Source organism: Neoarius graeffei, chromosome 14, assembly GCF_027579695.1.
Source record: "Neoarius graeffei isolate fNeoGra1 chromosome 14, fNeoGra1.pri, whole genome shotgun sequence".
NCBI lineage: Eukaryota > Metazoa > Chordata > Actinopteri > Siluriformes > Ariidae > Neoarius > Neoarius graeffei.
The window spans coordinates 45,121,372-45,190,552 of record NC_083582.1 but is presented as its reverse complement, the minus strand read 5'-3'; the positions used below and the strand labels follow the sequence as shown (position 1 = coordinate 45,190,552).

The window sequence follows — 69,181 nt, the reverse complement described above, 5'->3', positions numbered from 1 at the left end:
CAAGCACAAGCATACGTATGTTAGGCATGTAATGATTCACCCAGTTCATGATTTGGTTCAGTTCACAATATTGAGTTGATGATTTGATTTTCCTGTGAAAATTTTTGAAAAAAAAATTAAATGAAGAAAAAAATCCTTTAACCAAAAAATGCAACATTCATTTTCTTATTCTTTATCAACTTAAATATTTTGTTAAATTAAAAAAAAAAAAACCTTTTGTTTCATTTTCTTAAAAACCAACAAGATTTCCAAACATTTGTAAAGGTTGGAGTAAAGTATAGTAGCCTATTAACTAAAATACTCCATTTTATTAAAATTGAGAAAAAGGTTAATAACAAATATGCCTTTTCTTAATAACCACTTATGAACAGTTGTGAAGGCTGTAGTCAGCTTAAACACAAAACAATTACCTGTTATTGTACGTTATTTCACCTTCTGCTGTCTAAACAATTGCATCTAGAAAAAATAGATTACACAGCCTAATAATAATTTGAGCTATTTTGCGTTCATTTTGGGCAGCACAGTGGTGTAGTGATTAGCACTGTTGCTTCACAGCAAGAAGGTTCTGGGTTCGAGCCCAGTGGCTGATGGGGGCCTTTCTGTGTGGAATTTGCATGTTCTCCCCGTGTCCACGTGGGTTTCCTCTGGGTGCTCCGGTTTCCCCCACAGTCCAAAGACATGCAGGTTAGGTTAATTGGTGGCTCTAAATTGACCGTAGGTGTGAATGTGAGTGTGAATGGTTGTTTGTCTCTGTGTGTCAGCCGTGTGATGAACTGGTGACTTGTCCAGAGTGTACCCCACCTCTCACCCATAGTCAGCTGGGATAGGCTCCAGCTTGCCCATGACTCTGCACAGGATAAGCGGTTATGGATAATGGATGGATGTGTTAATTTTTTTATTTCCACGATTGAAATCGTCATAAATGTGTACGGCAGTTAATAATTGCACGATCTATCATTACATGTCTACACATTATATTCCTTATACTGAACTAAAATTGATTTGAGGGCATTTTTGTTTTAAATACAATTGTTACATGCTCCTATTAAAATAATAATATAATATGACCTAAATAGTCAAACTAAACCATTGAAAGTATTACATGTTTTCTACATAAGGTTCAGAAAATGATTCCTGGAGGTCACATGAAGTAGCCACGATAAATATGTCATGTTTACTTCATATTCTGCATCCTGTCTATATATGATGACTGTATGTATGTTTGTATATATATATATATATATATATATATATATATATATATATATATATATATATATATATATATGTGTGTGTATATATAGGTTACATATTACATGTACTATATATTTACAACTCATTGCAGGTGTGTTGTTGGGTAAATAAGACCAATATTTATTACCCTTTGGTCATTAATGTTTATGAATCCTGTAGTCTATAAAACCTATAATCATGTCAGTATTCATATTTAAATATGATATCCTACTAAACAATAGTACTCAGGAATGAGGCATGTTAAAAACCTTGGAGTCATGTAATAATAGTCTATTATGGCCTTATAACCCTTAGAATGTTTTACTATAAATATAAATTGTGATTGGGTCCTCCTTTTGTCTGAACTAGTGTGCTAATACATAGTTGGGGCATGATGTTGGAAATTCTTATTTTTATATTATATGTGTAAGAAGATGAGAACTCTAATAAAGTGTGAATTTTAGAAATGAAGCATAGTTTCTTTGGATCTTTTTTGTTAATCATATGGTAATGCAGTAAATGTTGAAACAAAATCAACTTTTTGTGGGGTGTCTGTGGATGATGGTCATTAAATACATTTTACATGGTCATTCTTGAGTGTTGCTTTTTCTTTTTGCTGGTGAAAAAAAATTAATTTTGCATCATTTTGCTGTATGGCACTAGATGGTGGTATAGGACCTGTGCTGTTGGTTTTGACTCCCAAACAACTCTGCCAACCTGTTATACCCTACCGAATACCAGTCACAGCTTTCGTAAGTTGGAAGAATTATATTTAGATAACATAACCTGGCCAGATTTTTGACTGAAATACTGATTTAACTTAACTGTAAATTCTGTGTATTATTAATAGAAATGACAATAATCTAATCATCTTGCTATAACTCCTATGTGGTGGTTAGGCCTGTGGTATATGACCTATTATTTCTCTGGTTTATTCTTGAAATTACTGCACAAACCATTGCCAGACTATGTAATACTGTCTACATTTCATCAATCCTAGGATGCTAGCCATGTCACAGTCTGGTCCAGTCCATCCATGCTTTAGATTGTGGGACTTCCATGCCGGCTCCAGGCTAGATCCAGGATAGGAATTCAGTTCTGCCTTACTGAAGGCCATTTCCTGAAGTGGCACTCCCACACCTGTTACCACTCCTCTCCTATCAGCCAGGGCTTTTTAAGAACTGTTTGGAGCTACTCCATTTGCCAGACTGTCTCTTGTAGACTTTCCTTGCTTTGCTACAGCTCGTTGGTATTGTGTCTTCTTGATTCCCCCTGCCTGAATTTTTCCTTGTTTTTCTGTCCGTTTTTTTTGTCCCTGTTTTTGCCTGCTTGTTCTTTTGAATTGTGTCCTTTGCTACCTCTGCCTGGATTTCCCTTGTCCCTGTGTTCATCAGCTTTTGTGAAGATTTTTCTGTCCTGTTTTTGTTCCTGATCGTGTCTACCTGTTCCTGTGGTTTTGGCCTTCTGGCCTGTTTTTTGACTATTGATTTTTGCCTGAGCCCTACTGTACCTTTTGCTTTTGTCATCTACTTCATTAAAGAAGTTTTCTCTTTGCACTGCCTGTTTCGAGTCTGCTCTTGGGTCCTCGCTTCACCTCCGCTTACCACTCCTGACAAGCCAAGTGTGAGTCTATCACAGTGCCCAGAAAATACCATCAAAAAACCTTGCTGTAGATACAACCACAACAGCCAGCTATATATCCCAATCTGTTTTGTTTTTTTATTACCGGTATAAGATGGGAAGCCTCTAATATGTGTTCCACTTATGCGTGAGGGCTAACCTGCACAATAATCAGCATGAGGAATGTTGAAAAATGCCGACATAAAGACAGAATCGTATGTTAAAAATAGGCCATGGTTAGTCATTTCTTGTCCCTTTCTCATGTCCTTTAAGAAATTTGTTGTTGAGGGGAAAGTTTGCAAATGGTTTGATTCTTCAGAACAAATTAGGAAATGTGGTTGCTTGAAGTAAAATGTAGATTAATATTCTGGAAAAAGAGTTACAGTACAATTATATAGTTACAGTGAGTTTTGCAATAATTGTGCAAAATTGTAATTTTTTCACATTTTATATATTTAAAGATATGAAGTAATTATGGATGTGACATTGACAAAGTGTCATATTGCCCGCACAAACATTGCATCAGGATCGGCACGGTGGTGTAGTGGTTAGCGCTGTCACCTCACAGCAAGAAGGTCCTGGGTTCAAGCCCTGTGGGCAGCGAGGGCCTTTCTGTGAGGATAAGGTTAGTTTTTTCTTTTTTATCAGACATTGTTGGTAACTCGCCAGCGCCCCCTATAACGATCCCACAATTCCTTGCGCGCTCCACCCGGATGTGATGTAAAGTGGAACTGCTTTAACTGTATCGAGAGCGCCTCGATTCGTCCTCTCGTGTTCTGACTACTGGAGTGGTCGGACGGACTGTAGGCACGCTCGCCTACAGTGTTGAGACTAACCGCTATTGTCTGAGAACAGCCTGTTCAAATTAGTTTCGGCCAAACTTTTGAACGACCCGCTAAGTTTCAGCGATATAGTGGTTTTGATTCTAAACCTTTGCAAAGTTTAACTACAGTTAAGTAGTTTTCCACGCTAAGAGGCATTTGCGGACAGCTTCGCTCCTCTCAGCTTTTTCTCGTCGACGCATCACCGGAGGTTTCTCCTGAAGCACCGTGGGCCAGCTAGGCCTCCATCTCCCTGCTTCGTTAGCCGCGGTTGGACGCAACGCGCCGCTAACCTCCTCTCCTCGGACTGCGACCCTCAGCGCGGACATCGGAGAAAGAACTTCCATCGCATTGAGTAGGCACTTGGGCAAATTTTTAATTTGTAGCTTATTCAGATGGTTGTTAGGGTCATGTTTAAGCTTTGAGCTATTTAGCATACCCGCTCAGACACGGAAGGTGTTTGTTTGTTTTTATTGTTTGTTTTGGTTCTGTTTTTTTCTTTGAACTTGTTAGACAGGGTATCTTGCATGATATCTTTCCTTAACTCCATTGCTAGCTTCCCTATCTGATTAGCAGCGCAGCGACAAGTTTGTTATTTTAAGCTCCGAGGCTAGACCGCTACAAGGCCTAGTCCTCTCCATCCAACACCTATTACACACACACATACACACACACACTCTCCCTCTCTCTCTCTCTCTCTCTCTCTCTCTCTCTCTCTCGTGTTGAGTTCTTTGCCTAGATAGTCTGTTGGAAATTGTTAAGTACAGTGTTTGGATCCAGCTGTAACGTGGTCAGATTCTCCTTAGCAACTGATTGCTAGCTACCTCAGGGTGATACGCTAGCTCGTAGGCTTGTGTTCTCGACTAGGCCTGCAGGCGCCATTTTTCCGACGCCATTTTGATACCTTCCTCATTGAGTTACCTGTGATACGACACCTAGGCACTGACCGCCATTTTGTTTAAGCATTGCCAGAGTGGCTAGTCATTAGCATCTGCCCACAGATACCTACACAAAGCACACATTAGCCACAGAGCTAATCCTTTGTTCTATTTAGCTAACATTCCTTTGTTTTAGCTAACGACAAGCTAGGTCACACACACACACACACACACACGCATCGGCTTGCCCTAGCCTCACACACACGCACACACAAGGGATTCTTTTCTTTTTCCTTCTATCTCTTTCTCTCTCTCTTTCCCTCAAATTTATAGTCCAGGTGTAATTGTTCCATTGTTTTGTCTTGTTATTACCTTTGCCGACATTGAATGTATTTTGAGATTATTATTATTAGTGAGTAGTAGACAAATAAAAGCTAATAAAATTGAATTGCATTTTACTTGTTCCTGTTGTTTATTCACAAGGTCAACTATTTAGAACTCCTTTTTCCTTCAGAATTTAGCTTTTGTATACAACTGGGTTTCCCCTCTAATACAGAGCTACCATTAATCTTGAATGTAACCATTCACGGTGAGTATTAAGATTAATAATTTAAGATTTTATGAGACTGATCTTTATTTATAAATTGATTAATTTAATTATCAATTATTACATAATTTATAATTTAATTAATCCCAATTCCACCTACAGACATCTAGTTTTAGGTTTGTTTACCTGACATGTTTCGACGTACGTAACTGTCGTCTTCCTCAGAGTGTCACCGGATGTTGTTGGTGACGCATCTTATCAGCTGATGTTTCCGAAGGCGTGACCTTCCTGTCTGGTTTGACAGGTTGGTCATGTCTTCTGCTGTCCGTTCGTCCCCTGCAAGATGGCACTCCAGGTATGGGAGAGCATGTATGCTCCCTCATCCCGGTTGATGGTCCTCAAGCTTTGCTTTCGGATCTCCATGGCCTCCCTGATCCAGCGCTGATGTTTGTTATCTTCTGTGCGGATGACTCTGGCATTCCCCCAGTCCATAATGTGATTTTCTCTTTTGCAGTGGTCTGTTATGGCTGACTTGTAATTTTCCTGTTGTGCCTTTTCTTTTATTGTTCGGGTTTGTCTTGTAGTTGTCTCCTTTTCACACTCTTTCTTATGTTCATTTTTCCTTGTGGTGAAGCGCCTCCCTGTCTCCCCGATGTAGGTTTTATTGCATGATTGGCATGGAATCTCATATATGGTGTTGCATTTGTTTTCCGGATGTATTCTGTTTTTGGGATGAACCAGGATCTGATGGAGTGTTGTGTGTGGTTTGACAGGTGTGTTGATGTTATGTTTCCTCATTACTCTTTGGATGCGTTCCGTTATTCCTCTGATGTATGGCAGTGTTACTACTCCCCTGTGTTCTTGTTTATTGCTTTGTTTTTTCTCTTTCTTCTGTTTTCTTGTTCTTGACCTGTTCTGCCCCTTTGGACATTGCCCACTGTGGATATTGACATGCCTTCAGTGTGTGTTGTATGTGTTGTTCCTCCTGTTCTTTGTCCTGTGGATCTGTGATTATTGTTGCGCGTTCATGTAATGTTCTGACTACTGATAATTTGTGCATTATGGGGTGTTCAGAAGTCCAGTTTAAATATTGGTTGGTGTGTGTGGGCTTTCTGTGTACTTTTATTTTGATGTCCCCATTCTCTGTGTGTTGTATTTTTAGGTCCAAAAATGCTATTGACTGCTCCATTTCCTCTTTGTGTGTGAATTTTATGTTGCCGGTACTGTCTATGGTGTTGAGATGGTCGGTGAGTTGTTGAGTGTATCCCGTCTTCACTTTTTCCAGTATATCATCCACGTAACGTTTCCAGAGTGTTGGTCTGTATTCTGCCGGTATTGTAGTGAGTGCTTTCTGCTCCAGGTCTTCCATGAAAAAGAATAAGTTACGGAGATAAAAGCATCAAGGAGTTTCGCCGCCTAGAAAGATTGACGCGAAAACAGGCATGCTACAGGAACCACCTGAGGTTTAATCTGCGCTGCCGGGATGAAGAAGTCATACCGGCCAGCCTGAATATCAAGAACCCAATTCCAACCAGAAACGCGGAGAAGTTGATCAGGAAAGTGTGGATGACTCTGATAAAAGAACGAATACAGTGCACAACTGACAAACTCAAAAATATCAACAGCGAACTACACAGGGAGACAGAAACTTTCAAACGCCGGTTTTCCCAGAACAAGGACATGGAAATAGCAATACACGGACACTTGGCAGACATACACGAGCAGGAATTCACCAAGACAAAAACCCGACAAATCCGAAAACTGGACGGACTCATCGCACAGAAAAAGAAGGCAAAACCGGAGCATGCACACATCAATGACAAATGGATCCACAACATATCAAGGTACAAACTCTCACAAGCAGAACGCAGTATACTAGAAAAAGGACTCAACTACGCTGTCACACTGAACAATATACCTCACGATGAATTCATTCTTGCAACTGAATTAGGATGTGAAAAAATACAGGATCAGGGACAAAAAGCAGCACTAAGAAATGCAATAGCTGGCATATTGAAAACGGCCAAACCACCACCCAGCAACATCACCAAACAGGAAGCCAAAGCCATGAGAACATTAGCAAAAAATAAAGACATCACAATCCTCCCAGCAGACAAAGGCAGAACAACAGTTATCATGGACACTGATGAATATGAACAAAAGATGCTGGAATTACTCAGTGACAACGCCTATGAGATATTAAGAAAAGACCCAACCGAAGACAAGAAAAAGAAACTCAAAGCACTACTCAAACCGCTACTCATTGAAAATAAAATAGATAAACAGGCATACAATCACCTAGTACCCACAGCCAACGTCATCCCCAGGATTTACGGCACACCAAAAATGCACAAACCAGGAACAACATTACGCCCTATAGTAGACAGCATTGGCTCAGTGACATACAACCTATCAAAAGCACCCACCGAAATAATCAAACCATTACTAGGACTCACAGACCAACACTGCAAAAACTCAAAACAACTGGCAGAAGAACTAAACAACATCAAAATGCAGCAAGATGAAGTTTTCATATCACACGACGTCATATCTCTTTTCACCAGAATACCCACGGAAGTCACCATACAGGTAGTGCAAAACAGATTAAAAACAGACAGGAAGCTCAGGAAACGCACAAACCTCACAGTACAAGACATCACTCAACTCCTTCAATTCATCGCCACATCCACATACTTTCAGTTTAGGAATACAATATACAGACAAAAGGAAGGTTTTGCCATGGGAGACCCACTATTGGCTATCATGTGCGGCTTTTTCATGGAAGACCTGGAGCAGAAAGCACTCACTACAATACCGGCAGAATATAGACCAACACTCTGGAAACGTTACGTGGATGATATACTGGAAAAAGTGAAGACGGGATACACTCAACAACTCACCGACCATCTCAACACCATAGACAGTACCGACAACATAAAATTCACACACAAAAAGGAAACGGAGCAGTCAATAGCATTTTTGGACCTAAAAATACAACACACAGAGAATGGGGACATCAAAATAAAAGTACACAGAAAACCCACACACACCAACCAATATTTAAACTGGACTTCCGAACACCCCATAATGCACAAATTATCAGTAGTCAGAACATTACATGAACGCGCAACAATAATCACAGATCCACAGGACAAAGAACAGGAGGAACAACACATACAACACACACTGAAGGCACGTCAATATCCACAGTGGGCAATGTCCAAAGGGGCAGAACAGGTCAAGAACAAGAAAACAGAAGAAAGAGAAAAAGCAAAGCAATAAACAAGAACACAGGGGAGTAGTAACACTGCCATACATCAGAGGAATAATGGAATGCATCCAAAGAGTAATGAGGAAACATAACATCTACACACCTGTCAAACCACACACAACACTCCATCAGATCCTGGTTCATCCCAAAAACAGAATACATCCGGAAAACAAATGCAACACCATATATGAGATTCCATGCCAATCATGCAATAAAACCTACATCGGGGAGACAGGGAGGAGCTTCACCACAAGGAAAAATGAACATTAGAAAGAGTGCAAAAAGGAGACAACTACAAGACAAACCCGAACAATAAAAGAAAAGGCACAACAGGAAAATTACAAGTCAGCCATAACAGACCACTGCAAAAGAGAAAATCACATTATGGACTGGGGGAATGCCAGAGTCATCCGCACAGAAGATAACAAACATCAGCGCTGGATCAGGGAGGCCATGGAGATCCGAAAGCGAAGCCTGAGGACCATCAACCGGGATGAGGGAGCATACATGCTCTCCCATACCTGGAGTGCCATCTTGCAGGGGACGAACGGACAGCAGAAGACATGACCGGCCTGTCAAACCAGACAGGAAGGTCACGCCTTCGGAAACATCAGCTGATAAGATGCGTCACCAACAACATCCGGTGACACTCTGAGGAAGATGACAGTTATGTACGTCGAAACATGTCAGATAAACAAACCTAAAACTAGATGTCTGATAAAAAAAGAAAAAAACTAACCATATCTAATATAAGACATAATGAACGTAATCGAGAGCTTTCTGTGAGGAGTTTGCATGTTCTCCCCGTGTCTGTGTGGGTTTCCTTCGGGTGCTCCGGTCTCCCCCACAGTCCAAAGACATGCAGGTTAGGCTAACTGGTGACTCTAAATTGACCGTAGGTGTGAATGGGTGTCTGTGATGACCTGGCGACTTGTCCAGGGTGTACCCCGCCTTTCGCCCATAGTCAGCTGGGATAGGCTCCAGCTTGCCCGCGACCCTGTAGAACAGGATAAAGCAGCTAGCGATAATGAGATGAGACATTGCGTCAGTTAGTAGGCTCCAATCTACTATGGCAAAAACCAAGCCAGTAAAAAAAATTATGATGGAAAACCTTTGAAGCCTGTTTCAAGCTGTTTTCCTACTTTAAAAGATGACTGATTGATGAGAAAATACAGATAGGAAGGCATCATGGCAGCTGCCTTTTCTTTTGGACACACTTTAATTTCCATGGCTGTGGCGTTAATGCAGATCTGTTTCCTGTCATGTAGATGTTGCAATGTTAAGTCCCTGTTATCTGATGGTAGACTATCCTCAGTGCAGCAGTGGTACTAGTACAAGTGTGAATGTGACATGTTTGAAACAGTTCTTCTTTGACTGTAGTGATCACAAGGTTCTATTTCACCCTTCCTAACCACCAGGGGTTGTGAATATCACCTGGCCACCTTCTTGTGCACACATTTACTGAGACCTAAATCATTAAATACCACAAGCTAGCCTAGTGGTTAGAGTGTCTGCCTCTCAACCAAAGATTGTGAGTTCTACTTGGGGTGAGATCATACCAAAGGCACCATCTGGCAAGGCATGCTATAATACAGATGTGAGTAGGGAGTCAAACTCTCGTGGTTACCAGAGGACCAGCCCCCCACTGTAACCCCAGCTGTATATAGGTGAGAGGCCAAGGGCTATAGAAGCAGCCTTAAGGGCCTGGTTAGTACTGGGATGGGAGACTACCTGGGAAGACCAGGTTCTGGCATGGGAAGAGCTTTGACTTTTTGAAGTCATTAAATGACCATAATCACTTATTTGCTACAAATACAGTTGTTATACAGCCATCTATCCTTGAACCTTTTTGCTTAGTTCTCACTGAATTGGTCCTGATTCTGAATGACTGGGGAACTATGGGGGATATCCGGTTTTCATAGAACTCATTTAGATACGTACCTAGCATTCTACTTCATTCCTGCGAACTGCCTGGGGAAGTGAATGTCTCATCTCATCTCATTATCTCTAGCTGCTTTATCCTGTTCTACAGGGTCGCAGGCAAGCTGGAGCCTATCCCAGCTGACTACGGGCAAAAGGTGGGGTACACCCTGGACAAGTCGCCAGGTCATCACAGGGCTAACACATAGACACAGACAACCATTCACACTCACATTCACACCCACGGTCAATTTAGAGTCACCAGTTAACCTAACCTGCATGTCTTTGGACTGTGGGGGAAACCGGAGCACCCAGAGGAAACCCACGTGGACACGGGGAGAACATGCAAACTCCACACAGAAAGGCCCTCGCCGGCCACGGGGCTCGAACCCGGACCTTCTTGCTGTGAGGCGATAGCGCTAACCACTACACCACCGTGCCGCCCCGGAAGTGAATGTCACCGAGATAACATATGCCACAGTGTCATAAGGAACCAACACAACTTGGGAACAAATAAAAGGTTTTGGAGATGACTGCCACAATCACATGTCTAGGCAGCATTAGCACAGATACCTCTAAATAATGTCCATAACATTACTAGACCTTGTAGGCATGTCATAGTAAGGGCTAAGGGTCTGGCCTTCCTGTAAGCCATTGTAATGAGGTCCATCATCCTGTATGCCAGGCTCTGTTTAGACAGGGAGGCTTCCTACATTTGTTTTGTTTTTACAGCCACCATGGGCATCTGGTCAAGCATGAAGGAGACAGTAGAAGTTTGTTTGCAATCTTTAATCTCCTCTCCAGTTCTGAACCTTCTTCTGTTGGTAGTTTCCAAATTTTATGAATATGCACTATGCAGCGCTCAATTACAGTTAGGTCCATATATATTTGGACACTGACACAAATTTTGTTTTTTTACCTGTTTACTGAAACATATTCAGGTTATAGTTATATAATGGACATGGCCATAAAGTCCAGACTTTCAGCTTTCATTTGAAGGTATCCACATTAAAATTGGATGAAGGGTTTAGGAGTTTCAGCTCCTTAGCATGTGCCACCCTGTTTTTAAAGGGACCAAAAGTAATTGGACAATTGACTCAAAGGCTATTTCATGGGCAGGTGTGGGCAATTCCTTCGTTATGTCATTCTCAATTAAGCAGATAAAAGGCCTGGAGTTGATTTGAGGTGTGGTGCTTGCATTTGGAAGATTTTGCTGTGAAGAAAACATGCGGTCAAAGGAGCTCTCCATGCAGGTGAAACAAGCCATCCTTAAGCTGCGAAAACAGAAAAAAACCATCCAAGAAATTGCTACAATATTAGGGGTGGCAAAATCTACAGTTTGGTACATCCTGAGAAAGAAAGAAAGCACTGGTGAGCTCATCAATGCAAAAAGACCTGGACGCCCACAGAAGACAACAGTGGTGGATGATCGCAGAATAATAATTTCCATGGTGAAGAGAAACCCCTTCACAACAGCCAACCAAGTGAACAACACTCTCCAGGAGGTAGGTCTATCAATATCCAAATCTACCATAAAGAGAAGACTGTATGAAAATAAAAACAGAGGGTTCACTGCACAGTGCAAGCCACTCATAAGCCTCAAGAATAAAAAGGCTTGATTGGACTTTGCTAAAAAACATTTAAAAAAGCCAGCACAGTTCTGGAAGAACATTCTTTGGACAGATGAAACCAAGATCAATCTCTACCAGAATGACAGAAAGAAAAAAGTATGGTGAAGGCGTGGTACAGCTCATGATCCAAAGCATACCACATCATCTGTAAAACATGGCAGAGGCAGTGTGATGGCTTGGGCATGCATGGCTGCCAGTGGCACTGGGTCACTAGTGTTTATTGATGATGTGACACAGGACAGAAGCAGCCGGATGAATTCTGAGGTATTCAGAGACATACTGTGTGCTCAAATCCAGCCAAATGCAGCCAAACTGATTGGTCGGTGTTTCATAATACAGATGGACAATGACCCAAAACATAAAGCCAAAGCAACCCAAGAGTTTATAAAAGCAAAGAAGTGGAATATTCTTGAATGGCCAAGTCAGTCACCTGATCTCAACCCAATTGAGCATGCATTTCACTTGTTAAAGACTAAACTTCAGACAGAAAGGCCCACAAACAGACAGCAACTGAAAACCGCTGCAGTAAAGGCCTAGCACAGCATTAAAAAGGAGGAAACACAGCATCTGGTGATGTCCATGAGTTCAAGACTTCAGGCAGTCATTGCCAACAAAGGGTTTTCAACCAAGTATTAGAAATGAACATATTTACAATTATTTAATTTGTCCAATTACTTTTGAGCCCCTGAAATGAAGGGATTGTGCTTAAAAAATGCTTTAGTTCCTCACATTTTTATGCAATCATTTTGTTCAACCCACTGAATTAAAGCTGAAAGTCTGAACTTCAACTGCATCTAACTGTATATCTTCCCTCCCTGCTTCTGCTTCCACTTCTTGTTGCCATCCTTCACTGAATACCACTCCAAATTATCCCTTTAGGGTACTGATCTCTTTGTTAGGGCATTTTCAAGACCTTAAAATCTATTGATTTATCTGTTAATTATCTTCACATTAAGTTAATTCATAGTATGCATAACTATTGTCTTTGTATTTTGTTACAGCTACAATAGGATCAAAATTTAGTCTACTAATGTCAAATTTAGCCAGTAAAATTTTCTTTCATATAGGAAAAATCCTTCTTTGTTAGTGTGTAAGGCTCTATCCCTCTGAGTGGTTTCTATATTCACTTCTTTTGAGTGTACTTCTTGGTTTTAATAACTTGCTTGTTTGTTGTACACAAACATGACAATAAGTTATTGTGTTAATTGACCAGACTCAGCTTTTGGATCATTAATCCCTTTTGACTGAGAATGCCCTGCATGCATGGTTTTTATGTTGGCTTCTGGTACATCCATACAGTTTTAAATACAATACATACAATTAAAAACAGTTTGTTTTTATTGCATTTATTTAATTCCTGGGCTCCCATCTGTAACAGGGAGTGATGTTGCATCCCATAATACACTTTACAATAGATTATTAGATTCTAATAGAATAGATGAGCCAAAATAATTGGGGATCTTTTTTAATGGGCCCTGACTCATTACAAATATGAATAGGTGTTTGCGATGAGTCTTTTTTCCACGAGTGTTGGCGTTAATTACTAATCTTTTTTTCTACAAATAATTTTCCAGTATCCTCTTCATTTTTTTATTGTACTTTTGCTTTCCTTTTTGTACTTTCCACTTTTGCTTTCTTTTTTCCATTTTTTTTCGGAAGAACGCAGAGACCGGAAGCTTTCTTTTTTTTTCTCCTCCTGTGTAAAGACCACAAGCGGAGGCCATCCACATTGGATCTGCTTTAATATCAACAGATCTTCAATTAAGGTACGTGAATCCTTTCATCATGGCACACTTTCAGCCTGTTCAGTGTGCTGAGTGCAGGATGTTTAGTCATTCTTCCTCCATTGCTAGCGATAGCTTTATTTGTGATAAGTGCAGATTAGTTAGCTCTCTGACGGAGAAGATTACAGTGTTAGAAGCGCGGATCCAGGCTTTAGAGAAGGTCAGTGAGAATGAGAACAGTGTAGTTTCTGTAGGGGAAAGCCTGGATGCCCTAGGTGGAGTTAGTAATCCCCCAACTCCAGCATTAGAACCCTTACAGCGGGGCGAATGGGTGACGACTCGGCGGCATAAGTGTAGAGCCAAAGCTACCGCTGAGGCTCACCCACGGGAGCACCACTACTCTCTGTGTCACGTGTCGAACAGGTTTGCTCTCCTTAGTGATGCACCCACTGAGAAACCTGAAAGAGCTCTGGTTATAGGTGACTCTATCATACGGCATGTGAAATTAGCTCAGCCTTTAGGGGCACCAGAAGCTTTAGTCAGGTGTATACCAGGAGCCAGGGTGCCGGACATAGCAGATAATCTTCGGGTCCTAGGCAAGCACAGGTTCTCAAAGATAGTTATCCATGCAGGAGCTAATGATATACGCCTTCGTCAGTCTGAGGTTACTAAGAGTAACTTTGTAGAGGTGTTTAAATTAGCGAAGGCGATGTCTGATGCTGTAGTATGCTCTGGCCCCATCCCAATGCGGCGTGGCGATGTAGCTTACAGCAGGTTATGGTCGTTGAACTGCTGGTTGTCCAGAAGGTGCTCTGAAAACAGTGTGGGCTTTATAGATAATTTTGAAGGCACTGCTGGCCTGTTAGAGTGAGACGGTATCCATCCAACTCAAGAAGGTGCTGCTCTCATTTCCTGCAGCATAGGTCATAGGCTCAGAACAGGCCTAGTTAATTTCTGACAATCCAGAGCCAAGGCCAGGGAGCAGACGAACAGGCTAAACCGACTGTCTGCTAGCTGCACAGAGTCATCACTCAGGGTCCACTACATCGAGACTGTGTCTGTTCCCCAAGCTTAACAAAAAAGTAGAAATATTCAGAGAGTTTGTTCCAGTAACCTAATCAATATAAAATTAGATTATACTGACTGTACAGCTGATGCCAGCACTTTTGATTTAAAGGTGGGGCTATTAAATATTAGGTTTCTTACATCTAAAGCGCTAATGGTTAATGAACTTATTACTGATCAGGAGTTTAATGTACTTTGTTTAACTGAAACATGGATTAAGCCAAATGAATATATAGCATTAAATGAAGTGAGTCCTCCTGGATACAGTTATATACACCAGCCTCATCTAACTGGCAGAGGAGGAGGCGGCGCGGTTATTTATAATGATTATCTAGGTGTAACACACAAACCTAGTTATAAATTTAATACATTTGAAGTTCTTCATACTCATATAATGTATGTAGCCTTGAAAAATAGGTCTACCCAGTTAATTCATTACTTATTATTTACAGGCCCCCAGGGCCATATTCTGAGTTTCTTTCTGAATTTGCAGATTTTATCTCAGACCTGGTTATTTCCTTAGACAAAGCTTTATTTGTCGGAGATTTGAATATTCACTTCAATAACCCAGAAGACCCTTTGAAAACTGTGTTTGTTTCCATTTTAGATTCAGTAGGGATTAATCAGAACGTCATAGGACTGACCTATAATGGTGGTCACACCATCGATCTAATACTAACATTCGGGTTAAATGTAGAAAATATAGTCATACTTCCACAGTCTGAAGTTATCTCAAATCATTATCTCATCTCATTCAAAATATGTCTGAGTAATAATATATGCACCTCACCATGCTACTGTATTAAATGTACATTCACATCAACTACTGCACAGAGCTTTATAAATTATCTCCCAGAGTTATCAACTTTGATTGGGTCACTGTCAGCCCCCGCAGAACTTGATCAGGCAACTGAATGCTTAGAGTCAACGTTCTGCCATACTTTAGATAATGTATCTCCTCTTAAGAGGAAAATGGTCAGAGACAAAAAATTAGCACCCTGGTATAATGATGACACTCAAACTTTAAAACAGAGCACTCGAAAATTGGAATGTGAATGGCGTCAAACAAAATTGGTAGTGTTCAAATTAGCGTGGAAGGAGAGCTTCCTGAAATATAGAAAAGCTCTTAGTGCTGCTAGATCAACATATCTCTCCTCCCTAATAGAAGATAACAAAAATAATCCTAGATTCCTATTTAATACTGTAGCAAAATTAACCAGGAATTAGTCCACTATAGACACATGCACACCTGCAGTATGTAGTAGCAACGACTTCATGAATTTTTTTTAATGACAAAATTGAGACTATCCGACAAAAAATTCAAACTACTAATTTAAGGTCAATGTAAGTGACCCTGTAGTTAACAATATAACTGTATCAGATCAGCAATTAGAATGTTTTACTCCCCTTAGAAAAATTGAATTACTTTCGTTAATCTCAGCATCAAAAGCCTTGAAATGTACATCCATGAAATGTATCAGTCAGGATTTACCGTAGACCTCATCATAGCACAGAGACAGCTCTGGTTAAAGTAGTAAATGACCTACTGTCGGCGTCTGATCAGGGCTGAACCGGCCCTATGAGGCAATCCCCAAAAGTGGTCATGGCCTATTTTTTTTAATTGCTTTTTGGCAAATAATAACATGTCTGCCTCTTGTATTTTGTTGATTTTATTAATTAAAATTGATATTTAGTTATAAAATGAACTATTCATATTTTCTGAATTTTCGTCATATGCTCACGATCAAGCAGTGACAGGCAGCGCATGCGCAGAGAACTGTCAGTGTTCAGGACAGCAAAATGGCTAGCGGTAAGCGAAAAGTTGACAGAGAGTGCAGAGTTTTTAAAGAACAGTGGACCACCGATTATTTTTTCGTTCAGTGTAAGGACCGTGCAGTTTGTCTTGTATGTAAAGAAAGTGTGTCGGTTTTCAAAGAATATAATCTGTGTCGTCACTACAAAACCTGCCACAAAGAGTATGCTAGTTTGCAAGGGCAAACAAGAGAAGACAGGATTCGGAGGATGAAATGTGGACTGGCTGCACAACAGAATGTATTCCTTCGCCAAACCCAGATCAACCAGGCTGCTGTCCGAGCTAGCTATAAGGTAGCTCACCTACTAGCTACCCATGGAAAGCCGTTTACTGATGGGGACTTTGTTAAAGTATGCATGCTTGCTGTGGCTAAGGAGGTGTGTCCTGAAAAGAAGGATGCGCTCAACGCGATGAGTCTCTCCACACCTACTATGACCAGGCGAACCAAAGGTTTGGGGGACAATGTGTATAACCAGCTGAATGAAAAAGCGTCAGAATTCGAGTTTTTTGCTTTGGCCATGGATGAGAGCAATGACATGCAGGACACAGCACAACTGCTGTGATCTATTGATCTATTGCTCATATTATTATAATTTCACTGTTTTTTTAAATGTATTTATTTTACAGGCCTATTTATTTGACCTTTATTAAGTGCTTCACACAATTATTATTAATATTATTAATAATATCAACAGGCCAACCTACAATTTATAATTTTCCACTCACCTTTCCCAGTGTCAATCACCTCAACTAGGCAGATGTTTCTTACCTTGACAGCTTTGATGTTATTTTTATTAGAAAATAAATAAATGGAATATCTGTGGTCTCATCTCATCTCATCTCATTATCTGTAGCCGCTTTATCCTGTCCTACAGGGTCGCAGGCAAGCTGGAGCCTATCCCAGCTGACTACGGGCGAAAGGTGGGGTACACCCTGGACAAGTCGCCAGGTCATCACAGGGCTGACACATAGACACAGACAACCATTCACACTCACATTCACACCTACGGTCAATTTAGAGCCACCAGTTAACCTAACCTGCATGTCTTTGGACTGTGGGGGAAACCGGAGCACCCGGAGGAAACCCACGCAGACAACATGCAAACTCCGCACAGAAAGGCCCTCGCCGGCCACGGGGCTCGAACCCGGACCTTCTTGCTGTGAGGCGACAGCGCTAACCACTACACCACCGTGCCGCCAATATCTGTGGTATTTCAAATTAAAACAAAGTGTGAAGACTCGATTACTACTTTTGCAAACCACTAGTAAAGATAAACAAATATGTGCCAGGAATCAAGTGTTGATTATAGTAGTGCGGATATAGTAGTGGGAATGGCTGTGCCAGGCTAGTAATCTCTACTACACAATGAGGCCTGCTGGTGGTCATATTTGTCTGGGTCATACAATCTATGTTATATAGCTGACCCTACCCCGGCCCCCCATCACAGTCAGGAACGACAATGTGGGCCCCAGAGAAAAAAGTTTGGTGACCCCTGCTGTAGACCTTCTACTCTTTTTGCTCAAGTAATTGCTAGCAAACTCTTGCGGTTACCAGAGGATCCGCCCCCCACTGTAACCCTAGCTATGTAATAGGCAAGAGGCCAAGGGCTACAGAAATGGAGATCGGCGCCGCCCTATGCACCACATGGCATGGGAAGGACTTTGAATTGCTAGCAAAAAAGGCTGACATTGGAGAAACCCATTTCAGATTGGGATCCTGCAAGGGGTTCATATGAAAAGGCTTAAGGGACTCCAGCACAAGTGGGTGATCCCACATTAGTCTATTGGGATTAGGGGCAGGGGATGACCAAACTGGAGTTCCTACTTAACCACTTGGGAGACACTGGGCATAAAGGTGCTTGTCTTCAACCTCCAGGGGACTCAGACACTGGCTGCACAAGTCTTGCATCATGACCTACATACAGTTGTTGAAGCTGTGTATAGTGGAGCCCAGTTAACTTGATAGCTGTTCCTTCCACAAACTGTTGCCACAATTGTAATGGATGTTTCTGTATGCTGTAGCATTACAATTTCCTTTCACTGGAACTAAGGGGCCCAAACATGTTCCAGCATGACAGTGCCCTAGTGAACAAAGCAAGGTTCAAGAAGCCATGGTGTGGCAAGGTTTGAGTGGAACCTTGACCCTGACCTCAACCCCACTGAACACCTTTGGAATGAACAGAAATGGTGACTGCACCCAAGGTCTCCTCATCCAACATCAGTGCCTGACCTCATTAATGCTCTTTTGGCTGAATGGACACAAATCCCCACAGCTACACTCCAAAATCTTATGGAAAGCCTTCCCAGAGCACTGTAGGTTATTATAACAGTAAAAAAGAACTAAATCTGGAATAATATGTTCAAAAAGCACATACATGTTATGGTCAGATGTCCCCAAACTTTTGGATATATAGTTGTGGCAGCGGGGGCGTGGCCAAGCGCCGGTCTGTGACAGGAGGGCGGAGTCAGGGAAGGTAAGTGGCAGAATCACTACACCTGTTGTCAATTAACCTGTGTTTGTGTCTTCCCAGTGACCGCGCCCTACAAAGAGAAAGAGAGAGCAGAGGAAGGGAGCTCTCTCTCCCCAGCCAGATGACTTGTGTGTGTGTGCGCGTGCATGGCTGAGAGAGTGTCATTTGCATCTGAAAAGAGCAAAAATAAACAGTGATTGAACTTTATTCTGGCCTGCCATCTTTCTGTGCTCCTCCCCCTCCTATGAACTGCCACAGTGGTGCCGAAACCCGGGACCTGGAGCACAGCAGCCTAATAGCCCCATGGAGTCCTCCCTGTTCGCCAAACTGGTCCACGCCCTCGCCACGGCCCAGCAAAGCCAGCACCAGGCGCTACTCACCCTCCGAAAGGAGCATGAACAGCGGTTCGAGGCCCTGGTGTTGGCCCAACAAGATCGACAGGCGTTCCAGCACCTCCTTGCGTCGGCGGGGTCCACCAACGGTTCCACCGCGGGCCCGTCCCCCCTCACCCTAACAAAGATGGGCCCGCAGGACGACCCCGAGGCATTCATCACACTCTTCGAGCAAGTCGCAGAAACCTCAGGGTGGCCGATGGAGCAGCGTGCGGTGCGCCTCCTCCCCCTGCTAACGGAAGAGGCACAGCTGGCGGAGCTACAGCTCCCTGCCGACCGCCGGCTGGCCTACGCGGACCTTTGCAGGGCCATCCTCCAACGCGTGGGGCGCACTCCGGAACAGCAGCAGTAGCGCTTCCGCGCTTTGCACTTGGTGGAAGTCGGCTGGCCGTTTGCGTTCGGCCAGCAACTCCGGGACGCCTGCTGGCGGTGGTTGAGGGCTGACAACCGCGACGCTGAGGGGATCATCGACCAGGTGGTGCTGGAACAATTCATCACACACTTGCCAGCGGGAACCGCGGAGTGGGTCCAGTGCCACTGCCCGGCGTCGCTGGATCAGGCAGTCGAGCTGGCGGAGGACCATATGGCGGCTGTCCTGGCGGCAGGACAGCAGACAGCCTCTTCTCTTCTCTCCTCTTCTCTCTCTCTCTCCCCTTCTCCTCCTGTGTCTCATCCTTGCCCCATTCCCCCACCGTGGAGGCGGGGGCTGGCGCCACCTGTGCCGGCCCGCCGCACCCATGGTGCCCTCCCATTTCTCCCTTCTGTGTCTGTCTCTCCCCCCCCTCAGGTGAGTGAGCCCCAGAACACCAGTGCGGAGAGGAAGCCCGGGCCGGTTTTGTGGCGCTGCGGGGAGCCGGGTCACCTCCAACAACAGTGCATGGTCATGGAGGTGGGCACAGTGGTTCGGATCCCCGATGCGCCAGGAGCTGCCCTTGATCGGGCCGGAGCGTATCGCATACCGGTGAGTATCCAAGGGGATACATATCAGGCGTTGGTGGATTCTGGTTGTAATCAGACCTCAAGCCACCAAAGCCTGGTTCAAGATGAGGCATTAGGGGGAGCACAGGGGGTGAAGATGTTGTGTGTGCACGGGGACGTTCACAGCTGCCCTTTGGTGTCGGTCCCCATTTTTTTCAGAGGGGAAAATTTTATAGTGAAGGCGGCGGTTAATCCTCGCCTTACCCACTCTTTAATTTTGGGGACAGATTGGCCGGGATTTCGGGATTTAATGACACACTTAGTAAAGAGTGGGTCCTGCCATTTAACAGGGGGAGGTCCCGGTGTCGCTTTGGTGGGAGCAGCTGTCACAGAGCCGTCTACGTCATATCCGCATCAGAGTGAGGAGCAGCAGGCTCCTCGTCTGTCTGTTGGGGAATCCCTCGCAGATTTCCCATTAGAGCAGTCATGAGACGAGACTCTGCGGCATGCGTTTGACCAAGTGAGAGTAATCGATGGTCAAACGCTCCAGCCGAACGCCACCCCGTCCTTCCCCTACTTCACGATTATGAAGGATAGGTTATACCGAGTGATGCAGGGCACTCAAACTAAGGAGCGAGTCATGCAGCTTTTAATTCCAAAGAGCCACCAGGAATTGGTATTCCCGGCGGCTCACTTTAATCCCATGGCTGGACACCTAGGGCAGGATAAGACACTAGCCCGAATAATGGCCCGATTCTATTGGTTGGGGATTCGCGGCGACGTTCGTAGGTGGTGTACAGCGTGCCGCGAATGCCAGTTAGTGAATCCAGCGGCCATTCCAAAAGCGCCTTTGCGCCCTCTACCTTTAATCGAGACCCCGTTTGAAAGAGTTGGAATGGATCTCATCAGGCCATTAGATCGGTCGACATGAGGGTACCGCTTTATATTAGTTCTGGTGGACTATGCAACGCGATACCCGGAAGCCATGCCTCTGCGCAATATCTCAGCATGCAGTATTGCGGAGGCGCTCTTCCGCATTATCTCCCGAGTTGGAATCCTGAAAGAGATTCTGACTGATCAAGGCACCACGTTTATGTCACGGACCCTGCGCAAACTGTATGGGTTATTGGGGATTAAGCCGATCCGCACCAGTGTGTATCACCCACAAATGGATGGTTTAGTGGAACGGTTCAATCGCACCCTCAAAAATATCATTAAAAATTCGTCAGTGAGGACGCACGTAATTGGGATAAGTGGCTTGAGCCCTTGCTGTTTTCAGTGCGAGAGGTCCCCCAAGCCTCCACGGGGTTCTCCCCATTCTAATTATTATATGGGCGTAAGCCGCGCGGCATTCTAGATGTGCTGCACGAAAATTGGGAGGAGGGACCTTCACAAAGCAAAAACGAAATTCAATATGTTATGGACCTGCACGCAAAACTCCACACCCTCACCCACCTAACCAAGGAGAATTTGTGGCAGGCCCAAAGAACGGCAAACCCGCCTGTACAACAAGGGTACGCGCCTTAGAGAGTTCACACCAGGAGATAAAGTACTCGTACTGTTGCCCACATCGAGCTCCAAATTGGTCGCCAAGTGGCAAGGACCCTTTGAGGTCACACGGCGAGTCGGGGACGTTGACTACGAGGTGAGGCGAACGGACAGGGGTGGGGCGCTACAGATTTACCACCTCAATCTGCTTAAACTCTGGAATGAGGAGGTCCCCGTGGCGTTGGTGTCAGTGGTTCTGGAGAAGGCAAAGCTGGGGCCGGAGGTCCAAAAAGGGGCATTGGCATCATGTATCCCTCCAGTCCCCTGTGGAGACCACCTCTCCCCGACCCAACTCGCGGAGGTCACCCAGGTGCAGACCGAGTTTTCGGATGTGTTCTCGCCCCTGCCCGGTTGCACTAACCTCATAGAGCACCACATAGAGACGCCCCCGGGGGTGGTAGTGCGTAGCCGCCCTTACAGGCTACCCGAACACAAAAAAAAAGGTGGTTCGGGAAGAACTCGAGGCTATGCTCGAAATGGGCATCGTCTAGGAGTCCCACAGTGACTGGAGCAGCCCAGTGGTCTTCGTACCCAAGGCCGATGGGTCGGTCCGGTTCTGTGTGGACTATAGAAAAGTCTATGCGGTGTCTAAATTTGACACGTACCCAATGCCTCGGATTGATGAGTTGCTCGATCGACTAGGCACGGTTCGCTTTTATTCGACACTGGATTTGACAAAGGGATACTGGCAGATGCCCTTGACTCCACTATCCCGAGAAAAAAATGGCCTTTTCCACACCGTTCGGATTACACCAATTCGTCACACTTCCGTTCGGGCTGTTTGGGGCGCCCGCTATGTTTCAGCGGCTGATGGACCGGGTCCTCCGCCCCCACACCACCTATGCGGCCGCCTACCTTGATGACCTCATCATCTATATTAATGACTGGCCAAGGCATCTCGAACATCTGAGGGCCGTCCTTAGGTCGCTGAGGCAAGCGGGTCTCACAGCCAACCCGAAGAAGTGTGCGATTGGGCGGGTGGAAGTATATTATCTGGGCTTCCACTTGGGCAACGGGCAGGTGCGGCCCCAAATTAACAAGACCGCAGCAATTGCGGCCTGTCCGAGGCCCAAGACCAAAAAGGGGGTGAGACAGTTCCTGGGGCTGGCTGGCTATTATCGGAGGTTTATACCTAATTATTCGGACGTCACCAGCCCGCTGACTGATCTCACTAAAAAGGGGGCACCAGATCCGGTCCAGTGGACGGAGCAATGCCAGTGGGCTTTTTCTGAGGTAAAGGCGGCACTGTGTGAGGGGCCACTTTTACACTCCTCTGACTTTTCTCTCCCCTTTATATTACAGACCGATGCGTTGGACAGAGGGCTGGGGGCGGTTTTGTCCCAGGAGGTGGAGGGGGAGGACCGCCCAGTCCTATACAGTGCTCAGCGTAAATGAGTACACCTCCTTTGAAAAGTAACATTTTAAACAATATCTCAATGAACACAAACAATTTCCAAAATGTTGACAAGACAAAGGTTAATATAACATCTGTTTAACTTTTACAGGAAAAAGTAAGGTTAATAATATAACTTGGATTACACATTTTTCAGTTTTACTCAAATTAGGGTGGTGCAAAAACGAGTACACCCCACAACAAAAACTACTACATCTAGTACTTTGTATGGCCTCCGTGATTTTTAATGAAGGCACCAAGTCTTCTAGGCATGGAATGAACAAGTTGGCGACATTTTGCAACATCAATCTTTTTCCATTCTTCAACAATGATCTCTTTTAGTGACTGGATGCTGGATGGAGAGTGATGCTCAACTTGTCTCTTCAGAATTCCCCATAGGTGTTCGATTGGGTTCAGATCAGGAGACATACTTGGCCACTGAATCACTTTCACCCTGTTCTTCTTCAGAAATCCAACAGTGGCCTTAGATGTGTGTTTAGTCATGTTGGAAAAGTGCACAACGACCAAGGGCACGGAGTGATGGTAGCATCTTCTCTTTCAGTATAGAGCAATACATCTGTGAATTCATGATGCCATCAATGAAATGCAGCTCCCCGACACCAGCAGCACTCATGCAGCTCCACATAAGGACACTGCCACCACCATGCTTCACTGTCAGCACCATGCCCTTTTTTTGTATTCCGCACCTTTATGACGCCATACAGTTTTGAAGCCATCAGTTCCAAAAACATTTATCTTGGTCTCATCACTCCAGAGTATAGAGTCCCAGTAGTCTTCATCTTTGTCAGCATGGGCCCTGGCAAACTCTAGGCGGGCTTTTTTGTGCCTGGGCTTTAGGAGAGGCTTCTTTCATGGACGGCATCCATGCATGCCATTCCTCTGCAGTGTATGCCATATTGTGTCATGGGAAATACTCACCCCAGGTTGGCTTTCTACTTCTTTAGATAACTGCAGTGAACTTGCATGCCGATTTTCTTCAACCCTTCTCATCAGAAGACGCTCCTGTCGAGGTGTTAACTTCCGTGGACAACCTGGACATCTCTGTGAGATGGTTGCAGTTCCATCTTTCTTAAATTTTTGTACCACTTTTGCTACAGTATTCTGACTGATAAGTAAAGCTTTGCTGATCTTCTTGTAGTCTTCACCTTTGTGGTGTAAAGAAATTATTTTCTTTGGGGAATTCTGAAGAGACAAGTTGAGCATCACTCTCCATCCAGCATCCAGTAACTAAGAGGTCATTGTTGAAGAATGGAAAAAGATTGATGTTGCAAAATGTCGCCAACTTGTTCATTCCATGCCTAGAAGACTTGGTGCTGTCATTAAAAATCATGGAGGCCATACAGAGTACTAGATGTAGTAGTTTTTGTTGTGGGGTGTACTCATTTTTGCACCACCCTAATTTGAGTAAAACTGAAAAATTTGTAATCTAAGTTATATTATTAACCTTACTTTTTCCCATTATAAATTAAACAGATGTTATATTAAACTTTGTCTTGTCAACATTTTGGAAATTGCTTGTGTTCATTGAGATATTGTTTAAAATGTTACTTTTCAAAGGGGGTGTACTCATTTACGCTGAGCACTGTACATCAGCAGGAAGCTGTCGGTGCATGAGGGGCACTACAGCACCATAGAGAAAGAGTGCCTGGCAATCAAGTGGGCGTTCCTCGCCCTCCATTACTACCTGCTGGGGTGCCCTTTCACCCTCTGTTCGGACCACGTGCCCCTCCAGTGGCTCCACCGCATGAAGGATGCCAACGCGTGGATCACCCGTTGGTATCTGGCACTCCAACCCTTTAATTTCAAGGTGGTCCACAGGCCGGGGGCGCAGATGGTCATGGCGGACTTCCTCTCCCGTCAAGGGGGGGGGGGGGGGTGAGTCGGCTGCAGGCCAGACAGCCACCCGGTCTGAGTCGGGCGGTGGGGGTATGTGGCAGCGGGGGCGTGGCCAAGCGCCGGTCTGTGACAGGAGGGCGGAGTCAGGGAAGGTAAGTGGCAGAATCACTACACCTGTTGTCAATTAACCTGTGTTTGTGTCTTCCCAGTGACCGCACCCTATAAAGAGAGAGAGAGAGCAGAGGAAGGGAGCTCTCTCTCCCCAGCCAGATGACTTGTGTGTGTGTGTGCGCATGCATGGCTGAGAGAGTGTCGTTTGCATCTGAAAAGAGCAAAAATAAACAGTGATTGAACTTTATTCTGGCCTGCCGTCTTTCTGTGCTCCTCCCCCTCCTACGAACTGCCACAATAGTATAGCTATTGTAGAAAAATTCCCTAATAAAATAACACCTGCAGGCAGCACGGTGGTGTAGTGGTTAGCACTGTCACCTCACAGTAAGAAGATTCTGGGTTCTAGCCCAGTGGCCGATGGGAGCCTTTCTGTGCGGAGTTTGCATGTTCTCCCTGTGTTTGCGTGGGTTTCCTTCAGGTGCTCCGGTTTCCCCCACAGTCCAAAGACATGCAGGTTAGGCTAATTATTGGCGCTAAATTGACCATAGGTGTGAATGTGAGTGTGAATGGTTGTGTGTCTCTATGTGTCAGCCCTGCGATGACCTGTCGACTTGTCCAGGGTGTACCCCGTCTGTCGCCCATAGTCAGCTGGGATAGGCTCCAGCTTGCCCGCGACCCTGCACAGGATAAGCGGCTACAGATAATGGATGGAATAACACCTGCTGAAATGCTACATACATTACTATGTTCTCTAATAATAAAGTATAAACTAACACTGAGATTGCACTTGGATCCTCTTTAGGCAACTCACCACTTTGGCTTTAAAAGCTACGTTACATTTTCCTTGTATGTTTTCCATGCAATGTTAATTATTAATAGTCCTTAGGTGTTGTATAAGGTGAACTGTTAATGCAAGTATTTTGGCAAGCTATCAACTATTGATATGAAGTGAAATGGTCTCCCGCCTTGTATTGTTCTCCTTTTCATTTTGGATGTCATCCATCTGGTTTGAAAACAATACTCTTGTATTTCTCAATATCATGCCAGCAGTAGGAATATTAGAGGTGGCTCAACAATTAAGGTTTCTGTCTCTACTCCAGGGGTGCTGTATCATGGCTGAGCCTGCATTCTGACCCCAACTTCCTAACAGGCTGGGATATGTGAAGAAAATAATTTCACTGTGCTGTAAAGTATATGTGTCAAATAAAGCATTCTTCTCCATTAATAACAGCAGATTCCAAAGTTGACCAATAGGCTTAGAAAATTTGATATGTGCATTGGTTCTACAGTAAATGTCTGCAACATAAAGAGAAGTGAGCTTTTTACCCATGTTGTGACATGGTATTACAATAAAGCTGTAGCTGTTGGCACTGTCGTACTCAAATACACAAAGCAGGCACTTTGACAGCAAACTTCCTGTTTTGAAAGGCTGGTGACGCAGTAGACCGATGCAGGCTGTAAATGTGGGCATTCTGTTAATTGTGCACCTTCAAAGAGAGGAACTGCTGAAACATTACAGGAAACTGGATGTATTAAGAGCTTAAAAGGTAAACCAAACATTTTATTTGCTTCTTTTTTAACCTAATAGAAATTCTCTAAAGCAGCATATCAGAGAATACAGAATTACTATACTATTCAAAACTGTTTCCTTAATGATTACTTTGTTGTCTTAGTATCTTTGAGATGATCAAAGATTGATTTTTCCATCTCTACTAATGGCTAGGATTTTGTTTGGGCAAGCCAGGGGTAATATGAGCCCACTAATGAACGACATTCTTTGTAGTACAATGTAAGCAACTTCTGCATATCAAAATGTCTTACCATTTTCAAGGCTGGAGATAAATGATGCAGATATTGATGTGGAAACCAGAATTCATTTTTGGAACTAGAGTTTCTGAAGCATGCCATATCAGGGTATGTGATTGTAGTATGTTGAGTGGGTGGGTGGAGAACAGAAGTATGGCAGGCCAGAACTGAGTTTCACAAAAACTCTTTATTTGCAGCTTTTCAGCTTTTTAACCAACTCCCAGTCACACAGACACGCACACACACATCAGTCGTCTGGTTGGGGAGAGAGCTCCCTTCCTCTGCTCTCTCTCTCCTTATATAGGGCGCGGTCACTGGGGAAGACACACAAACACAGATTAACCAACATCAGGTGCAGTGATTCTGCCACTTACCTTCCCTGACTCCGCCCTCCGGTCACAGACCGACGCTTGACCACGCCCCCGCTGCCACATACCCCCACCGCCCGACTCAGGCCGGGCAGCCGTCCGGCCTGCAGCCAACTCCCCCCCCCTTGACGGGAGAGGAAGTCCACCACAACCATCTGCGCCCCCGGCCTGTGGACCACCTTGAAATTAAAGGGCTGGAGTGCCAGATACCAACGGGTGATCTGCGCATTGGCATCTTTCATGTGGTGGAGCCACTGGAGGGGCACGTGGTCCAAACAGAGGGTGAAAGGGTGCCCCAGGAGGTAGTAGCGGAGGGCGAGGACCACCCACTTGATCGCCAGGCACTCCTTCTCGATGGTGCTGTAGCGCCCCTCACACACAGACAGCTTCCTGCTTATGTACAGCACGGGGAGGTCCTCCCCCTCCACCTCCTAGGACAGAATGGCCCCCAGCCCTCTGTCCAACGGATCCGTCTGCAACGTAAAGGGGAGAGAAAAGTCAGGGGAGTGTAACAGTGGCCCCCCGCACAGTGCAGCCTTCACCTCAGAGAAAGCCCGCTGGCATTGCTCCGTCCACTGGACCAGATCTGGTGCTTCCTTTTTAGTGAGATCAGTCAGCGGGCTGGTGACGTCCGAATAATTAGATATAAACCTACGATAGTAGCCAGCCAGCCCCAGGAACTGTCTCACCCCCTTTTTGGTCTTGGGTCTCAGGCAGGCCGCAATCAGTGCTGTCTTATTAATTTGGGGATGCACCTGCCCATTGCTCAAGTGGAAGCCCAGATACCGTACTTCCACCCGCCCAATCGCACACTTCTTCGGGTTGGCTGTGAGACCCGCTCGCCTCAGCGACCCAAGGATGGCCCTCAGGTGTTGCAGGTGCCGCGGCCAGTCATTACTATAAATTATGATATCGTCCAAGTACACGGCCACATAGGTGGCATGGGGGCGGAGGACCCTGTCCATAAGTCGCTGGAACGTAGCGGGCGCCCCAAACAACCCAAAAGGAAATGTGACAAATTGGTGTAAGCCAAATGGTGTGGAAAAGGCCGTTTTTTTCTTGGGATAGTGGAGTCAAGGGGATCTGCCAATAACCCTTTGTCAAATAAAAGCGAGCCGTGCCTAGTCGATCAAGCAACTCGTCAATACGAGGCATTGGGTACGCATCGAATTTAGACACCGCATTGACTTTTCTATAGTCTACACAGAACCTGACTGACCCATCGGCCTTGGGAACCAAGACCACCGGGCTGCTCCAGTTACTGTGGGACTCCTTGATGATGCCCATTTCGAGCATGGCCTTGAGTTCTTACTGTAGGTATCATGCCGCCATCTTGTGTCAGAACTACAATTCCCAGTCCACTTCCGTGTGACCTACGTCATGCGTGGGCGGGATCATCTACGTCATCATTCAAGGAAACATAAAACAATGGGACAACGCTTCCATCTTCGTCTCTCACGTCTGGCTTCCGATGAATCTGGATGTATAAAGAGGCGCTCTCCAACCCGAAGACGTCTTCTTTCTTGCAAGATCCATCACTCAGTGCGATTTTCTTACCCTTGGCAAAGGTAAACTCTAGAGTCGCGCGATCTTTAAACTCAACCTGAGTTATAACCGGTTTACTTGCATTAGAAGTGACGTCACGACTGCAGCCCAGGCAGTTAAAAGTTAAGAAGCGATTGAATCCTTTTTAACTCAAAAGCGCTGTGCATCTTATTCTGATCAGAGACTTTTCCTCACGAACGCTGAGGTTCGGACCAAGAATCCTCTGCTTTCCACGGGAACCACCCAAGTGCTCCGCTGGACCCGAAAGTTTTCTACGCCTCCATCACGAGCGGCTCACGTGCTCCCACGGCGAGGCCTGAAACTACACCGGCGAATAGTTCTTCATATCTTGCTAAAGGCAGGATTAAGTAAGATTTTGGCATTTGGGCATAATTAGGATAGTCTTAGGAATTTGCTTTTATTTGAAATAGTGTGAATTTAAACCCAGGTTTATCTGTTACACTGTTAGACACGCAGCGTGTTGATTTATTTTGGTTCTGTGTTCTCTCAATTGTTTAATAGATAGGCTGCGCATGCTTCTCTCTTTTTTATTCTTACTAACATTATAATTTCATTATTATACATCTTGATGTCATTAAGATTTCAGTGGATTCAGTATGGTTATGAGCTAGTGGGTTAGCTACAGCTTCCCTTTTGTCTGCTTAGCAACACAAAGCTAATCAAGGCCTACCATGTGCTCAGCAGGCCATCAGGCCTGATAAACCACACCTCAGCTAGAAATCCACAAGCTAGCTTTTAGTTAGCTACGGCTAATACCCTTGTCTTTAGCAACACGTGCTCAGTAGGCTTCACCAGGCCTAACAAACACACTTTAGCTAGGCCATAGGGCCTTTAGCAAACTCACACTAGCAACACAAGGCTAAACACAGAGCTAATCCTTTGTTCTGTTTAGATAACATTCTTTTGTTTAGCTACCAACAAGCTAGGCCTCCACCACGTGTAGTTAGCTACACGAGGCTAAACACATGGTTAAGTCCTTCACACACACACACACACACACACACACCTCACTGCTTGTATATATTGATTTATTATTTTTCTTTTTATCTTTGTATAATAAATTCATTTATTAAACAAACTGTGTTTATTTGTGAACAACAATATCTGAGGTCCCCAATCTTCTCAAAGAATTCAAAAAGGGTGCAAATGTTATATAATATGGTAAGTGATCTTAATAATTTGGAAATGTACCATAATTTAGCTGTTTGGTAATTTATTATTAAGCACCAGGATTAATGGTATGATTCACTAAATGATTCATTGAACGATTCACCAAATGATTCACTAAACGATTCATTGAACGATTCACTAAATGATTCACTGAATGAGACTGATTCTATGGTATGATTCAATTCAAACGAGTCAAAGTAAACGATTCAATGGGATTGATTCATTTTAATTATTGACCTTCAAAATTTAATGAGACTGATTTAACGAGATTGATCACTTAATTTCAATAATTAACTGATTGCACCCACAGTTAAATTGGTGCCCCGTGTGAGGAGATTGGTTTGTTGACTTCTGGAATATTGTTCAACAACAAATAAACTATCAGTTGATTCAGCAACTGCTAAGGTATATCCCCAGGTGTGTTAAAACGGTTAACAGTAGCCTGATAACCATATCACAAATACTCATAACCTATTCAAGTTAGGATAAGAGAGCATTTCCAAATAAACCTTATTAATTAATTACATAGTTAATTAATAATGATTAAATTAATAATTAACTTGATTAATTATCTAGTATCCAGCCTAAGTAAAATAGCATCCCCTCCTGTCTCAAAAATGGAAGACAACGCTCAAGACGTGTCTCTCCTTGAGGTCATCGCAGACCTCATTCACTGCTCTGCCTCCGAACAGGCAAACATTAAGTACATGAGTGAGAGTGAATGCCAAAACAACATAGACAATTCAAACAAACATATGAGAGATCCAAAAAGAACTATTAGTGTCCAAGCGGCACTAGGTAAGCTATTCCTATCATACTTCCAAAATGCTGATTCAGAAATCAGATGCCTTCGCGGAGAGGTTGAAAGGCTGACCACCAGCAACGCCAAGCTGACAGCTGATAATAATGATTTACATAGGGAGTGTGAGCTCTTGAAGACCTCCCTTGATGATTGCACCAAACGGCTAGAGAAAGCCGAAATGGTTGCTAAGAGGGCTGCCCAGGAGCAGACCCCCCCAGAGCAGCGCAAGGGGCGTGAAAGACCCCCAACAATGCGCCAAAGCTCAGAGCGGGAAGAGGCGTCCGAACCGGACACCGTAAATGATCTGGTCGAGGACCAGACATCCCGCCAAACTCCATCAACTCGCTACACGACTCCGTCGTCGTCGTCTAGCCAGGATGGAGCCGCCCTGTGCTCATCCCGAGCCCAGGCCCGTAGCACACCTAGGTCAGTGTGCTTCAGTCTCCCTGATCCATCTTCAGATGAATCAGACCACGAATCTAGTGCGAAACGGGAACAACACCAGAGTAGCTTAGATAGTGAGTGCTCAGAAGAGCCAAGAAGGTCGCACAAGGACATGCACCAAACCCTTCGCTTACGGCAAATTGACCTACTTGCCAAAGATGTCGAACAATTCGATCCCGACAATCAAAGAACTAATGTAAATAACTATTTACGAGAAATTGATCGATGCCTGATGGACCTGCCGAACGCCACCACACGTGAAAAACTTAGACTAATCTGGAAGACCGCCAGTAGTAACGTTCGTGCCTTTTTAGAGACACTACCCCCAAACATTCGCGATAGTTATTCGAAACTTCGCAATTACATGAGGGAAGAATATGCGCCATACACGGATGAAACCTCCGCGATATTGTGTGCATTACAAGTCAAACAAAAACGGTCTGAGGCACCTCGTGAATATTACAGACGGCTACGTACTGCCTATTTCCAAGGTAGTAGCGCACCAGGATTGGAAGAAGATAGAGGTTTCATATCTCTCTTCTTACATAACCTCCACCCAAGCGTGCGGACCCATGTCACACTGACATGTCGACAAGGTCGCTATTCGATGAGGGAAATTAGGCGACTAGCCCAAATGACCTGGGAGACCATTGTCAAAACCGCAAACGGAAATGATGATGAACCCAGAGTCCTTAGCCTCCAGGGTGAGGACAAGCCCCCGCTAACCTTAGAAGGAGGCGAAGCTCCAAAAGGAGGACCCACCTGGAAAAATTCCGGTCCAGCCCGATCCTTGCCAAACCATCACAAGGGTGAGTGGAAAAATCGACAAGGTAAGGCCAGGAGGGACCGAGGGCGAGTCCACAGTGACGATGGCAGTCGCCCATCACATGAAAAGGGTCGTAGGGAACAAAATGGTTGGCAGCAAAACCGTCATCCCCGCTCTGACCAGAAACGGCAGAAGCGTTCCGACCGTAGCTCTAAACGCAAGGGTAGAGACGACCAACACAGTGACTCAGACCAACCTGGTGAGTTCCACTCAGAGCTGGACTCTTTAAAAGCCCAGTTGGCTGAGATTAAAGAACTGTTACAGGAGACGTCAGACCCCTCAACAGATAAAACACAAGAGCCCAAGAAAAATGACAAAAGACCAGTCACTGGCATGACTAGGCCAGGAACCACGGGTATATCTCGTAAAAGGGGGAGAGAGATCCCTCTGAAACAGCAGGCGAGGGTCAGGATGTAGGGCCCCCCTGGTGGCGAAGGCAAACACACAAAACGCACCTCTCATGTGCGCTAAAGTCTTCACCACCATTTCTCAGACACACGGCTCTCACAAGGCGACCCAATCCCAACCAAGCCCTGCGACATAAACTTAGTCAACTTCACACAAAACAAAACCCCACAGTCGTTGGATCCCACAAAATATGCACAAACCCGTTGCGACGAGATCAGTGCGAACACCGATCAACCGAGCGCCACGCGAGATCAAATTTCCGATGAACTTCAGTTCATGTCTTTGCACACCGAGTCCGGTGTCGAAACACCTGACATCGCGACTCCCCCTAGTGGCAAAAATCTCCCTCTATCCATCGACTCAGACACAGACACCCATTTCACCGCTGGTGTAATGGCTGCGCTGTGGAACATGTTAGGCGTCGAGGTGAAATTCCATATCGCGTACCACCCTCAATTCTCTGGTCAGGCTGAACGAGCCATTCAAACCATTGTGAGCATGCTGCGAAAGTATATCACAAACCATGGTAAAATTTGGGACGTGAAACTTCCCTTGGTGCTAAGGGCCATTTGGTCCACCCCTCATTGCGCCACTGAAGTCACACTCTTTGGGATGATGACTGGGCGAGAGTCGGTTCTTCCCCCGCATCTCCTATACAAACCAGAGGCCATGAGCGTCGCGATTGCATACACCGCACATCATGTCGCTGACCTACGATGCCACCTACAGTCGACCTTTACAGGTGCCCAAAGGAATCTCAATTCGAGAGTAGAAGGACACAAAGCCTACTACGCCCGAATCTCAGAGAAGTTCCTACCATCCTGGTCGAGACCTTTCGATCGTGGGAAAACCGTTCCCCATCGCGTATCACATTAGGACATCTAGGCCTAATCAAACGCTTTCATATCGATTTCCATGATAATCGAATCAAACCTTTTGAACAGTCCTCACTCCAAAAGGGGGTGGACGACAGCTAGGCCCATCCTGTCCACCTAGCTTGTACGCATCACTCAACCATAGGCGTACACTAACATTCCCGGTCAGACTTCACCAACACAATGAAGTAACCCTTCAGTATAACATGGTAGATAAAATACTAAAATCCGCTATTATTACTAGTGTGTATTCATCGCAAATACACCTGGCATATAGTCTTGGCAGTGCTATCCTCACTTTTGTGAATCCACAAAACTTGGAGATGTGCACCTTCACTAAAGACATCCACTGGGTCTGCCCAGGCAACCCATACATAATACTACACGCCTAGCTAGATAAGATGGTCTGTGTCCCCGACAGCTAGCCGCAGTAGCGCACGCTTTCTAGCCAGACCACCCACTGCTATCACCTTCCCAGAAGATTAGGTTTGCCAACCCAAACACTAATACTTCTTTCCTTCCTTCATTTCTTCTCTTTTCTTGTTTTTTTATGCATAAGAAATTGAACACTACATGTTTCATGTTCCATGTTTAATTTTTTTTGATGTGGTTTTGATCTAGTTAGTTAGATAGTGATTATATGCCCAAAATGCCCATAGTGATATGCCCAAAATGCCTCTGTCTCCAACTGTCTTACTGGAACTCACAAGTTTACACAGTCTTCACAGGACACCATGGACTGTGCAGAGCAACTCTACCTCAAGGACTATGGACACGGCGATGATACGATACGGTGCTCTCAGTGCTACGACTCCGTCATACCCCTGAGACCAAAAGGGGGACTGTAGGTATCATGCCGCCATCTTGTGTCAGAACTACAATTCCCAGTCCACTTCCGTGTGACCTACGTCATGCGTGGGTGGGATCATCTACGTCATCATTCAAGGAAACATAAAACAATGGGACAACGCTTCCATCTTCGTCTCTCACGTCTGGCTTCCGATGAATCTGGATGTATAAAGAGGCGCTCTCCAACCCGAAGACGTCTTCTTTCTTGCAAGATCCATCACTCAGTGCGATTTTCTTACCCTTGGCAAAGGTAAACTCTAGAGTCGCGCGATCTTTAAACTCAACCTGAGCTATAACCGGTTTACTTGCATTAGAAGTGACGTCACGACTGCAGCCCAGGCAGTTAAAAGTTAAGAAGCGATTGAATCCTTTTTAACTCAAAAGCGCTGTGCATCTTATTCTGATCAGAGACTTTTCCTCACGAACGCTGAGGTTCGGACCAAGAATCCTCTGCTTTCCACGGGAACCACCCAAGTGCTCCGCTGGACCCGAAAGTTTTCTACGCCTCCATCACGAGCGGCTCACGTGCTCCCACGGCGAGGCCTGAAACTACACCGGCGAATAGTTCTTCATATCTTGCTAAAGGCAGGATTAAGTAAGATTTTGGCATTTGGGCATAATTAGGATAGTCTTAGGAATTTGCTTTTATTTGAAATAGTGTGAATTTAAACCCAGGTTTATCTGTTACCCTGTTAGACACGCAGCGTGTTGATTTATTTTGGTTCTGTGTTCTCTCAATTGTTTAATAGATAGGCTGCGCATGCTTCTCTCTTTTTTATTCTTACTAACATTATAATTTCATTATTATACATCTTGATGTCATTAAGATTTCAGTGGATTCAGTATGGTTATGAGCTAGTGGGTTAGCTACAGCTTCCCTTTTGTCTGCTTAGCAACACAAAGCTAATCAAGGCCTACCATGTGCTCAGCAGGCCATCAGGCCTGATAAACCACACCTCAGCTAGAAATCCACAAGCTAGCTTTTAGTTAGCTACGGCTAATACCCTTGTCTTTAGCAACACGTGCTCAGTAGGCTTCACCAGGCCTAACAAACACACTTTAGCTAGGCCATAGGGCCTTTAGCAAACTCACACTAGCAACACAAGGCTAAACACAGAGCTAATCCTTTGTTCTGTTTAGATAACATTCTTTTGTTTAGCTACCAACAAGCTAGGCCTCCACCACGTGTAGTTAGCTACACGAGGCTAAACACATGGTCAAGTCCTTCACACACACACACACACACCTCACTGCTTGTATATATTGATTTATTATTTTTCTTTTTATCTTTGTATAATAAATTCATTTATTAAACAAACTGTGTTTATTTGTGAACAACAATATCTGAGGTCCCCAATCTTCTCAAAGAATTCAAAAAGGGTGCAAATGTTATATAATATGGTAAGTGATCTTAATAATTTGGAAATGTACCATAATTTAGCTGTTTGGTAATTTATTATTAAGCACCAGGATTAATGGTATGATTCACTAAATGATTCATTGAACGATTCACCAAATGATTCACTAAACGATTCATTGAACGATTCACTAAATGATTCACTGAATGAGACTGATTCTATGGTATGATTCAATTCAAACGAGTCAAAGTAAACGATTCAATGGGATTGATTCATTTTAATTATTGACCTTCAAAATTTAATGAGACTGATTTAACGAGATTGATCACTTAATTTCAATAATTAACTGATTGCACCCACATTACCGAACCACCTTTTTCTTGTGTTCGGGCAGCCTGTAAGGGCGGCTGCTCACTACCACCCCTGGGAGCATCTCAATGTGGTGTTCTATGAGGTGGGTGCGGCTGGGCAGGGGCGAGAACACGTCCGAAAATTTGGTCTGCAACTGGGCAACCTACGTGAGTTGGGTCAGGGAGAGGTGGTCTCCACAGGGGACCAGAGAGGGACGCGATGCCAATGTTCCCTTTGGGACCTCCGGCCCCAGCTCCACCTTCTCCGGAACTACTGACACCAACGCCATGGGGACCTCCTCGTTCCAGAGTTTGAGCAGATTGAGGTGGTAAATCTGTAGCGCCCCGACCCTGTCCATTCGCCTCACCTCATAGTCAATGTCCCTGACTCACCGTGTGACCTCAAAGGGTCCTTGCCACCTGGCGATCAATTTGGAGCTCAACATGGGCAACAGCATGAGTACTTTATCTCCTGGTGCGAACTCCCTAAGGCACATACCCCTGTCAGACAGGCAGATTTGCCGTTCTTGGGCCTGCCGCAAATTCTCCTGGATCAGGTGAGTGAGTGTGTGGAGTTTTGCGCGCAGGTTGATAACGTATTGAATTTCATTTTTACTCAGTGAAGGTCCCTCCTCCCAATTTTCCCATACATCTAGGATGCTGCGCGGCTTATGCCCATATAATAATTCAAACGGGGAGAACCCTGTGGAGGCTTGTGGGACCTCTCGCACTGCGAATAACAGGGGTTCAAGCCATTTATCCCAATTGCGTGCGTCCTCACTTACGAATTTTTTAATTATATTCTTGAGGGTGCGGTTGAACCATTCAACTAAACCGTCCATTTGTGGGTGATACACGCTGGTGTGGATCAGCTTAATTCCCAGTAACCCATACAGTTCACACAGTGTGTGTGACATAAACGAAGTGCCTTGATCAGTCAGAATCTCTTTGGGGATTCCGACTCGGGAGATGACGTGGAAGAGCGCTTCCACAATACTACATGCTGAGATATTGCGAAGACGCACTGCTTCCGGGTATCGCGTTGCATAGTCCACCAGAACTAAAATAAAGCAATATCCTCATGTTGACTGATCTAATGGCCCGATGAGATCCATCCCAATTCTTTCGAACGGGGTCTCGATTAATGGCAGAGGGCGCAAAGGCGCTTTTGGAATGGCCACTGGATTTACTAACTGGCATTCGCGGCACGCCGTACACCACCTATGGACATTGCCGCGAATCCCTGGCCAATAGAATCGGGCCATTATTCAGGCTAGTGTCTTATCCTGCCCCGAGTGTCCGGCCATGGGATTAAAGTCAGCCACCTGGAATACCAATTCCCAGTGGCTCTTTGGGATCAAAAGCTGCGTGATCAGCTCCTTAGTTTGAGTGTCCTGCATCACTCGGTATAATCTATCCTTAATAATGGAGAAATAGGGGAAGGACGGGGTGGCGTTTGGCTGGAGCGTTTGACCATCGATTACTCTCACTTGGTCAAACGCATGCCGCAGAGTCTTGTCTTGCGACTGCTCTAACGGAAAATCCACGAGGGATTCCCCGAGAGAGGGAGGAGGAGCCGGCGGATCCTCACTCTGATGCAGAGATGACATAGACGGCTCTGTGACAGCTGCTCCCGCCATTGCCACACTGGGACCTCCCCCTGCTGAACTACGGCAGGACCCACTCTTTACTAAATGTGCCATTGACTCCCAAAATCCCGGCCAATCAGTCCCTAAAATTATCGAGTGGGTAAGGCGAGGATTAACCGCTGCCTTTACACTAAATTTCTCCCCTCAAAATAGAATGTGGACTGACACTAAAGGGTAGTTGTGAACATCCCCGTGCACACACAACACCTTCACGAACTGTGCTCTCCCCAATGCCTCGTCTTGCACCAGGCTTTGGTGGATTGAGGTCTGATTACAGCTAGAGTCCACCAAAGCCTGATACGTATCCCCTTGGATACTCACCGGTATGAGATACGCTCCAGCCCGATCGAGGGCAGTTCCTGGTGCGTCGGGGATCCGGACCACCACGCCCACCTCCATTGCCGAGCACTGATGCTGGAGGTGCCCCGGTTCCCCGCAGTGCCAGCAAACCGGCCCGGGCTCTCTCTCTGCACCGGCACTCTGGGGCTCACTCACCTGAGGGGGGGGAGAGACAGACATGGAAGCGGGAAACGGGAGGGCACTACAGGTGCGGTGGGCCAGCTGGGGTGGAGCCGGCCCCCGCCTCCACGGTGGGGGAATGGGGCGAGGACAAGACACAAGAGGGGGGGGTAGAAAGAGAGATAGAAGGAGAGAGAGAGAGAAGAGGAGATATGCGATCCTGCTGTGGGAACAGCCGCCAAATGATCCTCCGCCAACTCGATGGCCTTATCCAGCAACGCCAGGTGATGGTACTGGACCCACTCCGCACTTCCGTCGGGGAGTCGTGCGATGAACTGTTCCAGTACCACCCAATCGACGATTCCGTCAGCGTCATGGTTGTCAGCCCTCAGCCACCGCCGGCAGGCGTCCCAGTGTTGCTGGCCAAACGCGAATGGCCGGCCGACCTCCTCTAGGCATAGAGTGCGGAAGCGCTGGCGTTGTTGTTCAGAGGTGCTCCCCACACGCTGGAGGACGGCCCGATGCAGGTCTGCGTAGACCAGCCGGCTGTCGGCGGGGAGCTGTAGCGCGGCCAGCTGCGCATCGCCCGTTAGCAGGGGGAGGAGGCATGCTGTGTGCTGTTCCACTGGCCAGCCCCAGGCCTCTGCTGCTTGCTCGAAGAGCACTAGGAAGGCCTCGGGGTCGTCGTGCGGGCCCATCTTCGTTGGGGGGGGAGGGCCTGCGGCAGTGGAGGTGGTGGACCCCGCTGATGTGAGGAGGTGCCGGAATGCCTGATGATCTTCCTGTTGCGCCAGCACCAGGGCCTCGAACCATTGTGCTTGCTCCTTTCAGAGGGCGACCAGCGCCTGGTGCTGGCTCTGTTGGGCCGTGGCGAGGGTGTGGATCAGGTCCATGAAGGGGGAGGACTCCATGGGGCAGTTCTCCTCTGTGCTCTGGTCCCGGGTTTCAGCACCACTGTAGTATGTTGAGCGGGTGGGTGGAGCACAGAAGTATGGCAGGCCAGAACTGAGTTTCACAAAAACTCTTTATTTGCAGCTTTTCAGCTTTTTAACCAACTCCCAGTCACACAGACATGCATACACACATCAGTCATCTGGTTGGGGAGAGAGCTCCCTTCCTCTGCTCTCTCTCTCCTTATATAGGGCGCGGTCACTGGGGAAGACACACAAACACAGATTAACCAACATCAGGTGTAGTGATTCTGCTACTTACCTTCCCTGACTCCGCCCTCCAGTCACAGACTGACTCTTGACCACGCCCCCGCTGCCACAGTGATATTTATACTCTGAACTGGTCATGCCAGTTCATTTAAGGCCATCCGAGCACACTCAGTGGTGATCATGTGAACACTGAAATCTCTAGTCATTCAGAAAGCATCTAATAATTTTATTCTATATTCTAGAACAGTGGTTCTCAACCGGGGGGGCGCGCCCCCCTGGTGGGGCGCGGAGGTACTCCAGGGGGGTCGCGAGTAGGCTTCATGTATGGAGGAAAAAAAAAATCTGGGGCTAACAGGCTATAGTAGCTAAGCAGATGCAACACATTTACCCATGTCAAAATGCAGGACATTGGACTATTACATACAAATCAATACTATTATAAAATCTATCATCAATCTATCATAAAATCTTGTGTGTAGGTTATTTTAAGCCCGTGACGCGAACATGACGCAACGTCACGTGAGTGAGTCTGCATACCGTGGCCACCGTGTGAGTGCTTGCCACACACACACTAGTCTGGTTTCTTGCCGAGTTAACTCGTGCCGACTCTCGCTAGTCTACTATCATCAATCCATCGATACAGCACAAAACCCAAACAGTCTTTTTAAAGACTACTACCCCACACTGTATTTTTGCTTTCCCCATTTCAGCTCTACCCAAATAATTTGTTGTTTTTGTTGTTTTCTTACTGCTAGTCTACTATGGATAATGCTACTACTGCTGCTACTGCTACTACTACTACTACTACTACTACTACTACTAATAATAATAATAATAATAATCTAGTCCAGGGCTATCTATCTATCTATCTATCTATCTATCTATCTATCTATCTATCTATCTATCTATCTATCGGTCGATATAAGGTGCTGTAGGTCGGGTGGCGTCACTGCGGGTGAGTGTGTTTGGGGGGGGATGGGGGCGGGGCGAGAAGAGGGGCCCCCAACTGCAATGAACCAGCTTTGGTGGGGCCCAGGTTGCAAAAGGTTGAGAACCCCTGTTCTAGAGCATGGGAAATGTATTGTTTCACACTTATCTTAATACACATGATATAAATTGTTAAGCATTTTCATTTTTTTTAATATGAAATCACCCCATTGGCAACCAGAGCATTTGGTTTATGCATTGGGGGAAAATGGAGAAAATTGTTTTGTTCATCCATAGTGAAAGTATGCTACAGCCAAGCAGTAAGGTACAAAATTTTGCTTTCCGGTCCTTAGTTGCCCAACTTGACAAGTTCTAACTTGAAGCAATTGCTTCAGTATTTCCTCAATTCCTAATGCTAGATGTTTCCCCTAGTACAGGGATCAAACACAAGCATGTGTTTTAATGAGCTGAAATCTTGAAGGACAGGTGATACACATATTAAAAAGCACAGGTATATATTCTTTTTTTTTTTTGTCTTTTTAGCTGAGTCGGCTGACAGTTGGCACCAGCAGGGGCCCTATGTGTTTGTTGCACACCATTTCAGTTTAAAATTACTCTTACTCTTAATGCACAATAATGTAAAGCTTTATTTCTGCATCAAAGTGTCCTAAATTTCATCTTTATGTTTGCTAAACAACCCTTCGCTCTATAGTCTTTTATAATGACAAAACAAAGCCGATTGGGAAAGTTTACAGCATGATGGCAGGATTGTTCATTCATTCATTATAGGTGTGGTATGGCTGTTACACATGCCTTTCCAATGTGATTGGGAAATAATTTAATTTTACGATGGGAATTTTATAGTTTGCGTAATGTTCAACACCCCATTCGTTTTTACTTTCTTTGGTGATGTCAAGGTCCTAATAATGGGGTCAAACCAAAACCATGCCTCCAACATGCTTACATCCAGCTGATAATGCATTATCAAGACCTGATTTGAATGATTAATCTCTCAAGGGTGACTTGTGAATGGTGTATTGTATATGTGATATGTTGCAATTCACGAATGATGAATTTAAGTGACATTTCACATTCCTCCTTTAATATCTCATTTGCCTACATTTGACTCAGCTCTTCAGCTTGTGAACAACCCTATGAAGAAGTTACAGTGGGTGTGTTAGGGCAAAAGAAAACACTGAAATGTGCAATCCATAGACTGCAGGAACAGTTTTGAGAAACCATGGTCTGTCTGGTATTGTAGCTGCCCGTCTACCATGGTGCATGACTCAGAAGTTGTGTAAATGCAGGTACATTTGGAGTCTTTCATATTCAGGATTTTTGTGGGGGGGAGGGGGGCTGTTTCACAATCATGGTTGTTTTTTGACAAGTGCCACTGACATCAACTAACTCCTGCAACTACAGCCAGTGTGTGTGTGTCTGTGTGTGTGTATATATATATATATATATATATATATATATATATATATATATATATATATATATATATATACACAACCCCGATTCCAAAAAAGTTGGGACAAAGTACAAACTGTAAATAAAAACAGAATGCAATAATTTACAAATCTCAGAAACTGATATTGTATTCACAATAGAACATAGACAACATATCAAATGTCGAAAGTGAGACATTTTGAAATTTCATGCCAAATATTGGCTCATTTGAAATTTCATGACAGCAACACATCTCAAAAAACCTCCCTGTTGGGACAGGGGCAATAAGAGGCTGGAAAAGTTAAAGGTACAAAAAAGGAACAGCTGGAGGACCAAACTGCAACTCATTAGGTCAACTGGCAATAGGTCATTAACATGACTGGGTATAAAAAAGAGCATCTTGGAGTGGCAGCAGCTCTCAGAAGTAAAGATGGGAAGAGGATCACCAATCCCTCTAATTCTGCACTGACAAATAGTGGAGCAATATCAGAAAGGAGTTCGACAGTGTAAAATTGCAAAGAGTTTGAACATATAATCATCTACAGTGCGTAATATCATCAAAAGATTCAGAGAATCTGGAAGAATCTCTGTGCATAAGGGTCAAGGCCGGAAAACCATACTGGGTGCCCGTGATCTTCGGGCCCTTAGATGGCACTGCATCACATACAGGCATGCTTCTGTATTGGAAATCACAAAATGGGCTCAAGAATATTTCCAGAGAACATTATCTGTGAACACAATTCACCGTGACATCCGCCGTTGCCAGCTAAAACTCTATAGTTCAAAGAAGAAGCCGTATCTAAACATGATCCAGAAGCGCAGACGTCTCCTCTGGGCCAAGGCTCATTTAAAATGGACTGTGGCAAAGTGGAAAGCTGTTCTGTGGTCAGACGAATCAAAATTTGAAGTTCTTTATGGAAATCAGGGACGCTGTGTCATTCGGACTAAAGAGGAGAAGGACAACCCAAGTTGTTATCAGCACTCAGTTCAGAAGTCTGCATCTCTGATGGTATGGGGTTGCATTAGTGCGTGTGGCATGGGCAGCTTACACATCTGGAAAAACACCATCAATGCTGAAAGGTATATCCAGGTTCTAGAGCAACATATGCTCCCATCCAGACGACGTCTCTTTCAGGGAAGACCTTGCATTTTCCAACATGACAATGCCAAACCACATACTGCATCAAATACAGCATCATGGCTGCGTAGAAGAAGGGTCTGGGTACTGAACTGGCCAGCCTGCAGTCCAGATCTTTCACCCATAGAAAACATTTGGCGCATCATAAAACAGAAGATACGACAAAAAAGACCTAAGACAGTTGAGCAACTAGAATCCTACATTAGACAAGAATGGGTTAACATTCCTATCCCTAAACTTGAGCAACTTGTCTCCTCAGTCCCCAGATGTTTACAGACTGTTGTAAAGAGAAAAGGGGATGTCTCACAGTGGTAAACATGGCCTTGACCCAACTTTTTTGAGATGTGTTGTTGTCATGAAATTTAAAATCACCTAATTTTTCTCTTTAAATGATACATTTTCTCAGTTCAAACATTTGATCTGTCATCTATGTTCTATTCTGAATAAAATATGGAATTTTGAAACTTCCACATCATTGCATTCCGTTTTTATTTACAATTTGTACTTTGTCCCAACTTTTTTGGAATTTGGGTTGTATATAGGTGCTTGAAAGTTTGTGAACCCTTTAGAATTTTCTATATTTCTGCATAAATACGACCTAAAACATAATCAGATTTTCACACAAGTCCTAAAAGTAGATAAAGAGAGCCCAGTTAAACAAATGAGACAAAAATATTATACTTGTTCATTTATTTATTGAGGAAAATGATCCAATATTACATATCTGTGAGTGGCAAAAGTGTGTGAATCTTTGCTTTCAGTAACTGGTGTGACCCCCTTGTGCAGCAATAACTGCAACTAAACATTTCCGGTAACTGTTGATCAGTCCTGCACATCGACTTGGAGGAATTTTAGCACATTCCTCTGTACAGAACAGCTTCAACTCTGGGATGTTGGTGGGTTTCCTCACATGAACTGCTCGCTTCAGGTCCTTCCACAACATTTCAATTGGATTAAGGTCAGGACTTTGACTTGGCCATTCCAAAATATTAACTTTATTCATCTTTAACCATTCTTTGGGAGAAGAACTTGTGTGCTTAGGGGCGTTGTCTTGCTGCATAACCCACCTTCTCTTGAGATTCAGTTCATGGAGAGATGTCTTGACATTTTCCTTTAGAATTCGCTGGTATAATTCAGAATTCATTCTTCCATCAATGATGGCAAGCCGTCTTGGCCCAGATGCAGTAAAACAGGCCCAAACCATGATACTACCACCACCATGTTTCACAGATGGGATAAGGTTCTTATGCTGGAATGCAGTGTTTTCTTTCTCCACACATAACGCTTCTCATTTAAACCAAAAAGTTCTATTTTGGTTTCATCCATCCACAAAACATTTTTCCAATAGGCTTCTGATTTGTCCACATGATCTTTAGCAAACTCCAGACAAGCAGCAGTGTTCTTTTTTGTTGAGCAGTGGCTTTCTCCTTGCAACCCTGCCATGCACACCATTGTTGTTCAGTGTTCTCCTGATGTTGAACTCATGAACATTAACATTAGCCAATGTGAGAGAGGCCTTCAGTTGCTTAGAAGTTACCCTGGGGTCCTTTGTGACCTTGCTGACTATTACATGCCTTGCTCTTGGAGTAATCTTTGTTGGTCAACCACTCCTGGGGAGGGTAACAATAGTCTTGAATTTTTTCCATTTGTGCACAATCTGTCTGACTGTGGATTGGTGGAGTCCAAACTCTTTAGAGATAGTTTTGTAACTTTTTCCAGCCTGATGAGCATCAACAACGCTTTCTGAGGTTCTCAAAAATCTCCTTAGTTCGTGCCATGATATACGTCCACAAACGTGTTGTGAAGATCAGACTTTGATAGATCCCTGTTCTTTAAATAAAACAGGGTGCCCACTCACACCTGATTCTCATCCCATTGATTGAAAACACCTGACTCTAATTTCACCTTCAAATTAACTGCTAATCCTAGAGGTTCACATACTTTTGCCACTCACAGATATGTAATATTGGATCATTTTCCTCAATAGATAAATGACCAAGTATAATGTTTTTGTCTCATTTGTTTAACTGGGTTCTCCTTATCTACTTTTAGAACTTGTGTGAAAACCTGATGATGTTTTAGGTCATATTTATGCAGAAATATAGAAAATTCTAAAGGGTTCACAAACTTTCAAGCACCACTGTGTGTGTGTGTGTGTGTGTGTGTGTGTGTGTGTGTATATATATATATATATATATATATATATATATATATATATATATATAATTTCTAGGTGCAGCCAAGGGGCGGAGGGTGTCCGGTTTGGTGACAGCAGGATCACATCTCTGTTTTTTGCAGATGATGTGGTCCTGTTGGCTTCATCAATCTGTGACTTACAGCATGTGCTGGTGTGGTTTGCAGTTGAGTGCGAAGCGGCTGGGATGAGGATCAGCATCTCCAAGTCTGTGACCATGGCGCTCAGCCAGAAACAGGTGGCGTGTCTACTCCGGGTCAGGGTGAAGTTGCTACCTAAAGTGGAGGAATTTAAGTATCTCAGGGTTTTGTTCACAAGTGAGGGCAAGGGGAAGTGGGAGTTGGACAGACGGATCAGGACAGCATCAGCAGTGATGCGGACGCTAAACCGGTCTGTTGTGGTAAAGAGAGAGCTGAGCCAAAAGGCAAAGCTCTCAATTTACTGTTCCATCTACATTCCCACTCTCACCTATGGTCACGAGCTATGGGTAGTGACCGAAAGAATGAGATCACGGATACAAGCAGTAGAAATGAGTTTTCTCTGCAGGGTGGCTGGGCTCTCCCTTAGAGACAGGGTGAGAAGCTTGGTCATTTGGGAGAGACTCAGAGTAGAATTGCTGCTCCTCCACATCGAAAGGAGTCAGTTGAGATGGTTCGGGCACCTTGTTAGGATGCCCCCGGATGCCTCCCAAGAGAGGTTTTCTGGGCATGCCCCACCGGGAGGAGACCCCGAGGCAGACCCAGGACACGCTGGAGAGATTACATCTCTCAACTGGCCTGGGAATGCCTCGGTATTGCCCCGGAAGAGCTGGTGGAGGTGGCTGGGGAGAGGGAAGTCTGGGCTGCTCTACTTAGGCTGCTACCCCCATGACCTGGATCCGGATGAGCGGTAGAAGATGGATGGATATATGGGAAAAATTAAGAGATTACTGCAATATTATCAGTTTCTCTGTGTGTTTGAGGAACATTTTTGTTTTATTCCATAAACTACTGACAACATTTCCCCCAAATTCCACATAAAAATATTGTCACTTTGAGCATTTAACTGCAGAAAATGACAACTGGTCAAAATAACAAAAAAATTTTCAAGGTCGAAAGTGTTTTTCGCAACTGCTTTATGTTAACATTAATTAAAGACAATGTGAAAATCTCTGGTATGGGTACATATTTTAGATTTATAGACTCTTCAATTGTAGGCTAGCTGAAATAGATGTTTTAGACCCATGAAAGTAAATATACTAAATTAATTACCATATATCAAGTCAAGTCAAGTTTGTTTGTATAGTGCTTTTAACAATAGACATTGTCCCAAAGCAGCTTTACAGAATCTGAATGACCCAAGACATGAGCCAATTTTATCCCTAATCTGTCCCCAATGAGCAAGCCCATGGCGATGGTGGCAAGGAAAACACAGGTTGTTAGGTATGCCCAGTGTCACCTGAATAAGTAGGTACAGTATACATTTTGCACTGAGTACAAGCAGGGACTCCGGCAAAACTAACTATGACAGCATAACTAAAAGGAGAGAGCCAGAAGGTAACACAGGCATGAGGGAGCCCCAGGACATAAAGCAGCCAGCCACTACACCGTCAACAAACTCGAGTGAGCAAGCAAGTGGGGGACTGACAGCATCCATACATCCCCATTTACCAAAACACTCTATGTCTGAGGACCCTCCAGATCTACACCTTTACCTCATAAACACCATAAACACAAGGCTTGTTTAAACAGATATGTTTTCAGCCTAGGCTTAAACGCTGAGACTGTCTGATTCCTGAACACTACTTGGAAGGCTGTTCCATAACTGTGGGGCTTTGTAAGAAAAGGCTCTGCCCCCTGATGTAGCCTTCACTATACGAGGTACCAGCAGATAGCCTGCACCTTTTGATCTAAGTAGGCGTGGCTGATCATAAAGGACCAGAAGTTCGCTCAGGTACTGTGGTGCGAGACCATTCAGTGCTTTAAAGGCCAATAGTGGTATTTTATAATAAATATGAAATTTGATATATGCCACGAGTAATGGACAATCTGTTTAAAAATATACAAAACACACAACAATTATTTAAATAAACAGTTGACTTCAATCCAAGCAATTTCAAGGTATGGTAGCATATATTATCTCATCTCATCTCATTATCTCTAGCCGCTTTATCCTTCTACAGGGTCGCAGGCAAGCTGGAGCCTATCCCAGCTGACTACGGGCGAAAGGCGGGGTACACCCTGGACAAGTCGCCAGGTCATCACAGGGCTGACACATAGACACAGACAACCATTCACACTCACATTCACACCTACGGTCAATTTAGAGTCACCAGTTAGCCTAACCTGCATGTCTTTGGACTGTGGGGGAAACCGGAGCACCCGGAGGAAACCCACGCGGACACGGGGAGAACATGCAAACTCCACACAGAAAGGCCCTCGCCGGCCCTGGGGCTCGAACCCAGGACCTTCTTGCTGTGAGGCGACAGCGCTAACCACTACACCACCGTGCCACCCGCATATATTATTATTATTATTATTATTGAGGATACAAATGATTCCTGAGCTCCCATAGCCTAAATTGTAGACATAGCTGAATTGATGACCAAGCCTAAATGAGTAAACTTAATCAAAACGTGTAGTCCGCTACACATCACAACAAATTATACAGATTACTGACACTTTGGTAACTTTTAACAATAGACATTGTCGCAAAGCAGCTTTACAGAATTTTAATGACTTTAAACATGAACTAATTTTTTTTAGCTTAGTTTTAGCTAAAACAACCAATTTGTTAGCTTATGTCATTGAACCATTACAATTTTACCTCAGCTGGATTTCTATTACAGCAATGCTACATCTAGCAACAACTTCAGCTGACTGATTGGCACTATACTGGGCTTTCTCCTGCTAGCATTGGCCACAGTAGGCTACAGTTTGTTAAGTCAACCGCTACATTGCAATACAGTGTGACAAGAAATGTTATGTCATATACAGCATTGCAAAATGTAGCTTACACATTCAAAGGTTAAATAACATAGATGACAAACAATGTCACTTAGGCCTACAAGAAAAGACTATGATTCACCTGTCCAGGAGCGGATGAAGCAATCTGTCAAAGCTGAATGAATGGCTTTAGTTTAGGCAAAGATTTGAACACGCTGCTAAAAGGTTGTTTCTCAGCTACATCAATCAAAATACTGGAAAGGCTATTGCCAGAGATGTTCCAGAACAGGGGTTTTCAACTTTTTCTACTTTAAGGCCCACTTATTCATACTTGTAACGAGTCGGGCCCATTAAAAAAGATCCTCAATTATTGAGGTCAAGGTCAATGGTTCCACTCAAACCTTGGCACACCGTGGCTTCTTGAACCTTGCTTTGTTCGCTAGGGCACTGTCATGCTGGAACATGTTTGGGCCCCTTAGTTCCAGTGAAAGGAAATTGCAATGCTACAGCATACAGAAACATCCGTTACAATTGTGGCAACTGTTTGGGGAAGGAACAGCTACCAAGTTAACTGGGCTCCACTATACACAGCTTCAACCACTGTATGTAAGTCATGATGCAAGACTTGTGCAGCCAGTGTCTGAGTCCCCTGGAGGTTGAAGACAAGCACCTTTATGCCCAATATCTCCCAAGTGGTTAAGTGGGAACTCCAGTTTGGTCATCCCCTGCCCCTAATCCCAGTAGACTAATGTTGGGATCACCCTCTTGTGCTGGAGTCCCTTAAAGCCTTTTCATATGAACCCCTTGCAGGATCCCAATCTGAAATGGGTTTCTCCAATGTCAGCCTTTTTTGCTAGCAATTACTTGAGTAGAAAGAGTAGAAGGTCTACAGATATTGATATTCAGCTTGCTTTGTACGCATTGGTGGCCAGATTATTCTGGAGCAACCCTATGGTATAGATCAGGGATTCTCAACCGTTTCTACTTTAAGGCCCACCGATTCATACTTGTAACGTGTCAGGGCACATTAAAAAAGATCCCCAATTATTTTGGCTCATCTATTCTATTAGAATCTAATGTGAAATGCCACTTAAATTCATCAGTAGGAAATTGTAACATAGCACATTTACAATACGCCATTCACAAGTCACCCTTGAGAAATTAGTCATTCAAATCTATTGCAAAGTGTATTAATGGGATGCAACATCACTCCCTGTTACAGATGGGAGCCCAGGAATTAAATAAATGCAATAAAAACAAACTGTTTTTAATTGTATGTATTGTATTTAAAACTGTATGGATGTACCAGAAGCCAACATACTGTAAAAACCATGCATGCAAGGCATTCTCAGTCAAAAGGGATTAATGATCCAAAAGCTGAGTCTGGTCAATTAACACAATAACTTATTGTCATGTTTGTGTACAACAAACAAGCAAGTTATTAAAACCAAGAAGTACACTCAAAAGAAGTGAATATAGAAACCACTCAGAGGGATAGATCCTTACACACTAACAAAGAAGGATTTTTCCTATGAAAGAAAATTTTACTGGCTAAATTTGACATTAGTAGACTAAATTTTGATCCTATTGTAGCCGTAAAGAAATACAAAGACAATAGTTATGCATACTATTAATTAACTTAATGTGAAGATACTTAACAGACAATCAACAGATTTTAAGGTTATATAAGAATATAAGGGTTATATATAATATATTACAGAATATAAGGGTTTTTTTAAATAGATTTTATTGATTTTTATCAGAATAAAACATAAACAACATACAAGTGCTCTCTGTATTCACAAAGACATCAAAGCAAAAAGGAAAATAAACCACCATCCAAACCAAAATGACTTCAGGTAGCTCACGACTGTCCTCCCTCCGAAAAGTAAGAAAGATAACAGAAAAGAAAAGGAAAAAGAAAAAGGAGTCCCATAGCCACCCCAGCTGTCGTATCAGTCACCCCATACACATACTGTGCCTTCTCTCATCCCTGTATAGTGAAAGTAAAAATAGAAATTATACAAGTAAATTAAATGAAACCATCAGTGCAACAAATATATACATACATACATACATACATACATACATACATACATACATACATACATACATACATACATACACATATATACATATACATGCATACACATACAATCAAAAAGTCAAATAAAATCAAAGCAAAAGCAGAGAAGGGGAGATCTAAAGACTGGCAATAATAGATATAATAATATAAATCATCCAGTGGAAGTATTCCAGTCAAAAGCATATCTCCACTTATTTACAGTGTCCTGGAGGGACGGGGGTAAGTACCCCAGAAAGGTCGACCATGTTCCCTCAAATAGATTATCATCCCCTTTCATTCGCGCAGTAAGTCTTTCTAAGGGCAAAACTTTATACGTTTCTTGGTACCATTGTGTGACAGTTGGAGGTTTGTCATTTATCCACTGCTTCAGAATACATCTCCTGGCCAGAAACAGAAGTTTGTCACAAAGTTTAAAATCTGTTCTACTCAGAGATAATGTTTTTGAAGGCAAGCTTAATATGAAGAGGCCAGCATCCTTTGTAACTTTAAGTGAGAAAATTTTACTCAATTCCTGGGCTACATTGCTCCAAAACCTTGCAATCAAACAACACTCCCAGAAGCAATGAATGTACAGTATGCCCCAACAGACAATTTACATTTGATGCAAAGGGGAGAGGTCCGGTTATTCATCTTATTAAGAATGAATGGTGTTATGTGGGATCTATGGAGTATCCTATATTGGGTTTCTCTCATTCGGTTACAAATAAATGTGGTTTTGGCACAGACTATTGCCTCATGCCAGTCATCTTCGATAAATTGCCCCCCAAGATTGCGTTCCCACTTCTGAATCCCCTTCCTTATATCTGATGGATCTAAGGAGTAGAGCAGCAAATAAGAATGAGAGAGAAAATGTCTTATATCTTTTCGATTCAGTAAAAATGAGTCTATATCACTGAGACAGGGGATGTCTGTGTGGAGATTTTTCACCTTTGACATAATAAAACTACAGAGTTGAAGATACCCATAAAAGTGTTCAGATGCAATGTTGTATTTTTGTTGAAGCTGTTGAAAGGACATCAGTCTATTACCCCGGTACACATCCCAAATAAGCCTGATGCCTTTCTTATGCCAACTATCAAACACACTATTATTAATTCCTGGGGCGAACTCATCATTCCTAGTCACAGGTGTCAATGCAAAGGAGGCGTTTTTCCCCAAAATGCTTTGTTGTGTCTCGCCAGACTCTGATAGTATTGTAAATAATAGGGTTATGCTTAATGTCTAGTGACCTCTTTTTTCCATAATTGGTGAGTTTACTCAGCAGGGAATAGGGGGAGGAAAACCATTCATCAACACCCACTTCAAATTTTAAATAAGACCGGAGCCAGTCCCAGACTATTCGGATGTGGCAGGCCCAGTTATAAAATCTCAGATTGGGTAGGGCTAAGCCCCCTCGTTCTACTGGAAGTTGTAAAGTTTTAATTCTGATTCTGGGTCCCTTATTGTGCCAGATAAATCGTAGAAAGGCCCTTTCTAGATCTAAAAAAACCTTCTTTGATATCCATAAAGGTAACATCTGCAAGGGGTAAAGCAACCTGGGGAGTATGTTCATCTTTTTGAGACTAATTCTGCCCATCCAGGAGAGGGGAAGGTCATGCCACCTCTCAAGGTCATTCTTAACTGTTCTGATTGTAGGCACAAAATTAAGTCTCCTCAGGTCCTCAACATTAGGTGACACTTTAATACCAAGATAGACAAAGCCTCAAGTGGCCCATCTGAACGGAAAATTTGTATCTGAAATTGTGTTACCGTAATTCCCCAGGGGCATGGCCTCAGATTTTGTGTAATTTACTTTGTAGCCAGATATGGAGCCAAATGAGTTGATAATTGACAGAGTGGCCGGGACTGATACCTCAGGGTCTGAAAGAAAAAGTAAAACGTCATCAGCATATAATGCTATTTTGTGAGTGGTCTTGCCTAAAGTAACACCGTGTATTTCCCTGCTATTCCTGATGCGTTCCGCCAATGACTCTAAAGTGAGGGCAAAAAGGAGGGGGGAGAGTGGGCAGCCCTGTCTTGTCCCTCTGCCGAGCAGGAAGGGAGAAGAATGCATGCCATTGGTCAAGACACAAGCCTCTGGTGAATGATAAATCAGTTTTATCCAATTTATAAACTCCTTTCCTAATCCAAAGCTGCTCAGGACATCCCACATGAACCTCTACTCCACCCTATCGAACGCCTTTTCGGCATCCAATGATATAGCTAGTGCCCGGTGTTGCGTCCCCGAGGAATACTGTACCACATTAAGGAGTCTTCTAACATTAGAGTATGAGAGCCTCCCCCTGATAAAGCCTGTCTGATCATCATTTATAAGTAAAGGTAAATAATTCTCCAATCTTCTGGCCAGCACTTTAGAAAGTATCTTGCTGTCCACATTTATAAGGCTGACAGGTCTATAAGAACCACACTCATCTGGTGGTTTATTTTTCTTCAGGATCAGAGAGATATTGGCTAAATTTAGAGAGGGAGGGAGACGTCCATTCCTGAAGGAGTCCAAAAACATATCGATCAGAGGGCCCATCACAACTCTGCTCATTTTTTTTTATAAAACTCCGGCCCATAGCCATCGGGCCTGGGTGCCTTCCCACTTTGAAGTGTGCAAATAGCATCCAGGACCTCTTCCCTGGTAACCAGTCTATTCAAGAGCTCCCGTTGTTCTTCTGTAAGAGAGGGGAGACTGATTTGATCCAGGAAGGATTTTCTTAGTTCATCTGATGCATTGCATTCAGTGGAATATAACTTGTAGTAGAACTGTCTCATAATATTGTTGATTTTTTTTTTATTCATGAGCTTTATCTCCATTACTATCTCTAAGTGATGATATTGAATTAATGGCATTTCTGCCCTTTGCCAGGCAGGCAAGAAGGCGGCCAGGCTTATTGCCGTGTTCATATAGCCTCTGTCTAGCAAAAAGGATAGAAGCTTCTGCTTTGCTCATTAAGAGCTGATTAAGTGCTGACTTTGCTGCTTCTAAGTTTTTAAGATTATGTTTACAGTAGATGGAGATCCTTTAAACTTGTTCTCTAAATCCTGGATCGAATGTTCTAATTCCAATTGTCTCCTGATTGTATCCTTCTTATGAGCTGCTGAGTAAGATATAATGGACTCCCTCATAAACACCTTAGCTGTTTCCCATAACAGGGAAGGACTTATACCTGGTGTATTATTTGTTGCCATAAAAAATTCCCATTGCTTCTCCAGAAAGTCCAAAAATGGGGGGCTACTCAAAAGTGCAGAATTAAGTCTCCAGTGGCACATGGAGAGATCGAGATAGAGGGGGGATATAGTCATAGATACTGGGTTATGATCAGACAATGTACGTATTCCAATTGAGCATGCTTTGACTCTATCTACTACCTCTCTAGACACTAGAAAATAGTTGATTCTTGATAGAGATTGGTGGGGATGGGAGTAGAAAGTGTAGTCTTTTGCCGTTGGGTTTATAATTCTCCAGAAGTCAAAGAGACCCAGATCCGCACACAGCTCCTTCAGCCTTGCAGTCTTTTTTGATATAAAAGCAGGTTTTGATGGAGACTGGTCAACACTAGCATCCTGAACACAGTTAAAGTCTCCTCCAAATACTTTGAAGGGGGTTAAACGCGAGGACGTCGCTGCAAGCAGTCCTGAAAAGAAAGAGGGCTCTAATGCGTTAGGACCATAGATGGAGCTGATGAGAACTCGCTCCCCATAAAGGAAACCTGAGATAATAACAAATCGTCCCTCATCATCCTTAATAACCTCGTCTAGAGTAAACGGTAAGTTCTTATGAATGAGAATAGCCACTCCTCTACTATGTGAATTGAAGGATGAGTAAAACACCTGACCTATCCAGCTTCTCCTTAATGTAACGTGTTCCAAATCTGTCAAATGTGTTTCTTGTAGAAGGTCGATTTGTGCATTCTCTCTCTTCAATAAAGAGATAATCTTCTGTCTTTTTACAACATGGCCGACCCCCTTGACGTTTAAAGAAATAATCTTAATGTCACTCATGGTTGTTATATGAAAATAAGATATGCCAAGAATGCACAAGCCAAATAAGGTCCGGGGTCGTGAGCAATGACAAGATGCAAATATTCGGCAAGGAATAATGGTGGTGAGGGGGTAATCTTACATTTCAGAGCACTGCAAACAAAAAATCTGCCTCTGAACGATGGGCATTGAACACTAAAATAAGCCTCAACAGGCCTAAGAAAAAACAAAAAACACAACCAAGTTTGTGTGACAAATACAAGTAGTAGTATGATGCTGAAAGCGCAGGAAACACCGAAGAAGAGCGACAGCCTCAATCTCTTCAGGAAACTCCCGCCCTCACGACCCAGATAGATTCATATTCCTTCAAAGCCCGAAAATAACAATTAAAGAAGGAAAAGGTCATGTTATACAGAATAAGCTTAATTCAATTTTTAACCTTTTGAGTTGACATCACAGCCTTTACAACCCTGACTTAACATAAAAGTACAGTGTGGCTATATTAGCCAGACATTTTTTTCTAAATTAGTACGCACAACTGAATTTAGACAGAGGTACAGCAGTTCAAACTGAAATTACTGGGTGACCTCTCGTCACAGAATATACTGTGTAGTTACCCAATGGGAATCGTTGCACAGATCACGACAGTCCATCCACGAATGCCTGCGCAGCTCGGGGGGACTGGAAAGCATGTTTCTCTCCTTTATACATGAAGGTTAGGACAGCGGGGTACCGCATGAAGAATCGGATGTTCAGTCCGATCAGACGTTCACACACCTTGTTGAAGCCGCGTCACTTCTCCCTCACTGCAGCCGAAAAATCCTGCTGAATGTACAGCTTCTGTCCCTCATGTGACAGCTGCCGTCTCACCCTCAGTGCAGCCATGATCTGCTGTTTCTCCCTGGAGTTGTGCAGTTTGATGATGACGGGCCTGGGACGGTCCCCGCGAGCGGGCCCGAGCCCTCTGTGCACCTGGTCAATTTTGATTATGCCCAGTTTAGTATCCAAGTTCAGTATTTTCGGCAGCCAGCACTCAAAAAAAGCAACAGGTTGCTCACCTTCAGCTCCTTCCTTTAAGCCAACAACCCTGATATTGTCCCTTCTCGTCCTGTTCTCCATGTCGTCCGCTTTATCAGTGAGAGTTTGCAACTTCTTCTCAACTTCCCGGAGCTTGTTTTCGGTGGTAGTTAGCATGTCCTCCAGTATGGACACTCGGCCCTCAGCTTCGTCCAGTCTTTTACTGTTGCCTTCCACCCGTGTTGTCATAACTTCCAGTGCGTCCATAAATTTGGCCAGCTTCTCCTCTAATAACTTGCCGATGCTCTCAGTAACCTCCCAAGCTAGCTGTGAGGAATAGCCACCAGCACCCGTGCCAACATCTTGCGCCTCAATGTTCGGTCGGCCCCTCGTTGTTCTTTGAGATTTACTCGGATTTTCGGGTGGAACTGAGCCACTTTCCTTGCTTGACATTGTTAGGAAGCTTAGAGCGGTCAGCAAGATATAAAAAAGCAAGTATGTGATGGGTAAAATTTAAATTACAGTTGATGGGAGCAGGAGCTCAGTGCTAGTCCAACCTCTCAGCTCAGTGGCGTCATACCTCCCCCACTTAAATATAAGGGTTTTAAAAAATCTGATAGATGTTTCGGTCTGGGGTTTTTTTGGTCTGGGTTTTTTTTATTTATTTTTTTTTTTGGGGGGGGGGTCTGTTGGTCATGGTTAAAAATGGGGACATTTCCAGGGACAGCTCCAGCCAGGGGCAATCCACCAAAAATGGGTACTGTCCCCAAAAAACAGGAACATCTGGTAACCCTATTTTAGGGCCAAAAAGGTACATATATGTTCCCAAGCAGTATATACCGTAAAGTGTAAAAGTAAGTACCTGAGAGGGTCCTGCCCCAGTGACAAGCCATTGTGCCCCTAAAGGTACAATAATGTACTTTATTTTCTGAGAGTGTTAGTGTAACGCGGCTGTGACAAAGCAGACGCTCGAGGATTAAAAATAAAGTCAATGTTTTAATGAACACAGTGAGAGAAGACAATGTACCAAAGCCAGGCCAGGTCAATACAGAGAAATCTAAGACACGAGGGCTAGACAAATCATGGTCAGGAAACGAGCAATAGTCCAAGAACCAGGAATCAGAAAAGCACAGTCAAGATAAACACAAGAGCTAGGCAAATCGGAGTCGAAAAACAGGTGAGGAATGAGAAACCGGGAAGCGAGAGAGACGAGCAAACAAACACAAGGGCTAGGTGAAACAGGAAGAAACTGGAAGGCAAAAAGGATCATACACAGGGATGCAATCAGAAATAGAAACGCTCAGTAGGCTCACGAAAATGTGGACGCAATACTGTGCAATGGGCAAAACAAACAGATGGGTATAAATACAGATATAAACAAAGAGGTACAGGTGATGATAATGAGAACTCCGAGGAGCCACTCCTAGGAAGTGGCTCCAGATTGGCGGATGGAGTGCACATGGTAGTGACAGTGTGAGGGGGCTTGTGGGAAGTGGAGACTGAGTGTTAAGTGAGCCCGGGAGAGTGACAGTACCCCCCCCCCCCCCCCCCCCAAGGAGTCCAAGGAGGCCGAGGGACTAGGGCGACTACAATGATCACCCACCATGCTGCCGGGGACTCTCCTGAGCACGCCATCAGAACTGCCATGGTGCTGGACAGAGGGTCATCGCCACGGACGACCTCTGGGACCATTGCTGCGCAGTCTGCTGGGGGGGCTGGACCCATGGCATCTGGGACGGCCCCTAGGCTGAGGCACGGGGTTCTCTGGATGACGCTGATGGAACTCCTTCACCAGCCCTGGATCCAGGATATCTCGTGCGGGAACCCAGCTGAGCTCCTCGGGCCAATAGGCCTCCTAGTCCACAAGGTACTGCAGGATCCCTCCTCTCCTTCTGGAGTCCAGCAACCAGTGGACAGCATACACTGGGGTACTTTCTACGTCCGAGATACAGGTGATGATAATTAGAATTTGGGGGAGCCACTCCTAGGAAGTGGCTCTGGGATGGCAGATGGAGTGCACGTAGTAGTGACAGGTGTGTGAGGGGGATTGTGGGAAGTGGAGTCCTGAGTGTTAAGTGAGCCCAGGAGCTTGACAGTTAGTGACTATATGCTGTCTTCTCACCACAACTAGCATGTCCAGTATACAGTGGTGCTTGAAAGTTTGTGAACCGTTTAGAATTTTCTATATTTCTGCATAAATATGACCTAAAATATCATCAGGGTTTCACACAAGTCCTAAAAGTAGATATAGAGAACCCAGTTAAACAAATGAGACAAAAATATTATACTTATTCATTTATTTATTGAGGAAAATGATCCAATATTACATATGTGTGAGTAGCAAAAGTATGTTAAACTCTAGGATTAGCAGTTAATTTGAAGATGAAATTAGAATCAGGTGTTTTCAATCAATGGGATGACAATCAGGTGTGAGTGGGCACCTAGTTTTATTTAAAGAACAGGGATCTATCAAAGTCTGATCCTCACAACACATGTTTGTGGAAGTGTATCATGGCACAAACAAAGGAGATTTCTGAGAATCTCAGAAAAAGCATTGTTGATGCTTGTCAGGCTGGAAAAAGTTACAAAACCATCTCTAAATAGTTTGGACTCCACCAATCCACAGTCAGACAGATTGTGGACAAATGGAGGAAATTCAAGACCATTGTTACCCTCCCAAGGAGTGGTCGACCAATAAAGATCACTCCAAGAGCAAGGCGTGTAATAGTTGGCGAGGTCACAAAGGACCCCAGGGTAACTTCTTAGCAACTGAAGGCTTCTCTCACATTGGCTAATGTTAATGTTCATGAGTCCACCATCAGGAGAACACTGAACAACAATGGTGTGCATGGCAGGGTTGCAAGGAGAAAGCCACGGCTCTCCAAAAAAGAACATTGCTGCTCATCTGCCATTTGCTAAAGATGACGTGGACAAACCAGAAGGCTATTGGAAAAATGTTTTGTGGACGGATGAGACCAAAATAGAACTTTTTGGTTTAAATGAGAAGCGTTATGTTTGGAGAAAGGAAAACACTGCATTCCAACATAAAAACCTTATCCCATCTGTGAAACATGGTGGTGGTAGTATCATGGTTTGGGCCTGTTTTGCTGCAGCTGGGCCAGGACGGCTTGCCATCATTGATGGAACAATGAATTCTGAATTTTACCAGCGAATTCTAAAGGAAAATGTCAGGACATCTCTCCATGAACTGAATCTCAAGAGAAGGTGGGTCATGCAGAAACACAGCAACCCTAAGCACACAAGTCGTTCTACCAAAGAATGGTGAAAGAAGAATAAAGTTAATGTTTTGGAATGGCCAAGTCAAAGTCCTAACCTTAATCCAATTGAAATGTTGTGGAAGGACCTGAAGCGAGCAGTTCATGTGAGGAAACCCACCCACATCCCAGAGTTGAAGCTGTTCTGTACGGAGGAATGGGCTAAAATTCCTCCAAGCCGGTGTGCAGGACTGATCAACAGTTACCGGAAACGTTTAGTTGCAGTTATTGCTGCACAAGGGGGTCACACCAGATACTGAAAGCAAAGGTTCACATTCTTTTGCCATTCATTGATATGTAATATTGGATCATCTCATCTCATCTCATTATCTCTAGCCGCTTTATCCTGTTCTACAGGGTCACAGGCAAGCTGGAGCCTATCCCAAAAAGGCTGGGTACACCCTGGACAAGTCGCCAGGTCATCACAGGGCTGACACACAGACACCCATTCACACTCACATTCACACCTACGGTCAATTTAGAGTCACCAGTTAACCTAACCTACATGTCTTTGGACTGTGGGGGAAACCGGAGCACCCGGAGGAAACCCACGCGGACACGGGGAGAACATGCAAACTCCACACAGAAAGGCCCTCGCCGGCCACGGGGCTCGAACCCGGACCTTCTTGCTGTGAGGCGACAGCGCTAACCACTACACCACCGTGCCACCCCATATTGGATCTCATCTCATCTCATCTCATTATCTCTAGCCGCTTTATCCTTCTACAGGGTCGCAGGCAAGCTGGAGCCTATCCCAGCTGACTACGGGCGAAAGGCGGGGTACACCCTGGACAAGTCGCCAGGTCATCACAGGGCTGACACATAGACACAGACAACCATTCACACTCACATTCACACCTACGGTCAATTTAGAGTCACCAGTTAACCTAACCTACATGTCTTTGGACTGTGGGGGAAACCGGAGCACCCGGAGGAAACCCACGCGGACACGGGGAGAACATGCAAACTCCACACAGAAAGGCCCTCGCCGGCCACGGGGCTCGAACCCGGACCTTCTTGCTGTGAGGCGACAGCGCTAACCACTACACCACCGTGCCACCCCATATTGGATCATTTTCCTCAATAAATAAATGACCAAGTATAATATTTTTGTTTCATTTGTTTAACTGGGTTCTCTTTATCTACTTTTAGGACTTGTGTGAAAATCTGATGATGTTTTAGGTCATATTTACGCAGAAATATAGGAAATTCTAAAGGGTTCACAAACTTTCAAGCACCACTGTTTGAAAGTTTAACCTGTAGCTCTGAAATTATGTGCAGTTAATTTCCATCTCAAAAGGTCTTTTTTTGTAGCAAAGAAACACAAAAATCTGAGATTTGATTTTTGGACTATTGTGAACCTGAAAAGTTTACTCTGATTATGAAACAGCCCTTATAGAGTCAGGTCCTCCTGGTTTTGTGTACACATGAAAGAGATTCAGCTTCTAATCTAAATGGACTAAAATGGATGGATTTAGGAACAGGGGGCAAAATAAATAAAGAAACAAGTTTATTCGAAACATTACTTGAGCTTGGCCTATTTTTCACTAGGAGTGTGTCCAGTAGAGGTCCTTCTCTTCAGGTTCTCACTGCTTGGTGGCTCACTTCCTGTAGCACGCACGCCGTGAGTGATCCCGTTTTGCACGTTGATTGGTTGAACGCTTTGTTTAACTGTTTTCTCATTGGTCAGTGTGATGGGGCCATAAAGCCCATGCGCCCAAAAAGAGTTAGAGAAGCAGTTGAAATCTGCTCCACATTAACCTCGCAGCTGAGCTGTAAGGGGGCGTGGCGGCAAATCTAACTCTGGTTTCTCAGTGGCTCAAAGCATATTGAGAAATTAAGAGTGGGGGGTTTTTGTGTGTGAAATTAATTTGTTTTGGGGGAGCAGAATACTTCCTGTGTTTCTTATAGTTTTTTTTTTTTAACCGTGTTTACGTATGAGCTGTACCAGGTAAGAAGAGTGCGCCATGACTGGAGGGGAAATGGGTAAATAAGAGTCGTGATTGTGTTCATGGGGTGTTTTAAGTGTATTTTATTCTTCTTTAGTTAAGTTTTAAGAGCCTGTTTTTAAATAAGTTATGTAGTACCTGAAGTATACTTTCCGCATTCACGTTTTATTAAAAAAAAAAAGCCACGTAGAAGCAAACAGGCTGTAACTTTAAACTCACTGCTGCTGCAGACATGAAACCAGCTTTTTACATCTGTACAATAATCACTGTAACTGTCTCACAGATCTGCTGTTTAAAATATGCATTAAAAATATATAGCATGTTTAAAAATCTGGCTAGTACAGAATAAGCAAGAGAGTAGAGTTGTAATGTGGTTTAAAAAAAAACTAGCACTGGTATATTTGACCTCATTTTCTTTTACTTAGTTCTTCTTTTCCAGTTTGTTTTACTTTTTGACATAGAATCAGTGTTTAACAATTTGCAGTATGTTATGAGGTTGAGGTGCCTCCTTTGCTATTGTTAAGATTTTTTTTTTCCCCATAACCCTTGAAGAAAAAGCGTTCTTTTAGTATTGTGTAAGGTTTATTTGTTTACATATCAATGTCTTGCCTTTTTGCATTCTGGAGATATACATGGCACATATACCTTTTTATATTAATGTTTCTGTCAAAAACTAAACCTGCACAACCTGTACAAATTAGACCAATACCAAGTATTTCACTCCTGCAGACTTTTACTTTCTCACAGCTCTGGCTCAGTCTAATGTTGTAATGCGTGTTTTGTTTTTGTTTTAAAACAGAGTTTTGCACATCTTGAACCCGAGACCGATGCCATCTCCCATCATGCCTGTGGATGTGGCCATGAGAATCTGTCTGGCACACTCTCCGCCCCTTCATAGCTTCCTTGGTTCCTATGAGCACTGCAAGTCCAGAAACTTGGTCAAGCCTTTCAAGCCACTGAGATCATGCATCAGCTCAAAGCCTAAGGTTGAGGCCACCAACCGAGGATGGAAAAGTCCTAAAGGCAAAGCCAAAAAGAAAGTGGTTTTTGCTGACTCCAAAGGCATGTCGCTAACTGTGATCCATGTGTTCAAGGAGTTTGAGGAAGATTCTCTCTTGCCATTAGACTTGCAGTTTGAGATGTCTGACTTGGAAGATGCCATTGTGGGCCTGAAGGTGGAGAAAGAGAAGGAGAAGAGTTTTGTTTTGGACTTCCCCCAGCCTGCTGCAGATTACCTGGACTTTCGGAACCGCCTCAGGAAGAACCTGGTGTGTTTAGAGAACTGTGTAATCCAGGACAAATCCCTCATGGGAACGATAAAAGTTAGCAATGTAAGCTTTGAGAAGTCTGTTCATGTCCGGATAACATTTGATTCATGGAAAAGCCATAGGGACGTTCCTTGTGTGTATATGAACAATGTTTATGGCTGTGCGGACATTGACACCTTTTCCTTTTCTGTTGATCTGCCAAGTTCGGTGCCGAATGAGGAACAGGTGGAGTTCTGTGTCTCCTATAACACTCGTGACAAGACACACTGGGATAATAATGATGGGAAGAACTACAGGTTGGCACATATCGATGATGACAAAAATGAAACCAAACCGGTCACTCAGAAAACTGCGTATGAAACCAGAAACGCCAGCAAAAGGCCTGAGATGGAGTTTGATCAGTTCGGGAGCCCAAGGACCTCTAGTGGTTTCTTTCCAGAGTGGCAAAGTTGGGGGCGACTTGAGAACAACTCTCCCTACTGGTGAGGGTACATGATGCCCCTCAAAATGACCACAGAAGTGTGTGTGTGTGTGTGTGTGTGTGTGTGTGTGTGTGTAGAATCACTTGGAGGAGGCAGTGCTAGAAATGCAGAATTGAATGATGTGGAGTGAATTTGTACTAGTAAACAAATTTAGGGAAAAAAATTTAAGACATTTAAAACTGTCAAATGTAATGCTGAACCCATCATAATGATCATATTGTATGTATTCCTCATTCGTACAAATTGGACAATGTTGATTTGTTCAGGATTTTGGCAGGTTTGGAAGTGAATTGATTTTTAGTCATTTTGAGTTAAATACTAATTATCTTAACATTTATACAATGGAATCAAACTACTCCTAATATTTCTATGCACTAAAGAATTTGCAAGCTTAGACGTGCTCTAAACCGATAAGGGTCATGAAATTGATTTTGCCTTTTTGCGCCGGTCACATCATTTGAAAAATGGTGTTATTGGACTTTTTCACAAACCTATAAAACAAGTTATACATATTGTATAATGTCACTATCGTGCAATAGTTTATGCTGAATAGCTTTCTGAAGAGGTATTCTGTTAAATTGATCTGTGTGCAACGTTAAGAGAGAGAATCCATCTTCCCCACGGCGACTCTGAAACACTGCGTTCAACCAGGAAGAAGAGTCTCCTCCTCTGTGAAACAGCAGTTGTTCTTGTGGATGTGCTTCCAGGAGAACAGGAACAGGGGAATTTGCACTGTACAAGATGCCTTTAAACTAAAGTGTGAGAGTGGAATACTTTGGTACAACGTGAAGGTGCTTCATATTGAAGTTTGTGTATTTTGTAGTACCATTTGTATTGGCCTCTTTGCAGCAGAAGCAATAATCTAAAACTCCTACATTTAAGGGCACCCGTGTAATATACTGTTGATCATTTAAACATTTATTCATGCACATTTTCCTTCTTTTGTTCAGCTTGTATATCATTTCATTGCACATACACTTTACTTTCTGCCATGTCTCCTTTTCCATGTGTGCGCCTGTGTTTTTGATTGTCGGTATTTCTCTGCATTATTTCACTGATGTGTGAAATGAAATAAAAAGGGATCTCGAAAGTTACTCACTGCAAGTGTTAGGAAGTGGAGTAATCCAGATATAAATGTGTGGACAAGTGAGGTATTTATGAGAATTAGTTATGTTTCTCATGTTTACTTCCAGTCTTCCATTGGGAGGGAAACAGTCTGGTAAATGTGAATAATTTTAATGCAAATGGCTAATTGTTTCTTTTAGAGATGGAATATGTATGTTGATTTTTGTATAAAATTGCTGGAAACTGTGGTGTTTGTCTGTGGAGTTTTCTACTGCAAGGAAGGGTGGATGTCTGTCTGTCTGTCTATTTAATTCAATGTTCCTTTTAGGAAGAAATGGAATAAATGCAATGTTTCTATTCTGAAAAGCTTCTGCCTCAGTTCGTGTGTGTATATTTAACAGTTGTTTCACGAAATCAAGTCGTATGTGAGTTGATAGCCGAGTTGGCTATAAGCCATGTATGATGAAATTGAGTGGAATACATTTTTTTTTTTTCTTTAATATCCACATTCACTGGAGTTTGAGGAATGGCCCATTTTTTTTTTTTTTGCATATCTGATAACTTTTATACAAAATGTCAGACAAAATCCTTTCCACTTAGAATGTAAACAAACCGGTGAAATGACAGTAGCAATTTCTGAAAAATGCAATAATTCTTTTAAAAAAATGTTCTTACCATCAAATGCTTCTATTCCGTATTTTGGTGGGGGGAGGGTTGTTTACGAGTAGAGCTTTTATTTTGTCCTCGGTTGGTTCAGAAACATGCTTCACCATTTTGTTTTTCTCTACTCCTGGTATATGAGCTGATAGCCTAGTAGTAGAGTAGCCAATCGGAGCACATGATTGCTTGTATCCAGTGACTGTGGAGAGAATAAATAATTATTCCACAGAAGTGTCGTACATGCGCTGATAGCTGACGAGGTGTGTAACGCCAAGCTGACTATAAACCATGTATGACTGAGTGGAATAATTGTTTTATTCTATCCACATTCACTGAATTTTGAGAAATGGTGCATTTTTGTTTTTTGCAAGTTTGATAAAACTATACGAAATGTCCAACAAAATCATCTCCACTTAGACGGACTTCTTAAAACCCATTGATGGCTGCACAAATTGATGTGCGTGTTTTTTTTTGGGGGGGGGGGGGGGGGGTGTAGAAAGTACGGTTTATGCTGAGGTATAAAATAGCTTTATACATTTATTTAATTCTTCCTTAGACATTTCTGTTGTGTAATTTTCAAACTTCAAAGGAGTTTTGAACCAGTCTAAAAAAAAAAATTAAGTTTTAATGCTTAAAGATGAAGAACATAAACAAACTGGCGAAATGACTGGAGTAATTTGTGAAAAATGCTATAGTAATTCTTGAAAAATAAAAAAGATACATTCTTACCATCAAATACTTTTATTCCATATTTTGTTGCTTTTTTATTTTTGGGGGTTTTGTTTTTGAGTAGAGTTTTTATTTCATCCTTGGCTGGTTCAGCAACACGCTCCGCCATTTTGTTTTTCTCTATTCACGGTATATGAGCTGATGGTTTAGTAGTAGAGTAGCCAATCAGAACACGCGATAGCTCATATCCAGTGAATGTGGCTAGAATAAAAACTGTTATTATGGGGAATAGAGACATTTGGGTATTCCAGAAAGCAGGTTTAGTGAAAACTCTGAGTTTAATCCTTTCACTTTCCTTCATCTCAGGGTTAACCAACTCAGTTTTCACTAAACCTGCTTTCTGGAATGCTCCTATTAAGATGAGGATCTGCACCACAAGCAACAAGGAATCTAAATGAACCAGTAGAATTAAGCAATATTGTTTGAGCAAGAGTGCTGTAATTCATCAGTAGACAGGAGTGTCACAGATGATCGTAACTGTATTCAGCATTTTCAGTATAATAACATGATTGTGAATGTGATTCTTCTTTTATACAAAGAAATGATCAATTAACTGACATTTCAGACATAATATGGCCAAATATTATGTTTATTTCTGCTATTAATGAAAACCGTTCCCAAAGTAGCCACAGCTGAATAGGGTGTTGGATGTTTCAATGCTGACAGCCCATAGTTAGTATAATAACTCTTTCAGTATAAAGAACTATTGGTAGAATAGTTAGTTTTTCATGAATACAGAGAAACAAAGTGATGCAGTCAGTGTAATGTAAGAGTGCTAGTATACTAAATATCAGCATTTTGGAACACCACTTGTTCAGTGGAAACCAAAATTAGTGCTCCTGAACTAACTTGGACAATTTAGAAATAAGCATTGTTCATTCTTTTTTCTCATTTCACAAATGTCATATGAAGTTTTGATGGCAGTACCACATTCAAAATGATTAATTTTGGCATAAAGGTTTAAAACTGATAAGTGTTCACATTCAATACATCTTATTACAAGTCTAATTATGGCAGTGTAGCATATGCTGGTGAGCTGTGCCCATATTGATATGGGGTAAACCTATATAAATGACCTTTAATTTAGTTTTATTGGACTGGAGGGTAATTAATGTAAAGCTCATAGTTGGGTTGGTTGTGTTTCCTTTGTGTTTGTGATATTCAGTAAAACTGAGTTGCTGTTATACTTTTAGGGAGTCTGATTATTTTAAATGAAGGAATGGGAAGGGAAAAGAGCTATCAGCTTCTCTGTTTGGAAACAGGAATATAGATTATGACAATTTAATAGATTCACAACAATATTTCATGTTTGCGTTTGTAGCGGTGAAGTATAGAGAACTGCCTTCTAACTTTGTTGCGCATTTCATAACAGGAAACTGCATCAGTGTTAGGATTTCCTCAGTGACCTCATTTACAAGGCTATATTTTTTGAGCTCGGGTTACTGCCTGTAAGGAGTTATGCATGTTCTCCCCATGTCTGTGTGGGTTTCCTCTGAGTTCTTCGGTTTCTTCCCATCTCCAAAAACATACCAGTAGTTGGATAGACTATATTAAATTGTCCCAAGGAATGAACACACGTGTGTGTGTGTGTGTGGTGCGCTGCGCTGTGCTGCATTGGCTTCCCATCCAGAGTCCTGCCTTGCTTCCAGTGTTCCTGGGATAGTCTCCAGATCTACTGTAACCAAGCTAAAGCAGTTACTGAAGATGAATGAATGAATTTATTTCCCCAATATTTTACAACAAATACATAGAAGATATTACATGGTTGTGCGAAGTTATGAAGTTTATCTTTGAGTGGTGAATATATTCACGAGTGAGTTTAGCAAACAAGTGAAAATATTTTCAACACGATAAGATAAAGTTCATGTCTTCATGCCATCATGTAATGTTCTATTATATAGACACATCCACAAAAAATGTGAGTTCATCAAAAGAATTTTCATTTTGAATCGGTTTGCCATTTTAATAATGCGCGTCTAATCAGCAGGAAAACACTGGGAGTGACATCATCGGAGTGAAATATCAGGAATTATTTTTTTGCGGTGCGGTTTCCATCAAATCCTGCGCTCTGATTGGCTGGCAAGCGGATCCGTATCTTATGGTACGGACCCCAGTTACGGACCCCGGTTACGGACCTTTGGCGACTCACTCGTTCACAACAACAACAACAACAACAAACATAGTAGCATTTTTTTGTCAACATTTATCTTTTTTTTTATAAGATTTATTTATAAGATTATCAAAAATCTTAGAAATTTTTGCCAGCATTTCTCAGGAGAATAGCATTAATTTTACAGCATGGATAGCAATAACGACAATCTTCACAGTGAAAGCGAGTTTTACTACCCTGAGGAAGAAGAAATAAAAGAAAACATTTCGGGAGAAAGCTAAAAACCTCTAACTTGCTAACGCCGAGCAAAAACATGGCTGAATCCTGAATGACCCCTATTTGTATAAATAGGGGACTACATAGGCAGCAAAATGTAGTTTTTTCCTGCCATGGAAGTGCACTTGTATACTGAGGAGGAAGCAATTTGCATTACAGCCATGAATGAGGCTTCAAACTAGCATTAATTTTACAGCATGGATAGCGATAACGACAATCTTCACAGTGAAAGCGAGTTTTACTACCCTGAGGAAGACAAAATAAAAACATTTCAGGAGAAAGCTAAAAACCTCTAACTTGCTAACGCCAAGCAAAAACATGGCTGAATCCTGAATGACTCAATTTTGTATAAATAGGGGACTACATAGGCAGCAAAATGTAGTTTTTTTTTCCTGCCATGGAAGTGCACTTGTATACCGAGGAGGAAGCAATTTGCATTACAGCCGTGAATGAGGATTCAAAATGGCGGCTCGGCTTGGTTTTCCCTTTTGGGTGCTCTCGTTTTCTGCTAAAATTTGGTAAAGAAAAAAATTAATATATTATTTACCAGCTTAAGGCCGGTCCATATGGTGAAATACCATGACCTCGGCCTTGAATACTGACCTTGGCCCAGAGGGCCTTGGTCAGTACTTTCAAGACCTCGGTCACGGTATTTCATGATACGGACCTCCCAGCTGGTAAATAACATATATTTATTATATATACAGGACACTTTTTCGATGGAATAAAAACATGTATTCTTTTCCCTTACAGCAGGTTTCATTCATTTGGTTTGATAGCATGCAATATTGTGATCATATCACTTATCCTATGTGTATTACGTCACTCTACCTAATGGAGAATGAGCGTTGAATATGGTTTACGATATTGCATGGTTGTCAAGACAACATGATGCCACACGTCAGAGACATAAAACTTCCACACTAGCGAACAACTGTGACAATTTGTACACAAACATGGCTGCCAGGTTTGCTTCATTAAATACGGAAGATTTTGAGAGAATTTTGAAAGAGAAAGACATTGAACACCCAAGAAGGATGTATAATAATAATAATAATAATAATAATAATATTGGCTGGCTTTTTTTCATGGTATATCAGATATATTCCATTCAGTTAGCATGACACTGAACTCGTCTTCGACTTGTTCAGTGTCACACTAGCTGAATGGAATATATCTGATATACCACTCAACACCAGCCAATATTATTTAAATATGTCACTCAGATCTGCAATTTATTTCATATGAAAAATGGAAGTTTTTCAACATGAGAAGATAAACTTCATATCTTCACACCAACATGTGATTTTCTTTTTATTATATAAACACATTCACAAACAAAAAGTACCCAAATTTATCAAAACAATTTACTGATTTCCTCACAAGTGATATATAGAGATTTATATCATGGTTTTGGTTCTCCATGTCCCAGATGTAGCTCGTACGAAAAATACAGGTGGCGTATTTCCCAGGAAAACAATCATGTTCATATAATATAACCTAAAATTGCACTTATGTTTTTTGTTTAATCTATAGTGTATTATAAAAGCTTCTGCAAAGTTACAATTAATATTCAAACACCAGCATAAAGCTTGTAAAACTCTTTTCAGTCCTGCTGGAGTTGATTATTAGAATAGTCCTATATGTCTCTGAGAAACCGGTCCAACCTTGCGACCTCTCCCACATGCCTTCATATTGTAAAGCCATGATTTGTTGCTAGATGTCTGATTAGACATGGCACACTGGCAGACAAAACACTGATTAAAATTCCTGCTATTGTATTGCAATTGTCAAATTGTCTGCTTTAATCTTAGGTGAGGTGAAGTGTAATAATCCACTTATTTATGGACCTGGATCAAAATATTCATGAGACTTTTTTTTAGGTTAGTACACTACAGTAGTTGACCAATGATACTCATTTTAAAATATATTATTCATATATTTCTTAAATCTATGAAGCTAGTCCAATCCAGAGTTTATTTTGGCTCAGGAGTCACTGCAATCTTGACCATGTCCATTCATATATTCTGTTATATGGATCCTTGGCAAGCAAAAAGACACATCTTGCCACTGGCCCATATATATATATATATATATATATCTCATCTCATCTCATTATCTGTAGCCGCTTTATCCTGTTCTACAGGGTCGCAGGCAAGCTGGAGCCTATCCCAGCTGACTATGGGCGAAAGGCGGGGTACACCCTGGACAAGTCGCCAGGTCATCACAAAGCTGACACATAGACACAGACAACCATTCACACTCACATTCACACCTACAGTCAATTTAGAGTCATCAGTTAACCTAACCTGCATGTCTTTGGACTGTGGGGGAAACTGGAGCACCCGGAGGAAACC

General features: G+C 43.4%; 1 protein-coding gene across 3 annotated transcripts; it reads left to right on the top strand.

Moving 5' to 3' along the window:
- The first annotated feature begins 26,647 nt into the window (after positions 1-26,647).
- On the top strand, positions 26,648-63,415 carry ppp1r3cb (protein phosphatase 1, regulatory subunit 3Cb). Of its 3 annotated transcripts, none has more exons than XM_060938958.1 (2): positions 26,648-26,760; positions 61,034-63,415. In XM_060938958.1, the coding sequence occupies exon 2, from the start codon at positions 61,062-61,064 to the stop codon at positions 61,986-61,988; it is 927 nt and encodes a 308-aa protein (XP_060794941.1). In that variant the 5' UTR covers positions 26,648-26,760; positions 61,034-61,061; the 3' UTR covers positions 61,989-63,415. The 3 variants fall into 3 exon arrangements, with proteins under 3 accessions (XP_060794941.1, XP_060794940.1, XP_060794942.1); XM_060938957.1 differs by lacking the exon at positions 26,648-26,760 and adding an exon at positions 60,023-60,236; XM_060938959.1 differs by lacking the exon at positions 26,648-26,760 and adding an exon at positions 60,023-60,271.
- Positions 63,416-69,181: the final 5,766 nt, after the last annotated feature.